The following is a 72,089-nucleotide window of genomic DNA, read 5'->3' as shown; positions in this document are numbered from 1 at the left end:
GCAAGCCACATGTTTCTCCCCACTTCAGCTGAGTGCGAACGAGGCTTTTCCGCAGTACACAACAACAACACGGACAGCCAGGCGCGCAAAAGGTTACGCAAAGAAAGCCTGTCTGCACTCCTGTTTGTGGACCTCAACAGACCTCCTCTGGACAAATTCGACCCGATTCCATTTGTCAGAAGCTGGATCAAAGCAGGACATCTCCTCTCTTCTTCCTGGAAACCAGGACGGAAAGCGCAAGATGTCGAGAAAAGGAATATTTGGTCTATTTTAACTTGAGGTAAGAAGCCAGCCTGCTTAATATGGCCTGAACCCACCTGAGAGCTAATTTTTTTTTAAATTATTGTTATTATTATTTTGCGTTATGGCCTGTTATGAGTGTGTTTTGTGAATGTGTAAACTGCGTGAACCCACCTGTTGAGAGCCATCATGTTTTTTTTTTAATTTTGCATGATCACCTGTTATGAGTGGAATTTTTGAATGTGTTCACACAGCTGTGTTAAAACATAATTTCCTGGATGGTTACATAACGTTAAATAATCAGTCATCATTGTGCAGGCTTAGTATCTGTTTAAGTGCACTGATTGCACGTCTCCGATAGTGGCATTTGTTGTTATTACTGTTATTTGAATACACAATTCATCCATCCATCCATTATCTATACCGCTTTATCCTTTGCAGGGTGACGGGGGTCTGCTGGAGCCTATCCCAGCTCATTTCAGGTGAGAGGCAGGGGTTACACCCTGGACAGGTCGGCAGTCCATCGCAGTGAACGATTCATTTTCATTGTATTTTTTTTATTTATCTAAAAAAATACATTAGCCTATTTTATTTGTTTATTCGTTTCTGCAATGCACTGGTCGTGCGCTAGTGTCTTATACCTGGCATTTATTCATTAAGTGCATCAGTGTGGTGCCAATTAATGTCTTTTATTTATTTTAATTATCGGATTTAATTTGTAACTAACATTCTGCATCGTAATACAGAATTTTGCCTCCTGTTAGTAAAACAACGTGCATCTAAAATGGTTAAAAGTGTGTGTCAGGGTTTGACATTTCCCCCAGTTCTTGAGTTTCTTGTTCTTCTTCTTCTAGGAGTTTAATGGCGGATGGCAATTTAAAGGTGCATTTACCGCCACCTACCGGACTGGAGTGTGGAACATTTGATTGACAGTTACAGACTAAATAGGGTCGACAATAGACCATTTTTGAGTTTCAGTTCTGTCCTTCCTGTTTCCCATCTGCCCTGATTGTCCGCACCTGTGTCTCGTTATCCCCTGTGTATATCTGGTCTTGTCTTTCCCTGCTCCTTGCTGCTCCGTACTGTTTGCTCCCTCCATGTTCGCCTCGTCAGTTTTGTTGGTCATGTTCCTGGTCCTACTTTGATCCTGCTCAGCAGTGCTTTTGGGGTTTTTTTTTTTTTTTTTTTTTTTTCAATAAACCCAGTTTTTGGAACTCCTGCCTCCTGCTGTCCTGCGTTTCAATTCAATTCAATTTCAATTCAATTTCATTTTATTATCCCGCGGAGGGGAAATTTGCTTCACAGGGGGGGAATAAAACCAAGAAACATAAAACATAAAAGGCACAAAAACACAGAGCACAAAAACACAGCTAGGACACAGCACACAAAGTACACACAAATACCCTGGGGGGGACTTGGTTTGGGTCCTCAACAAACCGTATCTTTACAGTGTGCGTGTATTTGTCATAGGCTATAGTAGGCTGAATGTATTGGTTTATTGTATAGGGTCACACTGTTTAAAAAAAAAAAACTGAGTTAGGGACCCCCCTGAATATGGATGGGTATTTCGCACACTGAGTAGAACCACACATCAATCATACACTCACAATACACTAGTGACTAGACTATGTCACACAAACACTAATGCATCCTTTTTTTAATTTATTTTCTTTTTTATTCTTTTTTCCCAATGGTAATGCATTAATCAAACATTTAGCAACTTCAATCCATAAACATAACAAAAACACATTCCATGGAAAGTTCTAAATGACACACAACAATCATCACTATCTTCTGTTTTTTTGTACTTCACTGTGTGATTTTAGCCCTCTCTGAAAGAATCAATCTAAAGTCCCAACAAAGTATGTTAAATTCTGACTGTCAAGAGGGCTGGTGAAGGGCAGATTCAACCTCACTCTCACACCTGCACAAGAAAACTTCAAAATGGATATAAAACAATGTCTCGGCAGTAAAAAAAGTTATTTAAAAATCATACTTCAAGTGGGAAATACATGTAGTACTTGCAGTGACATGGGAAGTAACAAATTTGCTGCTGCTACCTAAATAAGTGATGATCAGAGGCTGATCAGGAACAGGTGGAGTCAATCAAGAGAGGAACGGAAGCCAAACCACATACAAAGAAAAATACTTTGAAAATAAATAATAGAAAATACAAAACAGAAATACCATTTAAAAGTATAAGTGAACTCAACAATACAGAAAAACTAATCAAGTCTCAAATAAACTAAATCAAAACCCCAGGCCAGGACCATAACAAAGAGGAGTCTCCCTGAAATGTTGTTTAGTTGCCATAAACCACATCAGTTGGTATTGCATGTTAATGCGTCTTTGCATCAAAATGTAATAGTCACTGAAGCGAGGGAAGTCATTCTTGAAGATATTAAGACCATGTGAGAGAATCAGCTTTTGATTCGTAAAGATGTGTCAGAGTGAAAGAAAGTCATTGATGAAACCCCAAAGCTTTGCACTGATGGTTAAATATGACTTAACAAGAAAACATGCTGCTAAACAAGTTGAGAGTCAGACCCTGGGATGGTCTTCCTCACCCGACATAACTTGAAAGTCTCCCACAGAGTTTGTGTGAAACCCTAAGATACTTATTCATAGCCAGAGAGAAAAAGGCAATTTTGTAGTCTGTACTTGAGGAAAAAAAGGGAGACAAAAAAGAATTAGACGGAAAGGAAGAGGATGGACTTTTATGTGTATTCTGTTACTTCAGAAAAATATTGATAAAACAAACATGTTTTACTCCGTACAGGGTCATCCAAAATGACTCCTTTTGAGCTCTTTTAGCTTAACAAGGAAAAAAAGGCCCTGTGATTTTCTCCTTTCAGTTGCACCCAGAGTACATTTTATTTTCTGATGAAGACAGAAAATTGCAACACTTTGAGCAAAAAAAAGAAAAATTACATCCGCTGGTTAATTGAATCATTACGGTTGAGTAATTTGAGATTAATTCTACGTAAGGAAAAGATCAAAAGCGAGCCAGTAAGACGGATGTCGAGGGGAATAAGAGCACTGAGGCTTGTGGGATAATCTCATTAGGAGCTGCAAGTTCATTCAGTCTGAGGACGCTCTGCCGTACAGTAGCTATGCATGAGATTTTGGGTTAAAAGATCAGAGAAAAAAAATGCCCATAAACACTGCTCATGTTATCCTTTGCTTTTTGAATTAAGCCTTTTTATTTGTGATTTTGAGCACTGATAAACCACTATGAGAGCTATTTCAGACGCTGTTTCTGGAACTGATTGGATTATAAGAAATAAGAGAAAGGCATGCGTCACTGCTTGATACTGATTGCAAAGAGTATATTTTAATACAAGGGAATACACAAGCATATGCACCCACATATCCTTGCAAGGGATATTAATTACATCATTTCTGAGTGTGATTTGATGAATAAATTGTTTCGATTCCTCTAAATTCGTGACGTGAGATTTGTAGAGCACTGTAAACATCTACAAAATAAAATCAACACTTTTGCTTGGGTACAAATAAATCCTCAAACAGAAAAAAACACATTTCATTTGCAGATCTGACTTAAATTCTCAAAACTTTGTTTATAGTCTCCACATCCTCTACTTACTTTTGCACATAATGCAGTGATGTTTTGGGGCTGTCGCTGGGCAACACAGAATTTCAACTCCCTCCAAAGATTTTCTATGGGGTTGAGATCTGGAGACTGGCTAGGCCACACGAAGTCACTCCTTCGTTGCCCTGGCTGGCGGTGTGTTTGGGATCATTGTCATGCTGAAAGACCCAGCCACGTTTCATCTTCAATGCCCTGCAGATGGAAGGAGGTTTTCACTCAAAATTCCCCGGATCATCCTACCGGGGAATCGGAGCGGTCTCCTGCAGCCCTGGAGCACTGCAGAGCTCCCGGCTCTCTCGCTTTCTTTCCCAGCCCAGCCGGACAGGATAGACCCATCCTGCCGATCAGCGCATCTGGACCACTTCTCCCCATTTTTCGGGCCTAGCGTAAGATCCCATACCAGAGTGCTGTACTCTCTGACTTTCCTGTTCTCTAACCCTTTTCAGTTCCGAGCCCTCTCCTACACCAGGAACCGTGGCGTTCAAGGGCTTAGGTTTGGTCTCAACATTGGTAGGGAAGATATAACGGTATAAACTGCATGTACACTTTTTGCTGGGGACGGGACATTAATAAGACCAAACAGATTGGGTGAACGGGGGATTCATTTGTCACGAATATGAACCTAATTAATTGATAGGCTAAATGATCAATGCAAAATAAATCTGTATTGACTTATACTAACTTTCATGTATATTGGTTCACCTGATACACGGTTCGATTCAAACCTTTGTTTTCAAAAACTACTAAAGAAACATTTTGAAAACTTCCAGAATATTCCAGGATTTTATTAGCAATTTAAATTGCAATATTTGAACATAACTTAAATTATATTAACATACACAATAAATACAAACTTATTAATAATCTCTTAACTATCCAGAATGCAAAAAATAAACATTTGTCTTAAGACTACTCAACATTGTCTGTCTAAATAAATAAATTAAATATAACTGAAAAAACAAAAATAAATAAAAATGGAACCTTCCTTCAGGTTAAACACTACTGCTTTTGTCCACAAGCACAGCCAAACTCAACAAAAAATGAAAGCTTTAAGACCACATAAATAAAATACAAATGAAAATTGGGGAGAAGGGGGTTTGATTTCTTATCTATTTTTTCTCTCCCCGTAGTACTGTAACTGCGCGCTGGACTCAGATGAGTGACGTACACTGAAGGCTGATTTATGGTTCCGCGTTACACCAACGCAGAGCCTACGGCGTAGGGTGCGCATAGCCGTGTACCCTACGCAGTCACTGGGGTGCCGGTACCCTACGCCGTAGGCTCTGCAGCGATTTAAGGCAGAACCATAAATCAGACTTAACGCGCGCGCACTTGTCAGTTTTTTTTCCGTCTTTTCAACTGAGCATGCAAACACATAAACTTCTCTCTAAGCAGCTTCCTACTCGAGTTTTGCAGGTTAGCAAGTTCACACAGTTTAATGTTATGCTAACTCAACATAAGTCCGTGCAGGTCGGACTTTCAGTGGCAAAATGAGTGGCGTGTTCCTGTTCCCCACCTCCACAACACTGCACTGACGTCTTTTTACATTGCTTACAGTGGCTGCTGCTGCTGCTGGCTGTAAAAACTCCTAATATCCCTTATATTCGAAGGGGGCGGTATGATTTCTGTCGGGGCTGTGTGAGTGTGCGGGTGTGTTTGTATGTGTGTGTGTGTGGGGGGGTCATCAGCCAATCAAACGTGCGTTTGAGGAAAAAAAAATATACCGGCACATTCAGCACTTAATAATAGTAGGGTCAATTCTATCCTTACAACATTTGGGAAGACAATCTAAATGACCTATATATCTGAACTCATTATATAATGCAAATAATGTTGCTTAAAAGTTGGTGGGGACAATTTGAGGCCCCTGAAAGTTGGTAGTGTTATGTCCCTACCGTCCCTATGCAAACCTACGCCCTTGGTGGCGTTCCAGGGACGATTGCCAGCGTGAACCAGAATCCGCCGCAGAAGCTCCAGCCTTGGACCCGTGAAGCCAACGCAGCCCGGCGACACAGACGGACGAGCCGCAATTCCGACGGATGGAACCGACCCCGTGCGCAGCGAGGCAGCGCTTAGAGGCTCCGTGGGCCGACAACAGGGAGCCGGCATGAGGCACCGCTGCAGCTACTGTCCCTTTTCTTTCCAGAATTGGAAGCAGAGAGAAACAAGGCCGCCTCGGACTGAAACCCCCGGCGGAACTCGATCAGCACCCGAAAGAGCCCGCAGCTTCCCGATCCGGAGGAGAAGGGGCGATAGTGGTTTATGTGTTTTGGGCGATCAGTTTAATTTAGAGCGGTTTAGAGCTAAATTTGTGTGCAACGTTGTTTACTGTATGCATATTACTATTTGTTTATTTTGGGGCACAGTTTCACCAGTTATTCACGGTTTAAATGCTGTGTTTGCCATCCTGTCTGATTGCACACGGCGTGGCGAGGGCGCCGCCATCTTTAAATACCGCAGCCATCTTTGCCGGCCACGAGCAGCCGGTTGTTTTGGAACACAGATGATCGGAAGTTTTGTATCACGTGTTTATTGTTTTGATTTCTTTTCCTTCATGCAGTTAACGTTTTATTCCTGTTGTTTTCTTTATGGTAGTGTTTTATGTTTTAATGTAGTTTGCCGTCAGGATTTATTTAATGGTGTCGCTTTTCCACCTGCATGTAAATAAATTCTGATTGATTTGAGAAGTTTGTGTTGTTTTGCACATATTTTGTCACAATGGCTGATTTGACAGAGCTAGTGCTGAACTCTTTAAGAGCCTTCAACGGTTATTCTGTACAGATAATAGTAAAATTTACTACTCTGCAGAATAATCCCTATTTGTGAGACTGATTTTGCTGTTAAAAGTTATCATTTTCCTGGTTAGAGCCCAGGTGGTGCCCCGATAATTCAGTCATTTTGAATAATTCAATTTGATAAATAATCTATTTTATTAATTATTAATAATTGTTGAAGGATAATTATTAATAACTCTTGATAACTGAACAGCACAACCGCTGTGGCACAACACTGGAGAGGCGTGATTGGAAGGAACGGCCTCCCTGATCTGAACCCGAGCGGTGATCTGTTATTGGACTTCTGTGCCAGTCTCAGTTTGTCCATAGCAAACACCATGTTCAAGCATAAGGGTGTCCTGGCCGAAGCCCTCTGTCAGGGAAGTCTTCAACTCTCATCTCCATTGTCGGAGCGGCAGCTTGAAGTTGTGGACGCAAGGTCTCTGGTGCCTGTCTTGCTAACTGTAGGTTATTATTCTGATGGAAATAAACGTTTTCTCTCCACTGGTTTGATATTGGCTAGTGACAAAGTAACAGGAGAGGGCTGTGGAATCCGGTCAGTTGATGCTGTTCGAAACAGAAATGAAAAAAAAAGAAGCAGACATGGATAGTGCATGTTGAGATGAAGACTACTTAAATTTTGGGGTACTTGGATATGATGCCTTATAGACTTGAGGTACTGTAAAGCCAAGCTTTAAAGGAGACCTATTATGGCATTTAATGTATATTTTAAACAGGCCTTGAATGTCTTAAAAACAATCTAAAGCTTGTTTTTTCTACATAAATCAGAAATTCAGCCTGTGGGCCATGTCACTAGTTTTACCGCTTCTAAAGCATTTTTCTGTGCTCCATTCTAAGGGAAGGGGGGGGTATGATAATGAGGCTCTGCGCTGATTGGCTGCTTGAATGACGTGTAGCAGGGGAGGAGACAAACCGTCGCTCCGGGGAGAAGAGCAGCTGCTGCGTAGCAAAGCGTGTCCACGGTTCTGCGTTAAATCCACGCGTACCTACGCCGTAGGCTCTGCGTTGGTGTAACGCGGAACCATAAATCAGCCTTTAGTCACCTCGTCTTCACACTAATTCACACAGGAAGATTGAATTTAATTCTAAACAGGTACACCACCGTTATTTACTCCAATTCCTCATCATTTCACTTCTTATGTTACAAGACAAATGAATCATGTTAACTGTAAAGAAATCACAACACTGAATTTTCACAAATGGCAACTTTATTGTTAAAATATATAAATAATTATTTATGCACAATTGCTGGCTCAGGAAGGACCGCGCGTCTTCTGAATGTGAAAAACTCCAGGTGCTTGAAAGATCTGAAACCACAGAAGAAAAATGTATTACGGTACTAATAGAGCCCCGAGCCCGGGGGAGCCGCCCCCCCGGAGCCGGTTCCCCCAGAGCCGGCGGGTTCGGATCTCCGGGTTCGGAGCTCCGAGCCCGGTGCTCCTCTCCGGGCCGGTCCGTGAGCAGCCCCCGCAGCTCCATATGCGGCACCGGGGCTCTGGAGCTAAGCTAAATACTTAGCCCATGCAAAGATCATACAAATATAAAAGACATAAAAAAACGGAACTTACCGCTGACTCGTGTGCAGTTGCCGGGTCCGTGCTGTGGGATCTGATCCTTTTATAAGGGTAAATGTCGATGCAAAATCTCATTTCTACTCTCCCTCGCTGTGGAAACAGCCACCGCTGCTGAAAAATTGGCTGGAGCTCCAGCCGGCGTAGCTGGCTGTGGGCGTGGTTTCAGCAGCGGAGGCTGAACCTATGGAAATCTGCGCCTAAGGTGACGTCACCCTAGGCGCAGATTCAGAATGGCTCAAAAAAAGGTCACGTGACACTGGAAGACTCAGTCAGGGGGGGGAGCAGACCCTACAGAATTCCATGGTATTTTATCTTCCCTCTGCTGGCAGGGTGAGGGGAGACCACTTTATATATGTTAAAACAAGAAAAAACGTGTTTTTCATAATAGGTCCCCTTTAAAGAACTGACAAGAGAAGTTCCTTAGAAGTAGGCTCCACACATCTGGTCTCCTTTCAGCTGAGATGGCATGGTTTGAGTCTTGTGGAGTGTTTTTTCTTTTTTTTGTAATCCTTTCATTTTTATTGCCCATGAAGTATGCTACTATGTTATGTATGTCTCAAAACTCTTTGTACCTCTTTATATAGATAGTATTAGTGTGATTAATGTGCTCGTAAAAAGATGAGATGAAATAAAAATAAAGTTGAAATCAAAGACAGAGTAAGAGATGTCTGGATTTACATCTGGGGGTTATTTTAGAAAGCGGGGCACTAAACCCACTTCCTGAAGTTTGCAGATGACCAGGATGGTTATGAGTCTGCGTACAGCCAGGAGGTGGAACAGCTGGTGCAGTCAGAACCATCTGGGGCTTAACCCTAAGAAGACTGTAGAGTTGACAATAGACTTTAGGAGAAGTCCACCCCTCACCATTCAGAATGAATAGTTTTAAAAGACAGCCAAAGAAGTTTAATCTGGAGCTGCTTCCTACTTCGTATACAGCCATCATTCAGTCTGTCATCTGCACCTCCATCACTGTCTGATTTGGGTCTTCCACCAAACGGATCAGACTGCAACTGCCACGAAGCGGTTGGAGTAGGACCCAGATGCAGGAGAGCAGGAGTTCCCAAAAATACTGAGCTTTATTTAATCAAACACAAGGCGCTGCTTTGCAGGATGGCAAAAAAACTCGGAACAAGAATCAAAAAACTACAAACATGGAAAACATGAAGGGAGGAAACAGAATGGACCAGCAGGGAGCAAGGGAAAGACGAGACCAGATATACACAAGGGTTAACGAGACACAGGTGCAAACGATCAGGGCAGATGGGAAACAGGAAGGTTAAACCAAAACCAGACCTATTATGAAAAACACGTTTTTTCTTGTTTTAACATATATAAAGTGGTCTCCCCTCACCCTGCCAACACAGAAAAGATGAAATGCCACGAAATTCTGCAGGGTCTGTACACCCCGCCCGGCTGAATCTTCCAGTGTCATGTGATTTGTACGAGCCGTTCAGAATCTGCTCCCGTCGTGAGTCACGACGGGAGCAGATTTCCATAGGTCGGCCTCCGCTGCTGAAACCACGCCCACAACCAACTCCGCCGGCTGTAGCGTCAGCCATTGTTCAGAAGCGGTGGCTGTTTCCGAAGCGAGGGACAGTAAAAATGAGGTTTTGCATCGACACTTACCCTCATAAAAGGATCAGTGCCCACAGTACGGACCCGGCAACTGCACACGAGTCAGTGGTGACGTTATTTTTTTAGGTTATTATTATTTGTCTACAAGTATGATCTTTGCATGGGCTAAGTATTAAGCTTAGCTCCGGAGCACCGGGGCCCCTCACCGGACCGGTGAGGAGCCCCGGGCCCCGGCGGCTCCAGCGTTGCCTAACGGAGTGTTAGGTAACACCGGAGCTCTATTAGTAATACATTTTTCTTCTGTTTATGGTTTTAGATCTTCCAAGCACCTGAAGCTGTTCAACGACACCTTCAGAAGACGCACGGTCCTTCCTTGAGCCAGCAATAGTGCATACATTTAATTTATATACAACTTGTGTTCTTTTATTTTTTTAACAATAAAGTTGCCATTTGTGAAAATTCAGTGTTGTGATTTCTTTACAGTTAACATGATTCATTTGTCTTGTAACATAAGAAATGAAATGAGGAATCGGAGTAAATAACTGTGCTGTAACTGTTTAGAATTCAATTAAATCTTCCTGTGTGAAGACGAGGTGACCCGGATCCCTCTTCGGGTAACTAAAGACTGATTTATGGTTCTGCGTTACACCAACGCAGAGCCTACGGCGTAGGGTACGCGTCGATTTAACGCAGAACCGTAACTCAGACTTAAGATCCGTTTACACCGTGTAACTGAATGCGAGCGTCCGACTATCACGTTGAGCTGCGTGACATCGGACGCTCTCTGTCCACACTGAAACCGTTAAACTCGCGGACAGTTAGGACAGTCCAATACAAAAAAAATAAACTAATGGAATTTATTGTGTCTCCGAAGCTTCTTGCATGGGACATGCTTTGTGGACGCAGCTGGCTCTTCTGGCAGGAGTGAGGCTTTGTTCCCTCCCCTGTTACACGTCATTCAAGCAGCCAATCAGCACAGAGCCTCATTATCATAGCCTCATTATGAGACATGGCCCACAGGCTGAATTTCTGTTTTATGTAGAAAAAACAAGCTTTAGATTGTTGTTAAGACATTCAAGGCCTGTTTAAGATATACATTAAATGCCATAATAGGTCCCCTTTAAACACAAAGACACAGGCTTCAAAATAAAACAGGAAGTGTCCAACCCTGACAGCAACGGACAGTTAGGGCTGCAAAGAGGATCATTGGATCTAACTTTCCCTCCATCCAGGACCTGTACCAGTCCAGGGTCAGGAAAAGGGCAGCTAAAATCTCTACAGACCCCTCACGTCCTGGTCACAAACTGTTCAACCTCCTTCCAGACGATACAGGGCACTGTGTGCGCCAAAACTAGACGACGCAAAGACAGCTTCTTCCCCCAAGCAGTCACTCAGTTGAACACTCAGTAACAGCCCCCACCCTCACACTGAACAAGTCAATCAACACCATTGTGCTAATCTACCTCACAAGTAGTTCAACTTACAGTTACAATGGTGTTATTAACACATTATCACTGCACTGGACTGCCTTGCACTATTTTTATTTTTAATCTTAAACCTCAGTCTATACTGATCTCCACCCTTTTTCAACTGTATATTACGTCTTGTTTGTGCCTGTTGAGAAGTCCATGATCATGGCAACCTTAACAGAGACAACAAGGAAGCGATCATCCTCAGGTGTTTTCATTTTTATTCTTATATGTTAAGTGAATGTTGTACTTGCGAGCAAAGATTAACCGGAGTCAAATTCCTTGTTTGTGTACACCAATAAAGCTTATTCTGATTCTGAAGTGAACATTGTTTCTGAGTTGAATCAAACAAGAGTTACTAAAACAGTTCTTCACAAAAGTAGAACATAAAAAAATTGCTTAATCATGCAAGTTGTATTTATTTTTCATTTGTCAAGGCAATATAAAGATAAAAGACAGCAGGGATGTGACCTGTTGCTAAAGTAAAGCCAAAAGAAATTAAAATTATAACAAAGATATACAATGTTTCACATATTTTGATGTCAAATAACTCAATAGATAAGAAAGAACACATCATCTGTAAATGTGAGATGAATGACATTATTCTTTAAATAAATATATTATAATCAAAGTTAACGTAACTGGCTCTCCAAATAAAACATCTGGCAAATACAATGCAAACTACTTACTGACAGCATTAGTTAAATTATACATGTTCATTAATGTGTGTGAATATTTTACAGAGACTGAATTGTATGATTGTGTGACTGCTCACACGTTTGTTTGTCTGTGTGTATATGTGTATTTTTGTGTTTGAGAGCAATCTCATCCAACAGTGCAGAAGTTATCCAGACTGTTCTCTCGGGTTTTGGGGATCTCATTTTGATCCAGTAGTCTATACTGGAAGGAAACGCGATTGATATAGTTCCCACTGGACACCAGCCTCACCACGGAGTTATCGCAGCCAATCTTCATCTGGGCTACAGGGCCAAAAAGAAGAGACAAAGAACATATATTTTACACTCGAGTGCTCCAAACATTGTTGTTCTACAACTAGCTCTGTATTTTTTCTCCAAGTGTATGAGCAGCACTATCGTACTACGTATATTTGAAACCTTTGTGTGTGCAAAAATTGATAAAATCAGATCATGTTAAATCAATACAAAATATGTAATATATTGCAATAAACATCTTTAGAACAGTTTAAGAGGATTCATAATTATGGAATTGGTTATAATGATAACTAGATTGTACAATATATATTGAAGACAACATTGCAGCGTGATAGCAGACAGCCTGCTTGCAGGTGTTGATGGAAACACCTGCCAAATGTTTCATGGTCATGTGCAAAAGTAATTACCTCGTCTTTTAATCCTGTGGTTTGTTTTTCTTGTGATAATAGTGGGTCATAGTATTGGGCAGCAACAACCTCAGATGAACATCAACATAGGTTTTTTTCATTGTCCCATTGTTTATTTAACAAAAAATGAAGCCAAAAAGAAAAAAAAACACATGGGTCAAACCAAGTACCCCCTTTCTGCTTCCATAGGATTTAATAGGGAAAATTCTCCTTCATAACATTTGTTTTGTGTCTCATTATAGGGAATGCCTCCACTTCATCACAAACTCAAATACAATTATACCATCAAAGAATGGCTGGCATTGGGTAGAGCATGTCGTCCAATGATCGAACGATTGGCGGTTCAAACCCCATACATATGTAGTTTACCATCACAGTATGAATAAGAAGTTAATGAATAATGGAACCATTGTGAGCGCTTTGAATGTCCTAGAGAAAAAAACATGTTATACATCTAATCCATTATTATTATTATATTAAATGTTATCATTAAATGTCTATGTCGGGAAGGCCCTGCCAAGTTGCCCACCATCTAACTTCTCACAGTTCCTCGATGGGCCACTAGAGGATGGCTGCAAAAGCGCGTCAATCTCCATCGACCCCCATGTTAAAATGTCCAACTTTGGAGCAGAAAAACTTTTTTACAGCCTGGTTAAAAAAAAACCTTACGGTCAAGGTTTTCCCCCTGTGGCAATAAAACGTCCTTCTGGGATACTTACCCTGTGTGCAGCAGCCTGGGTTTACCCAGGCTGCTGCCACCAACCCAGGTTTCCCTTATCTCCACAGACGACTCTATTTACTGCACTGCCTTCCCATGTAAACTTGTCTGCTGCTGGCTGACCAGCCAAGCCAGGCCTGTCAGGTAGGGACCCGGTACTAGTATAGGTGAGGCTGCAGCGCTGCAGGAAGGGATGGAAATAATGGAGTGCTTGTCTGCCACACCTGGTCCGAGCTGGGCAGACCCTCAGCCCATTGCTTCCGTGTTTCCACTGGTTGGAGCAGATGATCCACCTGTCCTCTGTTTTTCTTCCTGCATGATCAGACAGCCCCACTGGGGATACATGCAGTGGCCAAAGAGCCTGTTGTATGCTTTCCCTCCAGAACCTCTCATCCCGCCAAGGAAGGCATTGGTTTGCCACATTTCTCAAATGATATGCAGCCCTCCATGGCCGTTAACTCTATGGAGAGACCTACCATCTCAGGCTCAGGGGAAAATATTCCGAACGCATCCAAAGAGGCTTGCCTCCACCACAGTGGAGTTGTTTGACTGTAGAAATCCTGTGCCCTTTTTTTTTTTGCACTATTTTTTTTTCACCTCATACCCACTTGTAAGGTACAGCAGTGGAGTGTTGATGATGATGGTGATGACTAATCATGGTGCCTCGCAGTCAAAGAGTTGACCATTAACTCTTTTTCTGCCAAAATATTCTAAAGGCAAATGTGATGGGCAAAACTGGTCACAACACAGGAAAATTATCTGGAATATATCAGGAAATGTACATCAAGTTGGCTGAAAACTAAAATAACCATGGTTTTGGAATGGCCTAGTCAAATTCCTGACGTCAACCAAACTGAAATGAAAGCAAAGGAGAGCTGTGCATAAGTGAATGCCTCAAATAAATAAAGACAAAATGGAGCTGTGACTTCAAAGATGCAACCGTTGTTACATATGTATGTAGAAAAAACTAGATATAGTAACACGGACATTGTTTGACAAACTGTAAATAGATCAAGGTGACCCATCCTTCTGGTTTGGGCAGTGGTAGCCGTGCAAATGGCAGCCCACTGCTCCTAGCTTGACTAGAGATGGGTTAAATGCAGAGAATAAATTTCCTCATTGTGGGATTACTACGGGAAAATGTATTTATTTATTATTTATTTATTTTCACACAAATCAGTCATTATTGATGTAGTTGGCTATGTGCAAAGCTGATAATAATACAATATTTGTGTAGTGCACTTTCTTGTCAATACGTATGACAATAAAAACAATAGAGGTGGTAGCATAGAAAGAGACAATAACAAAATAAAGATATATTAACCCAATGATTCTGTAACCATTACTCTAAACTGGAATTTATTTATATCCTAAATTATTGCAATTTACATGAATGCATATGCAGACACAAAACATCAGTTCAAATTTCCATTGATTTTCTTGACAATAAAATTACAATAAAATAAAATATTTGTGAAAGGGAAGTTGAAATGCGGGACCTTGAATGGCAAGTGAGTGACTGGCAGAGCACCTTTGGTAAAGATAGATGTGGACCATATGACAGAATTATGATGTGCCTGACATTGATACCTTTTCAAACCTTTCATACCGACTGCGAGATGCACCAGGCTTGGCACTACACCCAGTTTCTGTCCTACCCATGTAAGGTCAAACTGGTGTTGAGAATAAAGACGCAGCTCCCAGTTGAAGTTTAGGATGTAGAAACACTTTCTACAAGGGCTGCACAATATTCGGAAAGCATGCCATATGCAGTGAGGTTCCATCTGATTTGCCAAATTTATCAAACAGGCTGTGCATATACAACATTTAGAAAATACAATTACTATTTGTTGTGGTAATTTTTAACTTAGTTATATTGATATTGCAGGTGTTGATATTGCAGTAATGATACATTTTCAATTTATGCTACAGCCCGACTATACCTGTATGATTGAACTTAAACATTCCCTTTCGATTAATATAATTATGCCTTACTGTAGCGACCCTGAGACATCTCTTAAGTTATTGTTCTGAAGGTGTAGACTGCTCTCATTACCTATGTGTTTTTCTTTTTTCTCTGGATTTGCACATAGTTTTCATTCTGTTAAGTGTCGTGATAATGATTTTTGTTGTAAATTTGTGCTGTACAAACAAGCTTACTTTAACTGAAAATGAATTAAAAAGTTAAAATGATGTAATCATTTTGATGTGATTCGTTACGTCCAACCTCCAGTTGGAACATTTCAGAGGAAAACCTCTAATTTGCATTGTAAATATTTGGAGATTTCAAAATGTGGGATGCTATCATGTTCAAGGACTAATTTGCAACATAATTCAAAGAAAGCATTCTCTACTGTGAACTCACCATGAAAAGAACACGCACAAGTGTTTCTAGTGTTGTATAATAATATAATGCACAAATTCAATTATAATATTTTAGTCAATATACATCCAAAGTGTCCTGGAGTTTTCAATTATTTTGTTCAGTGTAGATATTTTCCTCACCTTATGTCTGAACTAAAAACTCCTTTGAGCTAGTAAAGTGTTCTGTAGCAGAATTGAGATTTAAAACAGAGTAACTGGATCGGTGCAGACTCACCAAGACCACTGAGGGAGAAACAGAGGTCAGCTACTGGGAACATCTTAGAGGTGTCCACGCCATTCCCTCCAAGCAGTTCCACATAATCACCAGACCCTGAACAGCCCGACCACATCTGTCTCTGTAAAAACACATCAACAAAACATATTTGTGCTAAAGCGCACCCAGGGACAATGGATAATTTACCAAGTCAGAAATTTCAATATACGGTCCCGTGTGCATTTTTCTTTTTTTTTTGACAAATGGTGCAATATGTTGATGAGTCAAAGTTTTATGTATTTTTTTATGTGTCACATGATGAAACACATATGAAGCAAAACAAATTCTTTCAGTGAGGAGATATTAATAATGCTGAATACAATCTATAAGACAAGTATCTGGTTTAGTGTATAGTGTACAAAAAAATCCAACGATACAAACTGAGAAAGGAAAATAAAAACAAAGGGAGATAATTAAGATAGTCAAATAATGAATCAAATGTTTAATTAGGAATAAAACGCATATTTTAAACGTAAACAACTTTTCACAATACCTTGAAATTCCACCTAGATCACGCTCGGTCAGCGTGGAGTACTGATAAGAGCTGCGATTAGATACACTGCTTACAAATATGTTTCTTCTAAATTACTATTCAGATTACTGCTATACAACCTAAACCACACCTGAGGTTTCTATAAAAAATTCAAATACTTTTTGATTTGGCCTTCATACACCTCCAGATTCAGACCAGGAGTTTTAGATAGGACCTTTGAAAAGTGGAGAGATAAGGGAATAACAGCTATATCTGCACAAACAACACTTTAAATCATTTGGACAACTTAAAGAAGAGTTTGGATTGGGAGATGGCGATTTATACAGATATTTACAACTGAGACACTTTTATGACACAGAAATTAAGAAGGAAATCTCATTGGAAGGGAATGATGTGATTGAGGTGTTGACAGGTGCTTATAAGCAAATTCCTGAATTGTCTCCAAACTGTATAGAGGTTTACTGAAGCGACAGGGAAAAAATACAATGTACATAAAAGCGAAATGGGCAAAATAATGAAACATAGAGTTGTCAGAGGGGGATTGGCATCCATGAATAAGACCCAACACACCTCAACCAGCTCCAAAAGATGGAGGGAATTTGGTTGGAAAAATTTGATTTTTTTTTTTTATTACTGCAAAAATTTAAATAAACAACCGGGTGAGCAACAATATTGCTGGAGACAGTGTGGGCAATTGAGTGCCAACCACTCTCACATTTTATGGTCATGTAAGAAAATACAAGTATTTTGGGATCCTAAGAGCCATGGAGAAAGTTTGGGGATATGGGATTCCTAAAGATCCCAGAGTTCGTTAGGACTGATACCAGCGGATGTAATAAATAAAGCGGACATACATTTTTAAAATTCTATCTCTTGCGGCTAAGAAAGCCATTAGAAATTGGCTGAAGATGGATTCACCTGGACTGAGCCAATGGTTGGACATTGTAGAAGAATTACGATCAATGGAACAAATTACCTACAGCCTACGACTTAAAACAGAGATGTACTTAGCAAGATGGAGAAAATTGCATTATTATATAAGACAGTAGTCCCCCCCCCCCCTGTTTTCTTGTATTGTTATACACCTGTTTTTGTTGTAGTTTTTCTATCACTGGCTGAAAATTGGAAAAAAAATAAAAATAAAAAAAATAAAAAAAATTAAAATACTTTTTTACTATTCCCCATAGAATGAGTACCACAGTGCGTCTGTGGCTTGCCAGTGAAACTTTTCATTTTTTGGCACTTGGCTTTGGAACAGCGACAATTTTCCTCAAAGGTTTTGTAGAAATTGTTTGCATTAATATGGCCCATCATTGCAGTTAATCATACTGTCAACAGTTTAGCTGCCAAATGTCCGCCCAACTGCCAAAGTTCTCATCAGTCATGTTGTTTTGCTTAGTCTTATCAAGATGATTAATATCACTTCTGGCCTCATCTAACTCTATTATATTTTTTTTTATAGCTTTTTGGGTTGTTTTTTTTTCCACTGTGGCTTTAAATTGCTAAGCATACTATAAACAGTGACAGTATAAACCATATTTTCATAAATATTACTCAATTTACAGTTCACTCACTAGTTCTATTACATGTTGCTGCATTGTGAACATGATTTGTTTCACTACCGCATAGTTATTTGTAGTTACTTCTTTTAATTGGCTTATTTTCCCCTCCTTTTAGTTTTTTTGTTGTTGGTTTGTTCAGCATCTAAGAATGTATTTACATACAAAAAAGCAGATTTACAACTTCTTTGTTGCAGATAGCTGTCGCTTTACGAGAGAACCGAAAGAATGAAAATGTGAGCCTAGAGAGACTTTCATCACAATCACAGTCTATTTAGACTTTTATGCACTGATTGGGACCGATGTCGACTCAAATTACTCAAACCAGCAGAGGGGGTCAGCAGCCGATTTGCCAAAATGCTGATTTTGGATGACTTTTTACAACCTTGGAATGTTTTCAGTTGCAATATTGTTAAAAAATACGCAGCCAACATTTTTTAGCTGATTATGCTTTAATAGTCATTCATGATTAATGTAACATGGAGAAGGTCAGAAAAGGGACATAAAAGCAAACTAATTAAAGGAAAAGCTGGGCCTTTCATTAGATAACCAACCCCATGTTCATGAAACAACGTGTTCAGAGAAGCTGGTTATCTTTGCTTGGCATGTTTTGAAACAAAGGGAAACAGCAGGGTTATTATAAAGTATAGATTTGGATTAAACAAACAGGACATAACATAGAGGGACGGAGATCGTCTCTATAGCTCTGGTTATTATCATTATAATTATCATAGCACACCAAGTGTCTTCTGACTGTGGCAACATATTTGGGCCTACCTGTAGGGCAATGGGACTTTTTAGTCCCTGTGGTTATCAATCAAAAATAGGATGTTTTTTTTTATTTCCCTTTGTGGGAGTTCAATTTCTACACAGGGATAACAAATTGTTTTCATTTCCAGCAGGGAATCTCTAAGAATAGTTATTTCAAGAGATACTTTACCATTGCTGAATAGGAAATTTTGCCTTTGAGGATCATATTTGTTATGATTTTGAATATCTTCCTTTTAGACCCTCCAAGCAATGTTGGTATTTCCAAGAATTTTTTATTTTTTTTTAAAGTGAAAAGTGCTCTTTTTTGTAATGTTTCTTTGTCCAGTATTCCCACAAGATCAGCTGTGGCTGCGAGCTTGCTCACATTAAGAAATCTTTGGCCTACATGACAGAATGTTTTCATACTCCAGCAGATGTTGCCAGTAGTTTTAGTCCATCTTACAAGTTAGTAGCAGACGGCTGAAGGAGCACTCAAAAAATAAATGTTTGATCTGCTGCATCAGGCTCACTTTGTAAGACATATATTATATTATATTATATTATGTCACCCTGTATTCCTCCCATCACATTCACTGTTATTCTACTGTAATACACTGTACTCTAACCTAATCACTAAAGTAAAAAGAGCTAGATTGATGAGAAAAATGTCAGTGTAATTTGAATGTAAAATAACTGTAAAATGTTGACTGTTTCCATTGACAACAGCTGTTCACCATAACGCTAGAATGACCATGACCAAATATGACACTGTATACAGATATATAATTCTGCATTACCCATTAGATTATTTCACAATTTAATTAAATTCATCACAGTTCTTCAAAAATAGGTTTCCATCTCAGAAAAAGGGAACTGTTTGTTTGTCTATTTGTGTCTTACCAATGGCCTGATTTCATTGCTTTTGGCGTCCCCTAGGCTGAGATCTGTCAGTTGGATCTCCACGGGGTAGATGATGGAGAAGCTGCAGTTCCTGCGCTGATGTGGCATCACCATGGTGAAGCTGCCCTCTGGACTCTGAGACATGATGTTACAGGCTTTGCACAGAAACAGACACAGGGGAGAGGTTTCAAATTTCAAACAGTTTCGCCGTCACGTGAGAAACTCATTGGTGATACCTCATGTCACAAGTTTATCAAAAATAAAGGTTCACATTAGGGAAGGGTCATAATTATCCAAATCCAAATCACATTCCAGATTTGATAAGTGATAGAAGTATGGTGCACAGCATAGGCCTCAAGAGGGAGTTTGAACACATAATCCATATGCACATGTTGTTCAATTCAACATTTTTGTGGTGAGCGAGCTGGGCCAAAAGTTGCTAAAGAGAGAAAGTTATGGAGTATTTGACGTCAAGACAAATTAAAGTGGTCATGCATGCTTTTCCTGTATTTATGATCAGAAACAAAAGCACCATTTATAAAGAAATCAATGTCAGTCAAAATACCTTTCTTTCTTTCCTTCTGATAATGTCTCCCAGTATTTTTCCGGCAAGCTTATTGTTAATATGTGTATAAATATTTAGCCATGAAGGCTCTACACATATAGAAAAATGTTTGCACTTGGTTTTATGTTTATAACCTGTATTTTTTTTTTTTTATATTTGCCATTTAGAATTATATTACAATGTTTTGCCACCTGCCAAGTGACACATAGGAAGCTTTGATCAAAAATGCAAAAAAACCAGCAACAATGTTTTACTACAGATGGCTTCAGCAGACGGTCAACATAGGAAGGAAACCTCACACAGTGACCTGGGGATTTATGTTGTTTACCTATAGATAATCCATTCAAATCGCCTTTTCATCTGACAGTGCTTTCTTTTAGCTCGTCTTTGTCTTATAGCCGGACAGTGATTGTTATGTTGCTTGACACAGTGTTAACACCGTGTTTGTCAAGCAGCTGGAAAACAGGTGCATCCCTCTCATTCAATCTCTTCACGTCGCTCTTGGCCTTGATTAATGCTCCACCAAGCACAAATGTTCAGGGGCAGCACACGTGCGTTTACACAAGCAAGTCTCACCTTTAGTTTAAAATACATATAAAGAAACAAAACAAATCCGACTAAGATGTAAGGCCTCAGATCTTACTTACTATGACTGTTATTAATGTTTTTAGTTATTTAAATTCTCATCTAAAGGTTAATGACATGCAGCAGGACTCACGCATAGGGTTGTGCAGCTTTTTGACGGCGAGGGTAAAGCCGCTATCAGGGCTGTGAATGCGAAAGAAGACCATGGCAACGTTCTGAGAGGATCGAATGGAGACTGCTGGCGCCATAGAGCTGCAGTAATCCGTGTAGCGCTCGTGTGGAAGGAGAGGATGATCATGAGTGCTGGGGAACTTCTCCCCTTTCAGGACCCAGCCGTCAAAAATCTGGAGGTGGAAAATAAAAAAATGGCAAATGTGGCAGGTTTTTATTACTGGATTAATCTACTCAACGACAAAATGAATGAATTTTTGAGCCTGGAACTGGTTTTTCTAGATGAAACAAAGTTAAAATAAATACAACATCCCTTCCCCTTCTTTATTTTAGGCCTTTGTCAGTAATACATTTTTTAAATACCTCCATAATCCACCATCTAGTCCAGTATATGAACATACTAAAAACCTCAAACACCCGGCCATATAAGAAAACAAAGAGGTGTGATATTGCAGGTGCTGTGATGCTTAAAATCATGTGTTCAGAACACCTGCAGCTGCTTTTTGTTTCCACATCCCCCCTCATCCCAGCATGTAAACCCTGTTGGGAATTCCTCTGTCTTTCCCTCTACCATTCATTTTCCCTACTTTGGCCTATTTAAAAATGAAAACTGCAATGTTACTGGCAGGCTTGGATTCAGAACTAAAGCTTTAGCTTCCCACACTTGCCCTGAGCAATGTGACCAAAACAGAAAGGATCTGGTGTGGTGGTGTTTGGCCCTTAAACACTGCCTTAACCCTGTTTGGCATGACTTTAGTCAATTATAAGAAGATAAAACAGAAAAGAGGTCTTAAAGGTCTTATGTGTGTGTTATTTTTGAGAGTGGGACAACCTTTATGAAGTCTCCAGCACTGCAGTCGACGCTGACGTCAGAGAGCTCCACACTGATGACCTCATTGGGCTCAGCTATGATGAAAGCAGCACAGGCCAGTTGTGGACGCGATGCAGTGAAGGTGAAATGACCTTCGGTGGCCAGCATGTCCAGGCATCCTGCAAACATCATATACACGTATGCACTTCACAAGACATGAACCACTATTCACCCAATCCAAATTTAAACCTAAACTTTATTTTCACATTAAACCAAGCCGTCATATTCAGACTGAGTCTTCCAATAATCATAACATGGCAACATAATTGGATCTATACTAAAACAATGTTGGAAATTCAAGCACACACACAAACAGTGGTTGATATTAACATAAAATGGATTAAGATAGAAAAAAAGAAAGAGAATACAGGAAAAAAAATGTTTTATCATCAGGTCAGGAACAATAGAGAACTCCTCTTTGCATTAATTGGACAATTAAGATGTTAATTATGCAACAGCGTTTCAAAACTCAATGTTTATGGTGTACTAAAGGCTACTTTAAGGTGTGAAAGATGATTCCACATTAATCTTAATCACACATTTAATAAAACCACAGTTCAGAACAGCTCTTACGTAGAGGTCGGCGGAAAATGAAATCCTCTGATTCTCTTTTCTGGGACAAAGTGAGAAAAGAATAGAATCCGTCTGAGGCGTCGTTATCCTGAATAAAACACGGCAGAAAACAAAACTTTAGGCGTCACTTTAAGCCGGGCAGCACGAATCAATAATTTTGCGCCGCTTCTCTTTAACTTGAACAGTAATAAAGCTTGAATTATGGTTCTGCGTTAAAATCGACGGCGTGGCCTACGGCGTAGGGTTACGCGGCGACGCGCATCGTACGGTGCGCGTCGCCGCGTACCCTACGCCGTAGGCTCTGCGTCGGTGTAACGCGGAAGCATAAATCAGCCTTAAGGATACACTTGACCGTACAGTACCTGGACGCAGCGCGCGAGCCCCGTGCACGAGGAGAGGAAGAGCAGGAAGAGCTGAGCGCGCGGAGCCGCAGACATGCTGACGTGCGTCACCCGGGGAGCGCTTTCCGAGGCAGAGAGGGAATAACGCCGCTGCTGCGAGGAGCCGGCTTTTATAGCGGCTCTAACAGACACGCAGGCCAACATGAGAGTCACAGAGAAAAAAAAAAAAAAAAAAAAAAAAACCCACACACGTGTACTGGCTTGCAATTATTTTCGAGTAATGAAGAAATATCAGCAAAAACGTGCTCGGCGGGGCAGAAAGTAGGAATGGCGCGTGATTTCGTTATAAGAAACTGGGCTTATTAAAAGTCGCAATGTAAACAAATGGCTACACTAAACTATAGTGCACATTAAGGACAGTGTTCTTTATAATATTATAACGCAATAGAGCCATGTGTGAAAGAATAAGTATATTCTGTTCTATGAGACAAAACTCAGACATAAAAAGATTAGGTCCTATTAGGTCTTAAGTAAGGTAAACACCTAAAGGAATGTTGTCCCTGTCCTCCTAACAATGTTGCCTCAGTTCATTGAGGTGTACATATATTTATGTACTACTCTCTTAAGATTAAGCAGTTTGTAAGGGTAATCAATTCATTTCTTTTTTGGACAATTTCAGATGTATCATTGGAAGATGACCTATTTCTGCCAAACTTTTGTCGTTGCACATATGGCCTCACATCGGATTTAAGACTTGCGTTTACAGAGGAATATAAAGTCATCTTAATTAATCTATGTATTGTGGATATAAAACAAGTCTAGATTTCATTGGTTATCCACTCACGGGGAGATTGGCACGCCACTTCCTTATTGTTGAGAAATGGACACCCTTCCCAGACTGATGTACATCAGTGATTGTTTCTCCAAGATTATTGCTGATGTCTTTTCTTGTTGGTATTGTGTTAGCGTGTATCTGACTCCTCAAGACCAGAAAAGTATCAAAACATGGACTTTTGTAAAGGTGCTCACACTTGCGAGATATCAAGTGCATTTGGTTCGAGGCGGTGTCCTACTTCCCATGGAAACATGGGAAGTAGTTAGGCTCTATTTTTATATTCTGATAAATATATACATGTTGTGTGATGTGCTGTTGTCCCTCTGAGGTATTTTTCTTACCGGTATTCTAAAACCTGGGAATTAACATATGAATAAAGTCTGAAAGGAGACTCAACAACAGCAGCTTCAGGCATGGCCAGGCAACACGACAAAACAAGATGCAGTGCTTTTGAGTGGGACATCAGAGGGGGATTGTCAGATGTCAGAGACTGTGACAGGTTTTGGACTGAAAGGTTGGTTTCTAAAGCCAAAGTGTAACTGCTGACCTACACCAAGTACATATATGCTGAAAGGATGTTTTCTCTTTGCTCTGGTACTCAACTAAGGTTTAATTCCACGTATGTATAACAGAGATACTCTTTTTTCAACCACTTGATTATACACATAAAATCTTTTGTAGGGAAAAGGAAAGGTCACCAAGTGTCTCCATTGATACATGGGCTTTCTGGATTTTATTTATTGATGTTGGGTGAGTGACTCATTGCCTTCACACAGACTTGCTCATGAAGATGTTATGGTGATGAGATAAGGCAATATTTGATTATCAGCTTTCAAATTAACATCGCTGACAGCTCTCGTAAGCAAAACAGTGAATGACATCCATGACAACTGTGTCCTTATTGTTTAAGAGCCTGATCAATCTCCTTGTCACTAATAGAGAAATCTTGTCTCGAGGAGGTGTTCAGTTTTTTTCATGCTGTCTTCCACAAGACCCTGAAATCAATCAAACAATCAACAATAACTGAAATCCATCAGTTTTTAGACCTAAACTCTCAGTGAGTGTGAGTTAGTGGTATAGCAGGATACCACCAGTAACATTTGTTTGACAGCCTAAAGAGACTTACAACAAGACAATTTTCTTTGTTAATCCACCAGTGTTGCTTCATATTTATCCTTATTGATTTATAAACATGTGCCATTTTATCAAAAAATACTACATTTAAAACTGTAGGTCATGTATTGCACATCACGAGGTGCGAGAAGGGATAAACGGACTCCAAAAGAAAGAAGCTTTGATGTGATTTGGTTGGTAGATACACAGCAAATTCATTTAGATGAGACTAATTTCAAGTGTCTGCTCTGTCTTTGTGAAAGGTCAAACTCAGCTGTAGTTGAGATGATCATTATCCTGTCAGTATTCATACATACATCCGATGAAACATCTCTTGCATCCTCTCATTCATTTGAAATGAAAATGATTCTGCATGCGCAATTATTTTCAGCTAATAATAGTTGACATTTTCTTCAGTGATGAAGGTCTGTGATGCCACTCACTGTAAAAACAATAACCATAATGAAAAAAATTCATTTGAACAGCCCCTCAACCCAGTGTATTACAGTGAAGATGACCTATTCAAGGTGTATTACTTTGATATTAAAAGCCAAAGGTCATTAATGATAATTAGTTGTTCTACAGAGTCTTTGATGTCTGAATCTATTATCCAGCGTCTAATAGCTGAAGTTTTTTATTATTATTATTATTATTATTAAAACATGGGGTAAATTGTGTCCTCCATTAGGAATTTGCAAATCCCTTGGTGCTTACATATTTGGCAGTTTCAACAAATGTTTCGCACAATAACATTCTATAATAGTTTAAGGAAAAAAAAACAAATTAAGGAACAGACTTTAATGGACATGTAACCCTGCAATCTCATTATGCTGCTCTAAATGATGAATGGAAAATGTCTTCTTTGTTGGTTCACGTTTCAGCTTCCAATATAACATATTACAAAAATTAACATTGAATAAAGATATATATATTTACAGTATACAGTTTTATATGATCTAAAAGAAGCAATAAAGATTCATATTTTCTGGAAAAGTTTCTGCAAATGGAGAAACAACAAAATGTTCCAATGGCTTCCACTATTTTTTTTCTTTGCTTTTGTTCAAATAGTCAGAAACGACCTTACTGTGGACTAAAGTACATCTTCTGCTATGGTCTGCACCACAGGTGAGCTGGCGGTAAAAATAGAAAGGTAAAGTGAAGTGAATTCGGAGAACAAAACACCCACAAGGATGAAAATCTGGCAAACAACAAAACACAGGTGCAGCAATCAATACGATAATCTCAAACGTAATCACAACGTGATGCAAAATCAAGTTTTTCAAAATGAAACAAGAAGTAACGCAAACCAAGGGTTTTATTTGTTTGTTTTGTTTCGGTTCTTTTTTCTCTCTTTTTTGCGTTGGGCTTAAGTTTAAGTTAAATTCCTGACACAATTTCTCGATTTCTCTGTGCTTGGGAGGAACACTATTAGTGGCTAGTGTAATGTACGGTATTACCCAGGGATGTTTTGGCATGTGAGGGGGTTCAGGCTTGATGTGCAATCTTCTTTTGGGGGGTAACTGACTCTGCCTGCTTTCCCAAGGTGTAGTGGAAAAAAAAACAATTGAATAAGGAAAGCATGGATCATACAAAAAAAGGAACTGATGCCAATACAGGGACAGAAAACTATCTTTACAAATGCCATTGAAATGAGAGAGCCAAGCCTACCTGAATAAAACCAGACCTAAACAAGAGTAGTGATTATAAGCTATAAACAATGAATAAATGTGTATATGTATGTCAGCTGTACACACCGTAGGACACAAAAACTTGGGAAGAAGTCTGCAAAGTTGGCACAGAAAAGCTCCATCTAATTCTTGAAACAAGTAACAATAGTGTCTTTTCTGTTTGTTATTTAAAATCTGGCTACAGGGTACTATTACAGAGGACTCATCTCTCTCATCATCTGTTGTTTCTACAACAATGGGCCTCTGTCAGGACAAAAAATGTACAATATATTGAAATATCCTTCATTATGTAGCAGTTGAAATGTTTATCTTGTGTGTCTAATCCTGTGCTACTCATCACCATGGGAGAGTTGTTCTTCTGTTATTCTTTACTTGTAATACTAATACACAACCATCATGGTCCTCAGATATTTACTGCAAACACAATTTACTGATGTTTTCTGCAGATATAAATGTTCAGGATTGTGCTTTCACACAGTGAAATCATGTGTATTTATGTGACTTCAGTGCTTCCTTTGCCCATGAGTTTGAAAGTGGTGTTAATAAAGAAAACATCAATGTTCTCACTTTTTAAACTCAATATCAGAGTATGTGGTACATTTCTTTCTCAACATGATAAAGACTATACCACCATCTGGTGGCAAATGTTGGAACACAAACTCTGGATTTATGAGATTTATTACAAAATAACATCATTTAGAGTTAGATGGTGGCACAATTGCAAGCGGGGGAAAAAAAAAAACACAAACCAAAAGATTTGTTAGGTGCAACTGATTCAGCTTTAAAAATAGAAATAACCTTCTAACAGTCAGAGTTCTCAGCTGGTTTTGAGTTGAAAATCCTCCCTCCATGTGGTTAAATTCAATCACTGTTACTATTGACTGCAGACATTAGTGTCTGAACCCGGCCTTATAGCCCAGCATGCAGCCTCCCTCACCACACCTGCTCCTTCACAGAGAGGACACATATCACTAAGTATTTTGTTTTGCTTATTATTGTGTGGTGACTTCCTGGCACACACATTCACAGGCGGCTCTTGCACAGTTCTGCCTGTCAACACAGCGGTCCAGCCTGACTCCCCTAAATGTCTGACTTACCCATTCATCTCCTGCGGGGGCTGTAATGAGCTGACCCTCCCCGTTTGGACCGACCCTGACAGAGAGAGATTACCTTAAAGTCTGCATGGATTTTCTTCCTTGCCCCACCTCCCCATTCCTCTCCCCTGAAAGTGGTGAATTCAAAGTGCGTTAATGAAGAGCGATGGATAACACACTCTTTTTTTAATTACCTTCCAACTGAGTTCTTCAGGGGAGGTCTCACGACTCCCCTCGGATGCTGGCCAGTTTAGTTCGTTTTTACCAGTTAAAGCTTTTCATCTGACACGTTAGTAATAATGAATAATATTCAAGCAAATACGAAACAGAGCAGAATAAAAATAAACCTTCATAGAAATGTTACACATGTTCAATCTGTGAATGAACAAACACTGATAATGTTTATTATTAAGAATACCTCAAATTTCCTCAAAGCATCTATTATTAATTCAACTTTATTCATCACGATGCTATCAAATGCTATTTCAGTGCACTTTAAGGAGAAACTACACAAGTTCAATGCATGTCCAGTTAAATGCAGTCCAATTTAATTATTCATTTAAATCCAATTTGTTATAATACATTAATGGTCCAATTCATTCTCATTCATTACAACTATAATAATATAAAGTCAGTTCATAAAAAGCAGCCTTAGTTAAGAAAGCCAACAGACTGCATCAAATCATCGTCTTGATTCCTCCCCCCGTCCTGAGGGTGCACAGAGCAGTGAGTGACAGTGGCGAGCACACTTCCCTGACACAGTGAGGCATGGTACATGCTGGGAAATGTTTTAAAGAGGTTTTTTTTTGTTTCCTTGGTAAAACATCAAAGCCATAACAAACTGAATAGGGAGGCTTGATGGATTATGCAAATGTTGAGTCCAATTCTACATAGTAGCATTTCAGAGTCATTTTTCTGGAGCAGACTGGGATTTCCTCTCGCAAGAAAACTCATCTGCGTATACTGAAGCAGTCAGAGAGCAAAATTTAATTTAAAACATACACTACCAGTCAAAAGTTTGTTTGTCAATTTCATTTGGGTATACTTTAGCATTCAAATTAATGGGAAAGTGTGCCCAACGTTTGACTGGTACTGTAAACTCCTGCAGGTGCACTTAAAATGAGACATCACTTCATACCTCTGGGTTTAGTGAGGTTATTGTGGGAGTTATTGACTGAGAATGACTTCCTATCACTTTATAACAAAATTTGATTCCACAGGCCATGCTCCTGCTTGCACCAGTCTCAGGACACTCTTGTATGTCAAAAGGTCACATTTCAGCTCATATCTCTGAAATGAATTTTTGAGTTGCAGTGACTACCTCACATAACAAGTATGAGAGCAGCAGAGCATCATCTGCTCTTTTACCTTTTTATCTAAGGCCTTATCACTGTGTGTCACTGGCTTTCTCAGCATGTGTGAACTACCAGCAAAACTTCTTTCCTGGTAACATAGGCCTCAAGTTTTGTGCAGGAGGAGTCAGAAGTAAGAGTCATGCAGAAACAAAAATGTAGAACATATTTGTTTTAAGCCAGTTGCTTCATCTTTCAAGTTGAAGGCAAAAAAATAATCAGAGACCCTAATCAGGAGGGTGGTAGTCTAGTGGTTACAGAGGTTCAAGCCCCGGAATGGCAACCAAGATGAACCACCTTGGGCCCCTGAGCAAGGCCTTAAACCTAATTGCTCCACATGTGTGTCTCAGATGTAAGTCGCTTTGGATAAAAGCGTCTGCTAAATTACAGTAGTAAAAAGTAGTAGTAGTACTAATCAGTTAGTGGCAGTTCAATTAATAAATGCATGGGTTAAAAAACTTCAAGCGTTGCATAATCTCATTCTGTACCGTTGGATCTCGGACATCCATTCTGAATCTAAAAAGTACATGTTGCTTCATTAACATATACTCTTTTAGAAGTTTCCTCGCATTGTGAAACATGTCTGCTTAGTTCAGTGAAGGTGTGTGGGCCTCTGACACTCGGTAAATGTGTTCCTTCATCATTCAGCCTCCACTGTGGTCGGTCTAAGCATTATACCCAGCCTAATAAACATTGATTAGTGCACATAGTCAATGCACTCAATGACAATGATTCAGTAGACTGCATAAATGTATTGACTGCAATCAGCTACAAACATAAGCCTTCTTTTTCATGCATTTTCTACATTTTATGAGCTACTGTACGCTTTTGATTGAACAATAATTGTTCAACCCCCTATATAGCCGTTGTCATATTTGATTAAGTGATGCCGAGGCAAGATATAAATCTATTGACCATCTGTCTCGGTTTTTATCTAAAAAAAAAAAAGTTAAATAAATAATTTGCTGAATAAATAATTTTTCTTGTTCATGGCAATGTACACCACCCAACATCCACCACAAGGTGGCAATGTTTAGCTGCTTAAAGCAATGGCTGATGTTCACTGCTTTTCATAAACTGTTACACATTAAATCTTAAATTTGTTTTTATTTTTTTATATTTATCCTGGGAATAGTAAACAAAACAAGAACTATAAACTAAACCTGACGTTTATGCGCTTGAAAATCAAATACAATTAGGAGGTTCAAATCACAAATAAAGTACAGCTCATAGTGTTACAGCAGAATTATATTATACTACAACATGCAGTCTGTTTAGCCACCTGCATACAAATTCACTTTGTAAAAACAAATCTAGCCATTCAATATATGTGAGAAAAGTTTCGGGGAATACCATAATGGATTTTTACTGCTCATATACTTTCAAGTAGGCTTACAATCTGAAATAAAACTACGTATATCATCTTTCACTAAACTGTTGAATCCAAGGCAAACGCACAGTTGGAAAACCCCAACGCAGGACATGTAAGTTTGCTGGTCCTGGTTTCTCTGGCCATGCATGACCAGGTCATGTAATGAATGTTGATAAAGTAGAAAAGCTGGTTTAATCAGGACGGATCACTGTGCAGGGGTGGAGAATGTCAGGGAGAGCAGGCACAGCTGCTTTGTGAAAAATCCAATATTGACTGTCGGGATAAATGTCCTGCATATTCTCTCATCTGTCCCAGGGGCCGTGGTATTATGCCTCTCACGTTAGCACTCCTAATTGGATTAAAAATGGCTTGTTATTGGGAGAAAAATGACTGAGAAAACTATCATGATTATTGCCTCTCAACAATGTTGGCTCCCAGAGCTGAAGAGGGGAAGTAATTGCCTTTGCTTTGGAAAATGTCAGAATCCGATGACGCTGGCATGCATGCACACATACTGGGTGATATGATCTGGATCGAAACAAACAGATGATTAGTTGTGTTTTAAATCCAAACCACTGCAGTCACAGAAATGTCTCATCAAAGTTGAGCACTGTGGGATTTATTTTCAATGTTTTTTGTTTCTTACCCTTCATTTTTATAGTTAATAATCCATTTAGAAATAAAACCTTGTTTAAAATGTTTTCAAAAGCCTGAAGGTGAATGAAACTGTTGAATTAACGCTTCTTATTTATCAGCCTTTGAATGAAATAGAGGGTATCAAACCATTTGAACCAACCTGAAGTTAAACCTTCACCAGATCATTGACTTTATCTTTATGTTTAAGCATGTAAAAAAATATATAAATAAATACAGTACATAAATACTGTGCATCAAAAAGTTTGTATGACTTTGAAAATGGCCTGGAAGGTAATAACGATGTATCAGGGTGTAATTCAACTTATAGTTTGGGTTTTTTTTTTTGCATTCTTATCAAATTTCTGTACATCAACTGAACTGTGAGTGTTTTTCCAAAGGTAAATGTGCAAGTGTGTGTGTATATCATTTCTGACTTCATGCATGAACACAAATGAAACTGACAAATTCATCAGACTTCCACTGGGCTTTGGTTTGTGTACCACCAGGAGCACCCATTAACAGAAAATAAATGTTTGACGTCATAAAGCTGACAGTGTCTCATTCATACTGACACACTGGTTAAATTACACATAAAAGCTCCGATAACATCATCATTAAATATTGATTTCTAAGGCTGGTGGAAGCAAAAACATGTCCACACATATTCTGCCAATGAGGGGGATTTGGATTGAGGACATTGAGAAGAGTGGCTATAAAGGCACGTCCTGTGAGAAAAAGATGAACAGAAGAGAAGGGAAGGAAGGGGAGGAAAGTGTAAGAAAGGGGGAGGGAGGGCGACAAGTATACGGAGAGGTAAAGGGCTGGGGGAGCAGAAAGAGATTTAAGGCTGAGGCTCAGAGCAGATGTTAGTGTTGATGATGATGGATGTCGGTTGTTGAGATGCAGAGTTGTTATCATGAGAGGCACTCGCAGCCTCCTCACAGCACACTTTCCCCCCAGATGTCACATTGTGTGTGTGTTCACGATGGTTACACAGCAACAGAGAGGAGGAGATGCTGAAATGAGCAAGCCACGTGCTCAAATTAGACACTGAATCTACTTTATCTGTGCTTGATTTTAAGAAATTTTATATTCAGTGCTTTTTAATGAGAGGAATTTTCTCCTCAGCCTCAGCTTACTTCAGCCATCGCGGCAGCGAACAGAAGCAATGACCTACAACAAAGGAGAATTTAGAGACTGATTGGCACAGATGAGGCTAATGAACGACTATCTTTTACACTGCTAGGTGTGGAAATGGTGAAAAGCAACTTTCTCTAATGGTCTAAATTGGATTGATTTGAAGATGGTTCACCTTTATCTCACACACAATTGAGGTCACATTCTCCTCTGTTTAACCATGTATCACTGGGATACCCTGCACAACCTCACAATAACCTGAATCCTCCAAACACACACACACACATTTGCTACACGCATGCATAAAAAGACATATAAGCAGCAGGTGGCTTGTGTGTGAGTGAGTGAATGGGGACACGCTGAGTGGTGGTAACCTGCCTTACACTCTAACTAACCAGATAAAAGGTGCAGGACAGAAACATGTCGGTAATTGATTGCTAATTAGTTCTTTTGTTGTCCTCCATTGTGTTCTGACAGAGCTTTTCTATTCACACACAGACTCTGTGCCCGAGCAAGGAGATAAGACAGTCCATAATGAGACTGGCTGATGGGGCTCCAGCAGATGACAGAAGCTGCTGATGTCCGTACAGAATATTTGAGAGTGAAAATGTTGAATCTATTATCCCCTTCATGGTATGGGTAGTATATATGTTTTGGTTAAAGTGTTTAAAAGAAAGAAAGACAATCATAGAAGTGCTGTTGATGCTCCCCCCTCATGCAGACACTGTACAGTATGCACAGCAGCAGACTATGTGCCATTTTCACTAAGTTGCTATACCCACATCTCCCTTCCTCTCTCATCAGTGCATGAGAAATTACCTAATGAGGAATGGGTCGCACATTTCCACAAACTCATTAACCCGCGAGCGAGTGAGACTAATTGCAGCGTTTGGGTAATGTGATTTCACATCTGTTACTGCAGCCCAGGACACAGTAGTCAGCACAGGGCCGGATCTGCTGGGCTGAGCCGCACGTTGAGGTAGATTTCCTTCGGCTGCACACAGCAACTGCAGCTCCAGCCTGGATGGGTGGAGCTGCAGTCAGCTGGCTGTGGCTCCTCTGTTTGATCAAATGTCTTGCAGTATCTTCTAATGGCATGCCTTGCATTATGGGTAGGTCTCCATGCCTTTATCCTGAAAAAAAAAGATTTACTCCCACTAAGATGTAAATATGTAAGACAAAAATGAACTCAAGTTATATTAGAAACCGTTAAAGCTAAAAAAAAACAACATATAAAATAAAATAAAACAATAGTATTAATCAGTTTCCATTGATTGACCAGAAGATGTACAATGAATCTGAAATACAATGTTAAATAAGGGCAGATCAAATGTTATTCCGAAAGCAATTGATTTACATTCGTCTCTTGAGTGTAAACAGTTGATAACAACCTGTAACTAAATAAAAACGTACATTTTCAATTATCTTTACGTTTTCCATCTGTAGTGAGTTATTAAGCTTTATTTCATTTTATAAAGTAAAACTATGTGGCCCGGTCAATGTATCCACCAAATAACATTGAATTGTATTTTATTATGTGTTGGAAAACTTCAGGAGGTCTCATTCAAACTCATGTTTGCCACAGTGTAACAGAAACATTACTGGATCTCTCTCTCACACACAAACACAGAGGAATAAATGAATTTTTCAGGGTCTTGACTTGGGTTGGTATTTGCAGTAATTCAGGGAATTACTGAAAACAAATTTATGTTAATAGAAAAGGTGGAAACCAACTGTTTAATATGGGAAAAGTAATATACTTTCGTTAATTTTGATTAATCCTTTGTTTAACCTCTCTGCATTGTTACAGAAACTCCAATTATAAGTTTACAGGCAGTGGGACTGCTTATGGTAATGCCATATCTCATCAATTACCATCCCATGACCATAAATTGGCCTCAGCGCTGGAAACGAGATGAGGTTAACACGCTGATTAATTTGAGCTGCTGTGATTTCAGGCTCAAGTTGACACTTATACTCTTTGACACAGACAGTGAGGTCTGCTCACTTTCATAATGAAAAAAAAAAGAATTATTTACCTCATTCAGAGCTGCTTTTGAGTCTGCACACATTCCATCTTTCATCAGGATCATTTGAAATTGAAGATGCAAATTAGGTGAGAGGTTTTCTTATTACAGAACTGATTGAGGAATTTTAAATAAATGTCAAATGATCAAAAAGGTGCAAAAGCTAAACAACCTAATGTTGTTTATCTGTATTTAAATTTATCATGACATGTGTGTATTGCAGTAAACACTATGTATAATTACAGAGGATAAATAATGACTGTAGTTTACTTTTAGGATAAAGACTTGACTTTAATAACATCTTGTGGGATTGCATTAGATTTTGGCTCCTAAAGTGTATGATAATACATTTAATGTCGCCAGGATAGGGCACTCCTATGACTGCAACAGTAAATTCATTATGCAGCAAAAAGCACCACATGTAAGTGTGTGGTGGAAAAAGATTTCACATATGACTCATCTTATTCAAAAGAAGAGTCTTGAGTAACTTGGGTTTAACAGATCATTCGTATATTACAAAAAGAAGGCCTGTGCATATTGGGCCAGTCTGTTGTATACTTGCATATGATTTACATTTACCCTAGCATAACTTAATATGTCAGATAGCTGCAGCGGAAAGTAAGTTGATTCTGTGGGTTTTGTTCATCACTGATCTAGAGTAACCTTGAATAGGAGGCTTAGCTGATAGGGGGCAACAAATTAACCTACATGGTCGGAAAATGTACCAAATAGATGTGCATTTAGGTACAAGGCACATAATTTTGATTTCCTTAATTGCAATGTTGTGCTTTAGCTGTCTCCTAACAAAAAATAAAATAAAATAAAAATAATTAAACCACCATTTGTTTAAAAATGACGTTTTGACAACCAATGCACCAAATACTGATTGTGTCAATCCAATCCTTACCTACTTATCCATACCTACTTTATCCTCAGGGTGTAGGGGAGCCCCTCTGCTGGAGCCCATCCCAGCTTTCTTCAGGACAAAGATGGGTGTACACCCTGGACAGGCCACCTGTTTATCAGGATAGTATCAATCCTCTGGATCCAAATGAGACTAAAATTAACAATTTCTGTTTCTGACCTGCACAATAATTGAGTCCAATGTTATTCTAAAAGTGTTATGTTTGCAAGGTACTGACAAGTATGTCATAGCAGAGTAGGAACATTTAGCCTAAACACACAAGTTAAAGCTTACTGACCGGAACAAGAGTTTTGTTAAGGTACAGTCTGTCCAGTCTGCTCAGTGAGATGACCGTCATGCTTAAAAAGCGATGACCGTCACATCAGAGCACTGACATCTTTACTGCTGCTGTCTGCCACCATGAGACCAGACACCCTTCATAAAGCCTTTAACCCTGTCATCTCAGAAACACTGTTGAAAAACATCTCTGTAGCTAAGTCACGATGACCACTAATTATTCATGACTGTTAAACAAAATGCAGCCAAGCTGGCAGGACACGATCCCATTATTTTCTTTTGTAAGAAAATAAGCCCGGAGATAAATATTTCCCAAATGTTTAACGAACGCACAACCTGAAACACAATGCCTGGTTATACATACCGATGAGAATAAACTATTTCTCAGGGCCTATTGGAATTCGTAGCTCATGAAATGATAAATCCAAAATGTTTAAATCAAATAGAGTCATACATCGTTGTCATTTTTGACATTCTTGAAAAGTACTTTTATTTGCTTGTTTATTTTAAATTGGTACAAACCCGTGAATGTGGAGCTTTTCGATGTAAGATCAAACATTTAAGAAATGTGTCAAGTAATAGCACATACAATAAGTTAAAACATGTCACAAAAAGGACCAGCGTGTACAGCAAGAATGTTTTATCTACACAAAACATCCTAAAACAGAGAGGCCTACTGAGAGATCATGTATTTTTTTTTATTTCTATTTTCATTTATTTAATATTTTAATTTGGATTCCTGCTCTGGTCTCATGCAGACGAGAGCGAGATCCTCTAATAAAAGCGCCGGCTCAAATCTGGATGGGCACCTGTTTTTTCTTCTGATTATTAAATCCACATGAACAGCGCATGCCTGAGACCCAGTTCAAGAGGCTCACTGTCAGTGTGGTATAGGCGTGTGGTTCACAGTTACCAAATATTATATCCAGTACTATAAATAACCGCTCGACATAACACAACGTCACCTGAACACAATAACTGGTGCGTCAAGACGCACTCGATGAAAACGTAAATACGACGATTGTTTGGCTCTCAGTAATTCGGGCCTATGTTCTAGAGACCATTACAATATATCATCAATAGTTGATTAAAAAATCCTTTAGAATTAACAAGATAAACAGCTTAAAACTCGTTGTTCCCCTTCTAAATGTCCATCAGCGTTGACCTGTTATTTTTCATCATGTATAAAGTCTCATTCAAGCTCCATTTACTCGCTTTCAGGATTCATTCTGTCCTTTTGATCTAAAGCAGTGGGCTTAAAAACAGAGAGTGACAAGAGCGGCGACTGGAGAGAGGGGTTTTTTGGACCGAGTAGGGAGTGGTGATGGTGTGAAAAGTCACTAAGTGAAACTCATGGACACTGTGTGCTCCAGCGCCTTGCGCCGCAACGACGCGATGCTTGTCCCTCTCCACATGTCACTGTCCGGGGAGCTGCACAGCTGCGGGGAGCCAGATACGTTCGTGGGGCCGGAGAGAGAGGCCGACATTCCCGGGAAAGGCGACTGGTAGAGGTGGGACTGCAGACCAGGGCCGTTGGAGGACAGGCCGTTCGACAGGCCCATGGAGTTCGGCGGCGGCCCGGGGCCCAGGCTGCACTGTGACAGGGACTGCGCCATGGCCTGCTGGCGGCCCAGGGCGGGCGGCAGCTGCAGCTGCGACACCCCCGGCATCCCCGTGGCCCAGCGGGAGTCGTTGGCGTGGAACGAGCACAGGCTGTTCTCCATGGCGGCGGCGGCGGAGAACTGCGGCAGGCCCGGCGTGGGCAGCAGCGTGCCCGGGGCGCGGAACACGTTGGTGGTCTTCTTCCTCTTCTTCCACTTGGCGCGCCTGTTCTGGAACCAAACCTAGAAAGCAGAGACGGAGAATAAAATAAGAGGCACGGAGGACATTAGGAATGTGTTTGCATCCATGATTGAGCACAAAGGTATTCGTGGTATTCGAGAAATCTCAAGGCAAGGCAAGGCAAGGCAAATGTATTTATAATGCACATTTCACACGACGAGCATGGACTCAATGTGCTCAAACCATAAACCCCTAATCGGACATCAAGCTAACGTTATAAATAAAGAAAAAGGTTTTTTGTTTCTTTCATAAAAGGCTCACGAATATATTTTGGCCATACATTCCCCAACAGTAAATATCTCATGTGACCCAAATTCTGAGAGCCAAATATCTCATTCAAATCTTTATTGTGCTGTGGAAAAAAATATAGAGTAAACTATATTAAAAACTTTGAGGAGTAGTAGTGCTCCTCAAAATAGCTATAGCCACATTATACAAATCCATAATCACTTCCGAGTATGATTAGAATTAAAGCGAATCAGTGAAAATGCAGCTGGGTGAATTTTAACCAAAGATAAAGCAAAGCGCAGAAGAAAATAGATACCCCAATTAGTAGCCTATCACACAGTGTTTTTCCGCAGCATTTGGTCGAACAATTAATCTTTCTAAAATCTTATTTACAAGCAATGTTTACTGAAATTTGCCTCTAATGTTGCGTGGAGTTTTATATAAATGGTCTGCTTCGCTGTATGTACACAGCCACATGAAAATAAAATATGCCAGAGCTCCACCGGCTCTGGAGAGAAGCGCAAACCTCCATTTACACGCGGCGAAAAGCGCGCACGGGCGACACCGTCGGGCTTTATAAAGATTTCATCATCTTCGGGCGTGATTAATGCGCGCGCAAGCCCGTGAGTCGATGCCACCGTATTAAAAGTGAAATCTCGCTCTCATTCCGCTCAGCCAGCCGTGAAACGTCACCCAAACCCATTACACTCGAGGGGGAAAGAAAATGCAATTTCTCATTCCATTAAAAAAGTACAATATATTCTTGAGTCCTATTAAGACGTCGCTGATGGAGCATTTTAGAGGAGAGGCTGTGGAGGTATTTGCGGGGCCAGCACGCCCACCGAAGGCTGCACTTGCATGCTTTTCACTGGTGTTTACCAGCAGCGGGAAGGAGCACGGAGCGCTTTGGGTTATGCTCAGTGTGGAATAAAGAATTGATTATTAAGGTGACTAATGATTGTACTGGTTTTATTGCTTTCAGTGGGATAATTTGCATGAATTTCACATCACTGGTTAATAACCCAGTCACTGTTATAAATAAGACTGAAATTGGTAGATAATGTGTTTGTTTTTTTGCAGGGAGGGACGTTCAAGACTGCTTGTTTTGTTTTGTTTTGTTTTGTTGTTTGTTTAAAGTGTTTTATGTTATTTAATTGATCCTTTATTTATTATGGTCTAAAATGGATGTACATCCTCCCCGGAAACAGACTGTAAAATATTCTACTAATGTTCGATCCTCATAATTCTGTTCAAATCTTTATTTTGGGAGGAAAATTAACATTATTTTGGCCAGGGAATTGCATTTCAATGTTAAAACAACCTATTGTAATGTTATGCACACTAAAATGTATTCTCAGTTTCCCTTTTCTTAAGGACATCTACTTGGATTACACGGATTACATCAAAACATTTCAAATAATTTTGACTCGATTATTATCCGCGGATGAGAAATATTTCAGCACCATGGGCAGCGCCCTTTTCAAATTAGAGATTGATAGTTCTTGCATTTTGGTCATTGGAGTAAAATAATTCAAAGAAATCACGTGTGGGTCATTTTATAGGCTATTTTTAAATCTCTGATATTATTCAAATATTAGAATATAATATTTGCTGTTTTGTTTTTACATTTTCACACTTATTTTGAATGATTCGTCGTGTTCTGTTAAAAGGGATATGTGACATAAATTATAATCTATAGCTATAGCCTACTTTTAGTCATGGCTTATTTTAATTTGACCTGTACCAACTCCACCAATCCAACCGTTTTAGCACGTAAAGGATTTTCAGACAAATATATACGGGAAATGTCATCGGTAAAGAGCAATAACAAATAACCATACATATGGTTATAAATACGTGCATTATAAATGTGGTCAAATAGTACTTGAAAAAATAAATACACGTATTCATATCTGCCCTCCAGATTCATTAGATGAATTTTGAACTTTCACACAACATAATCTGAAGCCGAAGCCACACCCTACACTATGCACCGTGCTAAAATCCTCCTCACTTCACAAGTAGCCTATGTACCTGAATTACCTGAACTCTGGACTCAGTGAGGCCGATCCTCAGGGCCAGTTCCTCCCTCATGAAGATATCAGGGTAGTGAGTCTTGGCGAAGCTGCGCTCCAGCTCGTTAAGCTGCGCCGGCGTGAAGCGCGTCCTGTGCCGCTTCTGTTTCTGGCTCGCCGTCTGCCCGGAGTTCTGCTGCGGCTGCTGCTGCTGCTGCTTGTCCTGCTCCTTCCCGTTCACCGACATGCCGGTGGAGTTGCTTCCCACAGTCGCGATGTCCTCCCCCGGCAGGAGCGTGGTTCCCTCTACAGAGTCCGAGCCAGGGGCCATGTCTCCCGGATGCCCCTGGTCCGACACTCCGCCTCCCAGCCGGCATTTCAGAGCTTCTCTGTGTCCGAGCAGCTCTGCAGCATCCTTCATCCCTGGGAGAACGACGTGGATGAGAATGAGTAAAACCAAGGCAAATCTTTGAAAGCAGCTTTTCATCTTAAGAACAAAAGAGGAATGTGCATCTAAAGTACATTATAATTCAATCAAATTCACATTTTCTATTCAAACATTCATTTTTTTTGTTATTAGTTCAGACTACAGATATACATTTCTGTAAAAACATGTCATTGACTAACGATAAACCACTTAACTGTTAACACAATTAACAATAAAGTCTATCTATTGCCGTACAACGTGAAACAAGAAGTTGAAATCTTACACTGGAGTTTAGGGCCGGAGTTTAGTGATGATAACTCACCGAGCCGAGCATCCAGGAGGTCGGCATGAGAGAGCATCGCGTACCGCTCCAGGGTGAAATGCGCTCCAAAAAAATCCTACAACTTCGGGGGCAATTTAAAAAGTATATATAGCCTAAATGAACGAAAATTCGGTTTGTGGTTAAAAAAGGAGGTCCCTTGCATTATAATGTCCTTTAGAGCGACGGGGAGGCGCTTATTAGTTGAAAGAACCGGCGAGCTTCCTCAAATAAGAGCCAATCAGAGCCGGAGCTGGGAAATGTCACCGACGTGCCCCCCCCCCCACCCCTCTGGTTTTTACGCACGCGTGCACGCAGTGGGACGAGTGAAAACACCGCGCACGAAACACTACAATTCAATCCTCTTTCATCCCGTCCTCTGATTTATTAGCTTTTCATGCTCAAATTATTTCATGTTAAACATCTTAATGTGTTTGTTTAATCTTATATAGCGTGTGCTATGACAGGAGTCCTCTCTTTGTGTGGTTATATAATATACCTGCACAGGCTGGTTTTATTTTGTTTATTTCCTTATAGTGTATTTGAACCAGAAAATGTAATTCCATTAAATAATTAGCAATTTCAAAATCCCTATGTTCAAACCAGACTTGGTCATTTAGACTTCAGACTCTACAGCAAAGATTATAGCTACTCACAATAGGAAAAAGTTAATCAGCCTGTCGTTTTACTGTTATTAAGAGGAATGGCATCTCGACTGTCTGTACAAATCATTGCTGACTCTTGTCAAAAAAGAAAATAGAATATATAAGAGATAAGAAGGAGAAGCCCTTTAACGCCAGAGCTACTCTCAACCCCACAGAGCCCCACTTCCCTCCCGTCCTTGGATCACAAACAAAACAAATATAGCCTCCATTCCCCCATGGCAGGTGATTTGTGGAGACAAATCGAGGAAATAAATAAATAAACGAGTACAGATGGATTTAAGCTGTGTTAGTGATCGGCCGCTTTAACTCCCATCGACTTTTCATCAACACGGGTGCAATTAAAGGTATTTAGACCTGTTGGGCTCAAACAAAATCAGACGTGGTGGATCCTAAACGATTGTACCCCTTTAGCAGAGGCCCATAAGAAGGTCTATTATATAATTAACAGGACAGCCATTGATCTGCGCTCCATTCTATTTCTGTAGACAGTGGTGGTTAGAGGAGGCTTTTGGCAGATGTCAGGGTAAGTCTGGTGAATAGACCACCGCCTGGGATTAAATGGGGTTCTTTGCAGCAGCACAAAGGAGGCGTCCGAGCGAGGAGTCGTCTCTCACTTTGCACCACATGGAGGCAGCTCATCTTCTATGCTTTTCAACAGCAATCTGCCTGGACGCAGGGAAGCAGCCCTATCCATGGCACGACCTGAAAACTTAAGGAAATGGTCTGGTGCATGGTCCACTGATGAGGAAAGCTGTGACCAGTTCCCGAAGTTCAGGAGGCGCAATATTCATGTGATTCAGACGTGGAGACCAGGACAGGAGAGAGGGACCCTCTGTGTGGGGAATTGTAAAGCAAAGCCAGCAGTTGTGAAAGGGGTGGCTTGTATAATTTGGGGGATGTTTGATTTCTAGTAAATGTCAGGAAAAATATGTTGCTGTCTATAGGATATGTAAAAAAAAAAAGATCTACTAAAGAAGATATAATTTCAGTATTTGCCCTAACATCTCTTTATTTAAGATGTGTACGAAATAATTGCTAATGGGACATAAGGTTAATTCTAATAACTTTATGAGAATATTTATTTAGTACCATGTACCTCATTATGTGTTATTTTAGTATTACTGACCAATAAAATGTCTTGTCAATTTAAAAAATATATAACTATTAACAATACTATCTGCATTACTTTAAAGGGGCTTTCTTGTTTTTATTCTTATCTATATTCTTTTATTTGGTTTAATTATATAATAATAATAATAATAATAATAATAATAATAATAATAATAATAATAATAATAATAATAATAATAATAATAATAATAATAATAATAATAATAATAATAATAATGAAATATAAGCTTAAGCAAGTGGAAAAGAAAATGATCCTACTATTTAAAATAACAATAAAAAAAACTCATTAATCCCAGTATGTCAAAGATTCTTTGGTGCGCTGTGGTGATGGTAAACATCCCCTCAGCTGTCCGGTCCTTAGATTGTAACTTATTGCTATAATAAGAGGAACCCACTCGAAATGAGTCTATGTCTCACTCAGCCTCCCTAACTGGACCACATCAATCTTCCCCAGTAAAAACACGCTCACATGCGATCCTCTCGGGTTAATGCGGCGCATCTGAGTGCGGAACGGCTGTTTACACGCGAGGAGACACTTTTAATGGAAGCGCACCAAAAACAAATGCTATTTTGTAGAGCAATTTCAGAGATCAAGAATTCCGTGTCCATCCCCTCCGCGGTTTTTTTTTAGCAATCAAACTCCGTTAAATCCATTGCTCATATTGGGCATTCGCAGAGCAAGATAGAATGATACAGGCTACAAAAACCCAGATGCTGGGATACGATTTTTTACACTACAAGCAAATCGTAACATATGCGCCAGGAGGCGAGCTGGTTGTTTCTTACGCTCAGGCCTATTGCATCGCCTCGCAGGGATCTGCATTCACTCAGTCATTGAAATATAAAAGAAAATCGATTTTCCATCTGCAGAAAAGGCCTTGTAACAAATCATACTCTGTTTTTTTTTTTGTTTTTTTTTTGTGCAGGTGATTTGACAGTCAAAGGAATAAGAAACAACCCAATAAGTGTGTTGCATCCAAGCCTCTCTCAGCCCTGGATGCAACACCCCCATTAGAGGGACCCTCTCCGGCCACCCAGCCTGACTGCACCACCTCCTGCATCTCATGCCCCAATTAGGCCCGTTGCCCTCCGCCTGCTGTCCGCTTGAGCTTGATGCGGTGCACAGAGTCGTAATCACGACATCAAATAAAATAATCAGCCAAGAAGAGCGATTTTCTTAATGAGAAAGAGGAGGCGTGCGTCACGGAGAAGGTGGCGTGTCGCCGTGAGTGCAAGTGTGAGTGTGTTCGGTTGTGTGGTGGGAGTATTAAAATAACAATCAGAACCACAGTTGATGCCATCAACAGACTGGTATTCAAGGGATAGAAAAAAATAACGTTAATAAAATAAAAATAAAATAATAATAAATAAATTGAGAGCAAGAGCCAGTGTGTACATCAGGTTGATGTTTAAGTTTTATAGACTACAAACTCCGTGGATGTTCAAATAAACCCTTGAGGTGGACTGTGTCAAAAAGTTGTTGATTATATGCAAAATAACGCTCCAACGTCATATCACCTTCCCATTTTATAAATGGACTTCGGTGGCTCAGTGATGAAGGTGTTACCACCTTACGACACTCCAAACTTGATCATTCTTGTCTGCAGGATATTGTTTTGACCCATGTGTGTTTTATTGTTATTTGGACTGTTCCAAAGAACTACCATATTTTTTATTGGTGATTTTGTAGTGATTATTAGTTGACTATGTTCTTCACACAAAGATAATCATCAACTTGATTGTCAAAATTGTCAGAGCTGCAGATGTTAAAGAATGATCAGTCATTTAAATGTATCTAAGGTGACCATCATGTAGTCACTGAATGTCTCATCATCCAGTGGTGGCTACAATCGCAATTATACGATACACAATAATCCAGACCTGAAGCCAAATTACCCATAAAGTTAATTACCATTTATGATTCCCTGGGACCCAAAGGGCCAAGAGCATATGGTGGTATAATATATCACCTCAAAACCTCCAGTTGTATTATCTTGAAACTATTATGTAAGTTATTTACATATCTGCACCCACAAAAACATAACTCAGGCTAACCTTTAAACTGGAAAAATTGAAATCTGAACATTTTCCCTCTCTCTCTCTCTCTCTGAGGATGTTTTCTTTTAAAAATGCAGGTTTTATGGGCAGCATCAAAAGTAATCTTCTTAAAAATGTGTTCTGGCATCTATTAGCTGAATATAGTAAAAATTTGCAACAGGGTTCTGATAAAAGTTTGATTTCACATTATCATGACCAATATGTCCTTTCGTTATAACTGTTAGAGCAAAATATCATGAGTTAATTTTGCTGCTACTACTGCAGGTTAGACTTTCTAAGAATTTACTTTCTAAGAATCAATGCCATACTGTATGTATTTTTCAATTGATATTTTTTCTGAATCCTGTCTTTGAAAGATATGATACAGAAAAGGTGGTAGACGGCAACTATACCGTATATATATATATATTAAATGCCAATATTTTTTATTTCATTTTTTACATTCTATTTCCTGCTTTTATTTGTTATTTTGTTTGGTGTTCTTTTGTTTTTTCTTCTCAGGCAATACTTATCAAGACTGGTTTATTTTGCCTTTGGATTGTTTTATATATAGTGTAAGCAGTCATTCAGGCTTCTCCTGCCTCTACAAATCTAATCTGATCTTTTGCCTGCCACCTTGACTTTCCCTGCAGTTCTGCTCCAGCTATTAGAATATGTTCTTCCTTAAGTCTGGTCATTAGTGGGTCTATTACTGTGGCCCCATCATTAGGAAACTGTAATGCATCATTGAAGGTAATGAGAGCCTTACATTACAGGTGCCAACGAGCCTTAGACAGTGAAAGAAACCTGTTCTTGTTCTTCACAATGCAACCTGGAAACACCAATTGTCAAACTGTCAGAGCAAAGTGACGGTGTAAAAAAAAAGGACCTGATGACCTTGTTATGAGCATTTTAATTACAAGAAATACATTGTGAGAATGAAGCTGATTAAGAGCTCCACATTAATAATGGTGTAATAGTTTTATTTGGGGAGAATAATTTCTTTCCCATGGAGCAAACAGACATACATGTATAGTCATACACTACCTCCTACACACACTTGTGTCCCTGAAAACCCAGAAAAAGGGGAGGACTTGGGTCAGTAGTGCTTCTGAGTAGCTTGAAATTAGAAACATGTGCTGGTAATTATGAAACTGCAGCAAAGCCACATCATGCAATTTAATGCCTCAGCAAATTAAAGAATAAATGGGATCAGTCTCTTTGACCTTGCTGGGTCTGACTTGCCGAACTTGATCTACCTGATACTTCAAGTGTGCGTCTCCCTCACTCTGAGACATGCAGGCACACGGAGGAAAGGCCTGCAGGTGCACAAACACAAACACGGGACGAAAACTGGGCAGAAGCTGAACCATTTAAAAGAACAAATTAAACAAAACAAGAAAGGGCTACGCACACATGCTCTGTTGTGTTTCTCCTCATCTCCCCCAGCGCCCTGCAGCATCTCTGCGTTGCTGACCTGGCTAGTTCAACTCGTCTCTCACTTCACAAATCTCTCACTTTCTCATCCATCCATTCTCTTTATCGTCTTCTTCTCATCCCTCCCTCTCCTCCCTCCATTTCCATCCCCTCCGCCACATTTCTGCTTCGTCTCTGCTAAACACGAGCACTACCCCTACCAAGATTAATTGATCATCAATTTAGCTCTAATTTGGACCAAGTCAGCTGGTAAATGGGCCGGTTTTTCCTGATTGTTAGTGAAATGTGCGCAAGTACATTGATAAATTTTGATTATTTATCAATTACAACCAAATGAACTAAATCTATTGAATAAATTCTACCCTGATTGCCATAATAGAGTTTGAAAATATGGCTATTGATAATGATTCCGGCTAATAGTCTTTTCCGGCCGTGGCTGCTGGCTTGTCGGAATGACAACACAAAACTCATTTTTCACAGAATCAGCTGAGTGAGTGCGAGGCCGATCTTTCATTAATCAGTCACATTACGAAGCTGATACGCCGTAATACGAGACGCTTTCCTCAGAAAGACTCAAACACTTTGTCATATTTTATGTCAATTACCAGTCATTTTGTTGTGTTCCATCAAGACATCTTGTAATAGTTAACATATGCTAAGGGAAGGATCCCCTGCCCCCCTCCCAGCTCTGTTGGGGGATGCCGCCTCTCTGTTTGGGGCTAGACAGCAGCTGATGATGAAATGGGCCCTGCTCTTAATTTTCTTATTTTCTGGAGTCGAGACGCTTATGGGAAGGGTGGAGCACGGGCTTTTTAAATGGACCTGCCACCATGTTTTCCCAAAGTTAATGGAAAAGCAGCTTGCTGGAAAATAGGAGAGGGAAAAATGGAATTAGCTTCAGAGGTTTTCACGCACAATAACAAGTGATAACTAGGAGCTGCAGGCCTATTTCCACACTGACATACAAATTAGTATTGTCATTTCCTCACAGCCTGACGTTATTAATAACAAAAAATTATGTATTAGATTTGTATTTATACTTGTAACAAAAGCGTCACAGTCAAACTTTGTGGTTCAAAATTGTATTAAAACTAGACTAAAGAGGAAGAAAAAAACTTAAGTGTAAAGCGTGTACAAACGGCAGCATTGGCCCTCATGCTGTTCAGTGAACAGAACTGATTTGATCTTAAAAGTGTCTTACATTTGCCCTCTCCAGCTGGGAGACAGGAAGGAGCTGAAATAACAGCGATATCAGCCTTCCTTTTTAATCAATGATATGAGCCCCTCTGCACCAATCATGGCTGCTGGAAGCAACTTAATGATCAGCATTTAGACTGGGCAGGTAAACCGCCGGGCTACGCAGCCAACACAGGGGCCAACTGCAGGTGAATTAACCCGGTCCACATCTAATATGCTGGTGTCAGCTCTGGTTAGTACATGGCTAACTGTAGCCTGTATTGGCAGTGGCATAGCATCCAACATTGTCTCCCTCATATGCCAGCAGGTAGCTATCTATAATCGATGGCCACTTTTAATTGGACAAGCTGTCTGTTACTGGACAGTGTTGGTCGTGCATTGGTGGTGGGTGGGTGTTCGGGGGGGAGGGTTAACACTGCATTTACCTCCTGCTTAGTGTAGATAAATAGGTTATGGACACTTGAGATTTTTCTATAAAAATCTAATCAATATTTTTACAGATGATTCACAATCATTTGGAACACTTCACACACCGACCTCCAACCATAAATTATGTAAATGGTATAAAATTGTATTTTGAAAGATTATAGTTTCCGTTATCAAATAAAATAAACAGGAGCATGTTAAGGCACTTAATCTTCTCAATGATCCAAACTTGTCAGTAAACAACTTAATTTGTCCCGACTTGAAACAAACTCCTCCTACCAAATTTAATCACTGATGAGCTACTGTCACAGCCAGTGACATTTTATTAACTCCAAAGGCAACAAACAGAATTCCACACCAAATGACAAAGCATTTCCTTCTTGTAGCCTAAACCATTATGCAAATATAATTTAAGCCTAATTGGATTTTGAGTGTTTGTTATAAACATACAGTATACAAAACACTGGTTTCCTTCACAAATATAAAACTGATGTTTAAAATTAGTTTAGACAGAAAAATCTTAGTCAATAAATGAAATCAGCAGCTGTTAGTCTAATATCTACCATAAGCAGATTAACCACGAATTACCTTGGTTGGTTGCAAAGCTTTTCATTGGGTATCTCATTCTTTTTATCACGAGTATCGACCAAAATTACTTATTTCCCCTTTGATTTCAACTTCTCAGGGCTGAGTGAGGCTACTCATAGCAGTAGTCACCCGTATCTGCGGCTGCATGGAGTTCATTTTGACCTAAATGCTATGACTAGTGTGGCTTCTGCAGAATTTAATGAATTTTGTCTTAAATGTCCTTTCTCATTTTTCTCCAACATTTGCTAATAATAACGCCCAATCCCAAGCCCATTTCCTGTGTTATATTTCTTCTTCTGAATGTACTATTTTCAAAGCAGCGGATTGCCAGCACCGTGAGGGAGCTGGAAGCCGGAGACGCTGCCACTGGTGGACATACTGCTTTTTGGCGCAGCCTCTAATTGATATTGAGCGAGCCGCTGGTGACGAGTGTGCAGGGCCACTGCTGGCTAATCTACGCTTTAATCAGGGAGTGTAATGAGAGTGGCGGCACGCTCTGAGAAAAAAAGAGACTTACAGGGACGTCTGTCAAAGTCCAGAGAAAAAAACACTGAAAATTGTCGTGATGAAAGAAAAATAGTTGGTCTTTTTTTTTTTTTAGATCTAGGGGAAGAAGCGGGTGACTCTGCTTTCCTTCAGCACCACTTGGACTGCAGAATCGGGTGTTGTCCATGGTGCTGAACATACACAGGCAAACAATGAACGACATATTACCGTGACCTCAGGTCACGATATTTACATGATCAAATTTATATAGTCTCGCTGTTGGTCTTGTTACATTTTATAATCCTAGTCAACTAAGGCCAATCAGTGAACGAGACTGCTATTGTAATAACGTGCCGAGGGGAGATGGGAGAGAAGAGGCAGAGAGAAGGAAGGCCTCAGACTGAATAGAAAGGAGAACATTAGTAGAGGTGTGTGCAGGAACACTGTCAGGCAATTAACAGGACATTAGAGATGGCATACACGCATACACAAACTCACAATCGTGCACATAAGTCTGCACTACGCATTATTTTGCTTCTCGTTCTCTAATGCACATGCAGAGCTTAAGCTGCTGCGTGCAAATACTTGCATGACCGATTCAAGAAACTTAAAACCATTCGTTGTTTTTGACAATGTATTAGAGGCACGCGTTATTTTATTACTCCAATGTCGAGTGCAACAATACTGTTGCGTCACGTGCAAATAAATATGTGAGAGTGAAAAATACACGCGGTATTGCGACTGTCAAAATCTAACCGGCAATAAAATATATACTAAGTTTAAGCCTTTAATATAGCCTGCATTTGGAATGAGTTTGTCCTTTTTTTTTGTTAGTTGTTTTTTTTTTTGTCTACCAATAACGGGATCTATGTTCTGTGTTTTTTTGAGGTAAACATAAGTAAAATAAATAATACAAAAACAGCGCCGGGCAGCCGTGCACCATTTTGCATCAGCGCCTCAGCAAAGCCGTCTGCCAGTCGGCCTGCAGCTGAGATTAGCCTCATCTATCCGGTGTCAGTGACGGTCGTGTTCAGAAAATCACAGTATAAACGGGTCTGACTGCAGCTTGCGTGCAACACTGAGTGACTGAGAGAAGAGGGAAGAGAAAGAGAGGGAGGGAGAGGTCAACTGATTACTCATACAAACGGACTGAAATAGACTGCGGGTGCTGTGGGAATTTTAAGGGAGGGGAGCGATGGAGGGACGAAGTTGGTTTCCTTGTGACAGAGACACCTCACCCCCAGTCTTCCACCGCAGTATCCGCTTCCTGTCTCCCCGGTGCTATCACTTTATCCTTTCATCAATCAAACCTGCACCCATTTATACGGTATAGCATGAACAATTCGCTCTTGCATCTAACCACATTCCTGTATTTGTAGAGGAGCTTTGCTCTTAATTTTAATCACATGTGAGTGAGGGGGGATTTCCCTTCAACAAAGTGAGATATCTCGGTGACAACTTCTGTAACATAATGATTGATGAAATAATGGCATGTTTTTGGAAGTCATCGTGAGCTGAAACAGATGATTAGGCTGCATTTGTACAAAATTTCAGTTGGAAATTTAGGAAATTTGACTGATTAACCTTGCTGTTGTGTATTTCTTAACTGTAATCACCTACAAAATATACAGGCAAATGAGAAAATTGAAAAAAGTGCGCATGAAACAAGGCGTTAAACCGTAATTAGTGTAATAAATAGTTTACAATAATTTTTCATGATTAAATATTCTGAGGTTATTTATATTTCAACTCATAATCCAGAATCTGATTGGTATTGTATAGTAAAAACGCATAATTTAACCCATTTCATTTAAAGTATCTGAAATAAGGAAAACAAACACTGCATTTCCTCTGAGAGATGGAGATATCAGGAGCAATCATATATATGAGGCTCTCTGACGAATAGGCGCAGTTCCGCTCCGGCGGCGCTCTGGGTGTTTACATAGACCAGCTCCATTTCAGCTGCAAGTGTTTATGGACCGTGCACAAGCGTGTGTATTTACATGAGAGGCGTCCACGTGTCCGCGGATGGCCGGTTGACCTTGGAGGGGGTGACCTGGCGGAGGAGGTGATTCATCCCCGAAGAGACAGAAGAACCCCGGAGCTTTGCGGACGCACAAACTTCAGTAACTACGTGTGCAATCGCAACCGTGTTGAAGGTGACCGACTAATTTTCCCTCATACATCTGGAAATGCCAGTGTCCTGTACGCACTCTCCTCTCCCGAGTCCCCATTCTATATTACTGCGTGTTATGGATAACACTAAATAGACCCGGAGTTATTTCCTATACAAATAAAGTGCCTTTGAAAGAGATTAGAGAAATATGTATGAATTTCAGTTTAATTTATTTGATCATTCCGCTTTACAAAGCAGCGCAGTGTTCAAATGTGATAACAAGTTTTCAGTTCCTTTCATTATGTAAGAGAGATTAGACCTCAATAGGATTTCACTGGGCTACAGTGTTTCCACGGATCAAATGTAATATGTGGGGAGAATTTGTTGTATCTGTCACAAATTTTCTCAATTAGCTGCGTAATTATTTGAGGGTTTCTGCAATTACGGCTTAAACCGGTAAATTTGAAGCTGTGGATGTCCCTAATTGGTCTAGATTTGATATTTTGCATATTTGCATAATGAGGGAATTGGAAGGAAATTGTGTTCATCCATTTGTGAAAAATTCTATGAATTTTATGAATCTGAAAGCCATCCTCTTGTGGTCTGTGACTTTGTTGGCAGCTCCCTGAGGAAGCAGGGCGGGGATGCGCAGGGCACGGTCACGTCTCCACATGGCTCCAGACTCACCAGAGTGAGTCCAGAGTGATCACCAGAGAGTTAATACATTATATTGTTTGTAACACTGAATGAAAATACGTTTAAAACAATGACGATATTTGAAATATTGATATTGAGTTTGTGCATCCCCATAGAAGTACATTGCAACTGCAGAGGGAGATATAAGAATATCTTTGTGATCATGAAGGTTGAGAGAATTTTGCTTCCTGCATTTGTTCGGTGATTTATTAAGCATAGCAGCAGAGTCACGGTTATCTTTTCCATTTTCCATCAGATAACAAACAATATGGCTGTATGGGTTTTATTAAGAAGCCTTTGATTTTGTCATTAGGTTTATATTAGATAATTCGTCCAGATTGGTCTGTGATACTTAATTATGCATTATCACAGTGTGCTGATTGATATTGAGAAAGCTAAGTGTTCTATGTAATTGGCAATAAAGAAGGTAATTTTAGAAATTTGTCCAATCAGTAATGATTATGAGGCTGTGAACAGGTAATGGTGTTAACCCTAGTTGCCTCTTACACAGTCCACCTCCAGCATATCAAATATTGATTATAATAAGCACTACAAAAAAGGAAATACCCTTTTCACACACATTATTAAATATAGTTGTATACTCTTATGTTAATGAAAATATAAAATTTAGTTAAGGAGGGCAGCCTGAGCTAGTAAGACACTTTAGCTTCCAGACAGACTTCAATTATACATGAAGGATCCACCAGTCTGGTGGCAGTGTGGTGGAGTGTGTGTCCTCCTCACATAAGGGCTTCAGTCCACTGAGAGCAGTATATCAGAGAGCAGTAAAGAGGGATGCTAAGACCACTGATGAATGTCTGAGGGATAGATGTGTTAAGTGACCTTGGTACATTACGCTCTCCTTCAAAGCTCCAGCAATGATTGTGTCTTATCTTGCCATTCCATGTGTGCCTGTGTGTATTTACAACATAAACTTGATCTATGATGGCTTTTCCAGACTTTAAGCTCTCCAGATTTAGTTGTAACAGTACTCATGAGTACAACTGCAGGTCTTGTGGTCTTTGTGTGCAAATAATCGTGAATGTGTTCATATGGCCCCTGTTTATTAATGTATTTACTATTGGTTCACTTTGGATTTTTTTTTGCCTAAATAATTGTTAAATTGTTCTAAAAACCTCAACAAAAAAAGTTATACACATTTGTGGTAGGGATGGCCTCGTGTTTTATTTTACAACCAAGTAAAAACAAGCTAAGAAAAAACACTTTAACTACGATTACATAAAGTAGAGGCAAAAAGAGTCTTTCTTTTCAGGGATGAAAACATTTGAGAATATTTGCAGTCTTTGTGTTGTAATTTATTGTAATTTATTTTCTGACTAATTTTAATACAATTATTCCTACAGAAATATTAGACTCAAACGTTGTTTTTTTTTCAGCTAACTTTTACACATGGAAATAGTATGTAATGAGTGAAAAAAAAAAAAAACTAACCTTGGATCAACATTGGTCAACAAAAATCTCAAATAGCTTTTTTATTAAAAGTGTAGAAAGCAAGTCAAAAACAAACAGCATCACATTGATTTATGACTGGCATATCACACAAAATATCCTTCTTTAATATTCACTGGCAGCTCATAAAATCAGCTGCATAATAATTTCACCATTTCATGGGATATTAGACCATAATGACCACAGTCCACCCCTCTACACCCCATAGCCCTACAGACTATACACACATACAGATATATACCTCAACCCCTGGGCAGACCAGAGTCGGGGCTAATTTATAGGTGAAAATGAAAGGCAAGCTTAATGTAATGGCTTCTTAGAGCCATGATATTATTCGCCCCATCACTCCGAGGGTTCAGGAAGAGGAAGAGTTCTGAAACAAGAGAGAATGTGGATAAAAGGAGGGAGATGGTCAGGTGAGAAAAAGAGAGGGAGATAGCGACTAAACACATCGACTCAGGGACTGGAAGGCTCACAACACACATTCAGTTTGTTTTTTGTTTTTTGTAATACTTTTTTTTTTCAGGGAAAAAACAACAGCAGCCATGAATGTGTTCACAACGAATCCACAACTACAAGCCTGAACAAATAGAATCACACACACACAAACAGCCACAACAGCAGCAGCAGCAGCTGAAACTGGCGTATTCTACTCTTTGAGTTAATGGGAATAAAATACCTCAGTGGATGAGTGCAGATGTGTTTGATACAAATAGTCATTTTCCTATTTGCTGCCTCATTGGGCATGATGAATGATGGAAGTCAGGGAGGCGGTGTGATAAATGGCAGCACCTTGGCTCTACTGCATGGCCTATTGATTCTCCTTCTTTATTACCCCTCCAACCCAGCTGGCTGCTCTGCCCCACACACTTGCACACGCATGTACATGGATGTGCACGCATACACACACGCTGGTGCATGCAATGCTCTCAGAGAAAACAAATAAACACATGCATGCAGCCATGTGCTCAGTGACTACACACACCCTTCACAAAGCATGCAATACATGCACATTTGCAGAGCGACAGAGCAAAGGAAGCCAACGAGAGGGGAGAAGAGTTTGGGAGAAGTGTGCAGACGACAGAGAATGTTTTCATATTCACAGTTCATCAAAGCTGTGAGACGCAAGGATTAAAATTCCCATCCAAATGATGAAACACAAACCTGGAAAATCCAAAGCGGAATGCAAAAACACACTGATGCGTCAGTTAAAGTATTCTGTCTTCTTAAAGGGTTTGGTTCATTCTCAAATTCCAAGCTGTCAAAGGCCGCGCAGTTTGATGAGGGATTGGCCGGTGTGAACAACACCATCAGTCACACAGACAAAGCGGGTAGGATGAAGTGATATGACCATCTACTGAGCTCTTCATCACGAGGTAGTGAGGTGACATCCCTTTTTGCTAAATAACACCCAAGAACATTGGGCCATGTCACTATTACCGTCTCTGCTAAATGCATATACACTATAAACACTCACGTAGAGCTGATGGGGTGGCGGCAACGGCGGACAACATTGTAGATGTTAGAGGACTACTTCCTGTTGACCAGTAGGAAGAGACACCCGTGTTGAGAGATAAAGCTTTTCAAAGAGGAGCCAAAGAGGCGTCTGAATGTAAAAAGTACAGCACTAGTCTTATTCTGCCTCTACCTTTCAGAACGAGTGCGAAGAAACAGAGCAATCAAACCCTGCCGACTCTCAGGCTTCAATTTACCTGCTGCATCTTTTTGACCTTGAGGCAGAGAGATAATAATTCAGAGCAGGTGATAAATGGTTTGTGTGCATGCATTCACATGTCTGTGTGTGCGCCTGCACTTTTCTTGGTAAAATGATAACCTAACAAATGGAGAGGCAGTGAGCTGGACAAACAGTGGAAGAGCACACATTAACAGTAAACACACCCCTGCAACTTAAATGTGGTGCGTAATATTTTTGACTTCATACAGAAATTAGACTGAAGAACAATGCTCTTTTCTTTATCACTAAGAGAGAATGTGCCATTTTCTTTATTTGATTCTCTTTTCTGTTGAAGCAACAAGATGTGATGCTTTTGCTGAGTAACGGTACTATTTGTGTTGATAAGATAAAAATGTCAATATGCACTTTTCAATAAAAGTCCATGAAGATATCGAATAAAAATTGAAAATAAAACAAAAACACAATCTCTGAATAAAAGTTAGACCAACATTTACTGTAAAAAAAATCCAGTGCCTAATAATAACAATAATTAGAGTGGCTAATTACAATTTATAATCCCTCTTTTAAGGCTTATTTAGTTGAGTATTGAGCGGTGCATTCATCAAAAGCTGCGGCAGGAACATAGAGCAGGTGGTATAGGAATAGATAATGCATGGTGAAATGAAGATAATTATATCAAAGTCAAGTATAGCATCATAGGAGACGTTGTACTTGTATAGATAAAATGCACAGTGCTAAACACTTGAAATGTATAAGTGCCTGCATCATGAAAGTTGGAAGCAATTGTTTGCAAATGCTAGAAAATAAGCATTTCCTGAATGCGTGTGTGCAATTTTAAAATTGTTTACATGTTTGTACACATGCTAGTGAGGAAGTCTGTTCACAAACACTTCTGCTTATGTGTATTTCCACGAGCCATGGCTGTGTGTGAGCTCATGTGCTGGCAAGATGGCTTCCACCTCACGCTCTCTGCTTTAAAAGTCCATTTGGACTCCTGCCTACAATCACCTTCTCATTGTCGCTGTGGCAACAGTGCCAGGCCTAATTAGTATGCATTATCAATTAACAAACTTAATAGCCGGCAGATTGATTAGATCCTCAGTTATAGGGGCAGAACTCAGGCGAAACATGGAATGAAAAATAATCGTACACACAAGCTTGCACGCTCACTCTTGCTTTCTCTCACACACAGGTACACACACACAATCACACACACACACACACACACACACACACACACACACACACACACACATATACACACGCACGCACGCTCACACACACACACACACACACACACACACACACACACACACACACACACACACACACACACACACACACACACACACACACAGCAGCAGCAGCAGCAGCTCACTAACCTTCTCCTCCTCCTCCTCACTTGTGTAATTACTGTATGCATATGGCGTCGAGTGGATTGGGAATGAAGTAGTGTGAGATTTGAATAAACCTTCAGCTTTATAATGAGTCAGGCCGCCATGGCTAGTTTAGCTCTGATTGTATTCCATTTTAATGAATGACAAACCTTCTCCACCGCACATGCCTGCTCACACACAAACACAAATACGGAAAGTATTTGTGCATCACTGGAATAAAGACATGTGCACTGAGTGAAGGAATGCTCGGGATGCATCTTTCACGCTCACATTCATTCACCGTGCACACAGATTTTTGAGCAGGGTGCGTGCATGAGCATGCACACAGACACAGACACACAAAGTTAGACCATCCCACGCACACACTGAGAGCGTAATCAGGCGTTAGCTTTACCCTCCTATCAGTGTAATGGAGGTTAATGAATGATTAGGTCTAATAATTTTAGAGAGGAGCTCTAGCTTATCCACATCATGCATCAAATGCTGGGAAGAGTGAGAGCCACATCAGAATCATTGTGTCAGCAGTGAGAAACAAAGCTACTTCCAGAGCTGTCACGGCAACATGAATGTGAACTATAAAATGTCTACAAATAGAAATACATTAACCCTGAACTGTCTCAAGAGTTTCTAAATGTTAACGTCAGCTTTAAAATCCTGCTGAAATGTTAAAATGTTTTCAGCTGAAAGAGAATATCCTGAAAATTAAATCATATAGTAAATATGATGTTTTTTCCATGCTCAAAGAGATTGTATGTTATCAAACAAAGAATAATATACAATGTATATGTTTATATAGATAATTTCCCCTAAAGTCTAAAATAATGAACACTACAAATATTCGAAAATGTATTTTTTTAGAAACACAATTTATGTTACAACAAGAAAAGTGAATGGAAATATAAGATTAGCATAATTAACCAAGCTTAATTAGAAATTAAACAAAATTTCAAATTAAACTTCAGGACTTCAGGCTTCATGTCATTGGGAATATGATAATGACCCACTGAGGGCATATCTGTGTAGAGTCAGATTAAAACAGTATATTTGTAAACTGCTGGTCTCTCGGTTTAGCTAGGGAACACTGATGGCATGAAAAAGAAATAAGAAGTTAGTCAATATAACATGGATTTTCCTCTCAAGTCTAGGCTACTAAAGGAAGCACATAGAGGCAGTGTGGAAACAATGACCTACCACATAAGTGAAAGGCCAATTCATGGACATTAAAATGCAAACGTGTGCATATTTCATAGTGTTAAATTTTATGAAGCATTTAAAGCACCATCCCTCCAGTAGTAAATCCTAATGATCTTATTTCCGATTCATAATATTCACACTCACCACCTCTAAGCAGTGACATTAAAAATGTTTGCATCTCCACCAACTTAAAGGGTGAAATTAAAGTGAGTCTGGCAGTGGAGAAACATACGCATTTACAGATAATCACACACACGTAAAGACACACAACACACACACACACACACACACACACACACACACACACACATGGAGTGACTTTAGTGCAGATGTGCTCTTGGTCTCTTCTGCTGCATTGTGGCCCAGTTTACAGCCATCTCTCTCTCTGATGTATAACTCGTTGTCCAAGCCTTAATGTTGATTTATTATCCATCCATAAATTAGAAAAATATGTTTGAGAATTCCGTGGTGCAGCCAGGCTCTGCGGACTGTCTGGGGATTGGCTGATGTGTCAGAGGCGCATATTGGCTCGCCGGGCAGCCTTTTGTTTCCCTGCACCAGCAGGCATTTAATGAGTGCTGATGGCTTAAGGTAAATGTGTTAGGACAGACAGCAACAACAGCCACAAAAACAGCCTGCTACATCGGAGAGACGTGGGCCTTCTCAACGACAGAAAACTGCTCCTATTCTCTGCAGACGCCAGTGAAAGCTACACAGCGGCATGATTGTCATTAATCATTTGACTCTCTTGGTGAAGCATAAAACATTGTTTCACAAGCAGTTGATTACTATAAAATTCATAAACAGTGTGTTAACTTCACCCTAAAGACAGCTTTCTGCAGGTTTGCAGAGCTTCTGCCTTCCATTCAGCTGTTCAATAAATTGCCTCTCCAGAGCCAACTCATTATTAGCTCCAGTTTCAGCAGTAAGCAAGCCTATTTTTCTCTTACCCTGCTATTATCGAATAAGACTGATTATTACTGGTGATGATTCTCAAGCTGGTCTTGGCTGACTCGTGCAGCCACATACATACTAATTTCTAATAAAGCTGTAGACATCTTTGGGGTAAGATGCTGCAGCTCCGACCAGCCTGCGCCCACAGTGCTATCAGAAATGTTTTTTTGTGGCGTTCCTATTAATCATAGAAGTAATTGCGGGTCAAGGTTGAACATTGTGACATAAAAAGCCGCCATGACGTACGCTGGAGCTTCATTCCCCGTTTATCCAGAACAGACCGGAGCTCCATGAGACACACTGAACAGTGCATAATCACCACACTGAGACAGAAACATCATTGTCATCTTGTCTTGAGCTGACACTGTCACTTCATTGTCATGGCTGTTAGGTTTGTTGTGCTGATGTCCTGCTCCACTGTTTATGTTACAGATGTTGCAGTAATCAGAGCAGCAGCGTGTGAAGGGCTCAGCCTGCAACCCCGACCGTCATCGTGCCAGTAAAGGTCACTGTGGAAGTGCTGGGTGACGGTGACGGCTGGGATAGAAGGAGACGTGGTTCCACAGAGATAACCAATTTTTCCTCACGTCGATATAGTCACTATAGGCAGCTTTTTTAACTCTTTGTAGCCCCCAATGGTTTTTTTCTGCCAAAAAGACGGGGAAAAAAAAAACAAACAACTAACAACAGATAATTAAAAGGAGCTGTTTCCCTTTTTAAACTGTTAGTAGGTGACTAAATGGTAAGCACGTTGTCATGGTAACTTGGTTTAACATCAGCTCTTGAGCTACTGGTTCTTCAGCTGGAAAATAATGAGGACAGTAAAGCACTCATGTGTGCTTTGTGTTTGTTCATAACCCATGACCATATTTTAATAATCTCGTTAGATTTGAAAAGCATTACAGAGCTTTTCACAACATTAGCTGGCCAGTTTACTTTCTGAGTGTCTTCACACTTTAACTGGGATTCTGAGAGCCTTTTCTCATCTACAAAACAGTGAATCTTTCTCTCAGAAAGCCATATAAGCCAAAAAAATTATACAATTTAAAATTATACATCGAGCTTATATCACACCATACAAGTTAAAAAAAATGGACCCAAATGTCTCTGAACTGTGCTGGCATGGCTGTGGTGAGCTTGGTACATTTATACATCTGCTATGGTTCTGCCCAGTAGTCCAACAATTCTGGTCTGAAGTTACTGACATTTTGGAAGCTATTTTGAATATTCGTGTTCCTCAATGTCCTGTTGTATGTTTATTGGGGAGTGCAGTGGAGAACGTGCATGGGAAGATTATACAACGTATCATTGCTCTCGCCTTCCTGTCTGTAAAGAGGTCAATACTCATGAACTGGAAGATTCGCAAACCAAACTGCTTTGACAAATACAACTGGCTGAATGACTTTCTAGACTTATTATCAATGGAAAAGGCAACCGCAATCCTCAAAGATAACGAAAATGACCAATTTGCCCCATGGGCTGTCATTAGACAACACTTGACAATAATGTGATAATGATATGACCTGATGTGTTAGTCACATGCTTCTTATTTTATTTGACTTACTCTTCTTTTAGAGCTGGACCTGATCTGACGCTAGAGGCACCATCATTTTTAAAGTTCATCTGTACCAACCCTTCCCCCCACCCTCTTTTTTTTCTTTTTTTTTAAATTGTTATTGTAATGTCTCTTTTTTTTATTTATTGTCTTTGTCTTCACTTTGAAAAATAAAAAATTATAAATATTAAAAAAAAAAAGAAAGCCATATAAGATGAGGTCCAATTGCTGTTTTTATGCCAGCTTGGGGTGAGGAAAACAACTGGGGTAGTTTTGAGGGTGGGAAATGATGCCTGCGAGGCACACTTATTGTCCATCAGCAGGGTTAGATATGTCTCAGTCGAAGCATTTATCCTGGGCCATAATGGGGTGCTGAGTTGCTGGTGGCGACCATTGTTTAATGATCTCCTTGGGCTCTGGGAGTAAACTACTGCAGTAATCAGAAGGGTAAACTCAGCTATATTTCAATTTGGGGAGCCGCTCTTCCGTTCAGAGAGGCCGCTCTGAGACAATAAATAATAGGACTATTTAGCCTATCCTACGGGCTGCGTCTCTGACACCTACCCAAACACACACACATGCGTGCACATACATAGACTCACATAAGTCAGTCTCGAGCAAATCGTGTCCTTTCCATAAATCAGCTCCACTAAAAGCTGGTGATTAGCGACATCATTTAGCCTCTAAAACCCAAACAGCGACAACTGCTTCCTTCCCTGTTTTAGGGAGTAGATGGAGAGATGCACAGATGGTAAATTGCGTGGAGAGGGAATGAACTGTAGCTGGATGACTGGACTTGGGGGTAAAGAATAAATTTAATGTAGATTTCAGCTCTTATTGTGCCCAGTGAGATAACAGTCCTCTTTATAAGTTTAGTACCACACTTTGTCTGTGTCATTAGATTTGCTGATTTAAAAAGTAATAAAAATAATCAAATCTGGTTAATCTGTTTCTCTCTAATTTTATAATAAAGTTTGTTTTTTTTTCATTTCAGTTTTTTCATTAAGTTCTTTCCATAAAATAAATAAACAGATACACTTACATATGTTATATCTCAGGCTGCAACCATTCTATCTTCACTTTATTCTCAATCAAAAGCAGTACTTTTAACTTATTAACATATTTCAATCTTGTCCTCTGTTCGTTGAACCAGACAATTATAATCTTCAATTGAAAGGCTCAGATGCATATACAGTTTTCCCATCCGTTACAGCCACTAGCATGCAAAAGTAGACCACTGACATGAATATATCCCACATCTTTGTTTTCCTTTGCAATATTGGTCAAGTGGTGCATGTAATGTTTTAATATTCATGTATTTAATCATGATATATAGACAACTGTCTTGCAATGTTTTTATTGTGTTATTAAGAGCAAAGAAAAAAAATTATGTATGTATATATATATATATATATATATATATATATATATATATATATATATATATATATATATATATATATATATATATATATATATATATATATATATATATATATATATATATATATATATTTCTACCCAATTTCTACCCAAGCACAGGAGGTTTTATTCAAATCATGATTCAAATCATGATTGGCCAGCGCTGCAGTGCAAAGCATTCATTTGGACTATATTATTTTTCTTTTTGAATACAATATATTCAGCTTCTGAAACAATTTATAGTTTAAATGCATTAGATGCCTTGGGCTGCTAAAGAGCTTTACTAATCCATTATTTCTATTTCCTTTGGGATCTTTTAAAGTTTGCAAAATACACTAAAACAATGATAGAACTTGCAATAAGACTTAGAACTAATAAAATAGGAGAGTGGAGAGGGGATCAGAGGAATAAAACACTGAGAAAAACATTAGGTTACACAAAGGCATTTATGACTAATGCTAGATTTGTGGCAAATATGTTTAGTTTACATCAAATAAATACTAATCATTCCACATGGGTTCCCATACAGGTGGTTGTTAGGAATAATTTTCCTATATTTTTCTTTAAACCAAGTCCTTCTTTTGTCTGTCACATTAGATTTCTTAACCCAAAATTTTCCTCATCTAACATGAAGCAAAAAACTGTTCTACTGATCTCAGCAAAGCGAGATCAGGCGTGTGTCTGACGGTGGCTTCCTAAATAGCTTCAATTAATGGCCTGTCACTTATCATTATAACTGCTGAAAGGCGGGAAGCCGGGGAGCACGATGCAAACAAAGGCACGTTTCACAACGTCAATTGTAAAAGCACCCGTGGACTCTCCGTTCTAACAGCCGGCCTGTGAGGCCGGGGTCCCCGCTGGCCCTGAGCCCTGCTGCTCTCCTGGGGGATTAGAGGGATCTGCAGAAATTAGCCATTTGGATGACAAGCAGAGGCCAAAGGACGGGCGTGTGTTAATGTCCCCTTTTAAGGGAACAAAAGCAACGGGGATTTTAAATAACACGTCTCCATTGCCGCCTGTGGCCACTGGAGTCTCAGTGTGTGTGGTAGGTTACTCAGCTGAGTTAATTGATTGAAGTAGTGCTCCAGCAGAGGTGATGTCTGTTGGCCTACATCGTGCTGCATCACAAGCTAAGAAATCTAAAGGGAGGTCAAAGAGAAATTTGAAAAGCAAATAAAAGGAGGATTAAAAAAACAAACAATATATCTATTTCCTCATTTATTTCCCAACATCTATTTATTTTGTGAAAACGTCTCAACACAATATCAAAAACAGTGATTTCGATTATAAAAGGTTCAAACTGTCAATGTTTAGCTCGAAGTCACAACATTTTAAATGCAGTCCAAACTATATTTGGTCGACAGCTAGCAAGCTTGTTTACTCTTCATTACATTTCCAGACAGAGGCAAGGAGATCCTCAAAGAGAACATCCACAACAGCATCCTCTTGACTGGGGCTCTGCAGTGCAGCTTTTGTCCATTACGCTTGGCCTCCTCATTGACAGCCAATAAATCATTCATTTAGAGGCAAAGCAGGGAGAGAATCAAACAGCCATTTCAGAGCCCGAGGCCTTTCACTGTAGTGGCTGCTGCAGGCCAAAGATCTAATGTAGAGTAGCTAGGCTGCAGGCGAGTGGAAGGGCTCTTAAGAGACAGGAGCGCATTGTTTGGAGAGAAGGGAAACGCTGCTCTCATTAGACCTGAGCCGAAAACCAACCTGAAAGGCCTGCTTCAATTTACCTGTCCTGTGCTTGGAATAAATCACCCCAGTGTGTGTTTGTGTGTGGTATGCACACGTACAGAAAAAAAAAAAACAAAAAAAAAAAACCCCACTAACAAACACACTCATAAGCATAAATGTACAAAAGGCTTTATGCGGACATTTTAAGGTGCCCCTCTTCAGATGGAGTTGATTTAGTGGCGCTCTTGTTAAAGGCAAACCTTTTACCTCTCTGCCTCCAATGGCCCTTTTAATAAGCTGCTTTTTCATTCAAATCAGAATCACAATTAAGCTGTTCCAGACTCGTCTTCTTCTTTCTTGTTTTTTTTTTTCCTGTTGAACTGAGTAGGTCTTAGCACAAAGTGACTCACATCTGTAATAAGCACTTTATGCACAGGCAGGACACCTGTCAGTGGCCACGACGAGAGCTCACATAAGAAGATAGAGATAACGTTTTTAATATTTCTGTTGAAGATTAGAATATAAATTCAGGGAGAATGTATTAACCATTGGCACGCACACACACATGCACAAATGAAGGGGAAATTGACATATTGCACAGCTTCTGATGCAAAGGCAACAAAAAAAAGAACTGGCAGATGGACTAAAATTAAGGAAAAGAGAGGAATTAAAGGACCTATGCTAAAGAGCAGCAAGTTCCTGCAGAAATGTTGTGCCAGAGGGGTCGTACTATTTAAATACTGATGAGGGTCCGTGTGTCTTTTCATCTCTGCTAATGACATGCTCGTCAAAGCCAGACAAAAGAACCTGCAGCCAGATCCACCATGCCTGTCACAACACTCACGCACCCAACGCATCAGAGTCCATCTGTGTTTCCGTGTGTGTCGGGAGGCTTCTCGCATTGCCGTCCCTACAGGCTGAGAGGTTAGAGGTACCACTGAGACGTGATGAATCTCCTCTCCCTTATCAGAGAGTGCTGGCACGGCAACCTCACCGACATGCACACACTTCACATTAACAAAGACGTGGCATTAAAATATTTCCCATGCATCTGTTTCGTCACTTTCCCTCCTTTCTACCTCATTCCTGCACCCATTCGTTTTCTTGGCCTGCTGTGTCTCCTTCAGCCTTGAAAATTAAGTTGTCACACTAGAATAGATGGATTACACACATGCACAGTCCCACACACAAATCACGAATGAGGTGAAATGGAATCGGACTCTTATTGAATGACTGCTGAAACACTGTGGTGGCCACAAGCACTGCACTTGGTTTCAACCCGTATTGATCTCTCCCTTTTATTTGTTTTGAAGAGAATCGCATGTACGTGTTCGGATTAACGACAGTCGTTGTCTCGCAGACTGCTGACAGGAAACAGCAGGTGATAGAGCAACATTAAGAAAAGAATGGCCTGCGATAAAACAGGAAATGAGCACCGCAAAAATGGGGGCCTCACAAAACACATAAGTCTGTTTGATACATGAACACAGATTTGAGTCACACAATTAAGTGTCCATGCAACAGACACTGAAAGGGACAGGAGAGAAATATATTTATTTGGGCTTCCGCGTGTGACTACATTTTCAATTGTTATTGAAGCGAGAAAGAAAACTTTTATCCTAAATTGGCTCTAAAAAGACATCATAAAACTGTCTGCCCATCTTTCATCGCCTCTCCTCATCTTCCTCTTTCGTCTCCTCTTTTTGACTTTAGCTCTAAAGCAGAGGAGAGTGTAAGCGAGTGTTCTGTTTGATTCAGTGCAATCTAACCTTGCTTTATGAAAGCATTAAATTGATGGTTCCAGGCCAGCCCAGAGAAAATGCACATAAAACTGAAACTAACTGAGAGATAATAGTCCTCATAAACTTGTCTAAGAGCTCCATAACTCACAACGTCCTCAACTTGTTCTGTCTTACACAGCACAAGCTGTCACATACAAAATACTGATGGCCCAGAGGCACAAACTCCCAATGCAAATGCAAACAAAAGGAAAAGCACTCTAACAAACATGAAAAAACGCAAGACTAAAGACTGCTAAAGCACTCAAAATGTATCCAGTGAGCTTAAAATAAGTAGATCAAAAATATTAGTGACTGAATTGAATTTTTCAGTGGGTGCAATTGAGATAATTGTCTACATGAACAGCAACAAAGAAAAAATTGGGCCTTTAATTTGGTGGAATTCGTACAGTTTATGCTGGGGTGTTTTTTTTTCCTAAACTACCACAATTGTTACACTTTTGTATGAATACACTAACAGTATTTGTCAGCTTTGTTTTTTTTTGTATTCAAGAAGATGATTTAAAATGTGTGTGAATGTGTGCATGGCTCTGATCGTAGTAGCAAGTTGTGTAGCTGGATGAGTGATGAGCCATGTAAGACACACAAGGCCAGCCTTAACTGTTGGCATGGGCGAGTTTGTGCAGTAAGACAGAGAAAAAGGATAAATTCATGTCCACTCCAGCACTCAGTGCTTTTAAGGACTGCGCAGCACCCTGAAACCACTTTTCTCTTGAGTCTTGAGCCTTCTGCTCACCTGCTCGCTCCCTCAGTCCTCTTCCTCATTTTATGTTCGGAGGACATCACGAGTGCATTTACAGCCCAAGAGGAATCAGGATTCTGAAGGAAAATAAATAAATAAATGTGCGGGATAATGAGTGCTTCTGCATATGCGGAGAGTAGGTACGGCTACACGGTGAGGCCGTGAAAACCATGAGTCCACTTTGCGTGTTCGCAGGTTGCATGGGGCGGTAATGGATGGCCAGTGGGTGCCCGCTGACGTGTTATTCTTTTATAAAACATTGCCTCTGCGTAGCAGAGCGCAGGGGAGACTGTGTCATGCTTGTGATGAATGACCAGAGGGTAACATCTTCACTCCTGACCCCTAACACAGGCATGCATGCTCACATGCACACACACATACACACACTCACACACACACAAATATACAAACAGAGTTACACAAAATCAAGCATGCGCTCATGCACATTGAAGTTAGTAAACAGATTATTTTTTTCCACTCTGAAACCACCATGAACATCAGACGCAGTACGTTCACTAAGCAGATGGCGATCCAGATGCTGGTGGCCTCTCAGCGTGCCTTCCCTTTGAGAATGTGGTGGATTCAGAAAAACACTTGATCCAGATCTTCTTTTCAATGCTTTCATTGGATTTTTTTATTTGATCAGTGGTTAAAAAAATACTTTTATTTGCTCACTCTCATTTATCACAGAGCTCAACTAACAGGCCCCGCAGCCATCAAAGGTATCTTTACCTACGTCCTCCAACAAAAGCATGAAAGGCCATCATCAAAGCGGCTCCTGTTAACACTAACAAACCCTCAGCTCCTGGACAAAGCTGAGAACTGGAGAGGGTGGGTAACAAGCACTGACCTTCTCATTTTAGATGTACACCACCAACACTTGAATGCAGCACATGGGCAAACATAACAAGCAAAAGCAGAGGACGGAGCCCAATAACGCTGTACCCGAGGTGCACCGGCAGAGAGACAAAAAAAAAGAGAGACAGAGGAAGAGATAGGAAGAGAAGGAGACATGATAGGGAGGAAAACGAGACAGAGGGGATGAGGGGGGGAGACGATGAGACAAGGAGACAGAGACAGAGTGGGTGAAGGTGGCGTATGAAGTAGAGGTTTGGTGGGGTGGGTGGAAGGGGAACAGGCAGCCAGTCTATTATCAGGGGTCTATAGAGAAGCATTTAGGGACTAATAGGACGCCACCCCCCTGACACCCCAAACCATTCAACCCCTGTCAGCACAGCCAATTCAGCCAAACCCCAGGGGGAGGTGGCAGAGGGAGGACAAGGGGGTGGAGGCTGGAGCAGGGAAGTGGTGGGGGGCTGAAGATGGAGTACCCCAGAACCACCCCTCCATGATGCTTCAGATGCCGTATCTTAGCAACGGCACTCAGGGTGTGACCTGTAGTCATATGGCTCCATTCAGTTCCACACTTTTTGAACATGCACGCACACACGCATAGACACACAGGCACACAGGGGCCCCGCGGTGCTTATCAGCAGCCAAAACCCGGCTCTCATGTACAACAATTAGCACACATCTTGTCTCCCACCCGTCTCCCCAACCTGGCCATGCTGGCAAACCCCGCAGGGAGCAAACTTAATTACCATCAACAGACAGAGGAGAGTTTATCTTTACACACTTAAGATAATCCACTTTACACTCATTGACAAATACACAGAGGGCACAAGATCCCAAACTAAAACTTTCAATTTCAGGAGGCTGTCAATCATATGCTGATTAATGCAGCATGCTGAAGGTATTCATTTTTAGATGGAATTAGTGTTTAATTAATTGCATGCAGATTAATTATAATGATATTTGATGGTTACCAACTAATTGTTGCCTTGCTGTTTCTGAAAACTTTGTTTAACTCATGGTTCAGAAAGGAACAGTTGGCTGGAGAATACTCCATTAAGCACCATTTAAACCTGAAACATTTCAGCTAAAGGAGCCTTTTAATCACAATCAAATTGGCTTCCCTTTTTTTTGTGAAAATGTTTGCGTTATGTTTTACTCAAGATAAGTGCTATTAAAAGTAGACAGCATGTTTTGAGTAAAGGAAATGTGGTAACAAGCACACCGTGATAAGTGAAAATTCTCGTGTCTGTTGTGTATTTCTACTATAACTTTTGGAGGAAAAGACAGATGCACCGGATGACACAAATGCAGACACAGCAGTATATTTGTTAGACAATCCCAAACAGATAAATGTTTCATCAGCCAAGTTCTAGTCAACAGATTTATGTACTTGATCTATCATTTACGCAGGAATTATCACTGTTGCCTAAAGGTTCTGTTGGACAATGTTGACCGTGACCTTGAGCCACACTCACATCCAAATGCACACCTACACACACACACACCTAAAGTACACTCAGTTTTATCTGGAAATGGTGAGTGATAATAAACACGCATGCAATAATTGTCCCAAAGTCACTTTGATCTTTTTTCAACCCTGAGGAACCTTGCAGGAGGCCTATTGAGTCTGCTGAGTTTTTATGACTGCTCATTAAAACACACTCTTATCATTTGTTATAATATAGCACACTCCTCTCCAAATGACACCATTAAACATAATTCAATCTTTACTTCTTCTTCATGTGTGCTGGTTTTGCTGATTTATCCCCACTTTTATTTCATTTCCCCTCCTGAGCCACAGCAGCTGCAAACTGCTGCGCTGCCCCTCTGTGGAGAGTCGTGGAACTGCAGGGTTACCAAAAGGGGGAAACACACTGACACACACACACACACACACACACACACACACACACACACACACACACACACACACACACTGGAAGGAAAATTTGCTGACCAAAACTGTCTGTTAAACTCAAATTGATTTGACATATTACTGTGTATTAGTGTCATTTTTGCATGCATGTAGCCAAGGACAAATATTAGTTGACACTCACTCACTCACTCACTCTCTGCAGGATCCCTATGAGCGGACAAAAAAACAAATATATATCCACACATACACAGAGCAATTTAGTTAATGTCATCAGGTCTGTAGAAAGAGAGGGAAATAGGCCTGCCTCCCATCTTTGTATCGGGAACACAGGTGAGATTGATGAGTAACGTCTGTTTATCATATCGGTTATTCAAGATGAAAGATGAGGGTTTGTGGAGGGGTTCCTCCCATTCACTGTCATTGATTTACACACATAAACACACAAGAGCATTACCACAGTGAGCGTCCTTGCTTTGTCAATAGTCAAGGTTATATCATATGCAATAGAATATTTGAGTAATACGCTCAGATCAAACTAAGTGGATAGGAATTACTTCAGGCTGAGATGATAAAAACAGAGCCTCACTTCTTAAGGGACACGATCTCACCAAATAAGAAAGTAAATACAGAATGAAATCCAGTTACAAAAGAAAAAATATGAAACTGTGGCCTAAAAGTGGTAAAGGACATCGGGGGAAACTCGCAGGGAAGCAGCCAGGTTCAGAAAAACGAAGCACTCAAATCAGAGCCAATTCTGGCGAATTAAAATTTAAACCTATTTCACATTAACGTTCACAAAGGGACAAGTGCTGCGGTAAGTGAATGTGTTGCCTGTGTTTGTGTCAAAAGCCTGTTTTTCTTCCTCTGCCAATTAGGGTGACTACGGCACAAAGGCGGCTAATTTTGTCAAGCTCCTGTAAATGGAATGATGGATGCTGATGTGGAGGGGAGGGGAGGGCAATGTGAGTGAATGTACACTTCATGGTTACCCAGCAAGCCTCCCTTATTAAAGCGCCTTGCAGAAAAGGCACAGGTCTGTGATTGTGTACGTGTATGTGTGCTCGAGAGCAGGAGAGATGGACAGACAGAGAAACAGATGCACAAACATTCCCTATTCATGATGAATTAAGAACCTACAACACACAACTTTTCACACGAGAGCGTTCATTATGCAGCTCTAATGCAACGGCATAAAGCACGGGAGCAACAGCCTATCAAGAGTAGCGATTTGGCTTTTTTCACTTCTGCTGTTTCATTGCTATAGGGTAATTTGTTGCACTCAGAAGGGTAGGGTAAAGTGAATCAAGATTAATTTACATGCAGGCGAACACTTAGGCAGGGCGTGCAGAGCGGCAAACGCACCATCTCTTGCAGCTGAACGGCGAGAGGGCTCCTCGGCATACGGGGGGAAGGTGTCGGGTAATTAAGGAGCATCTAATGTGATTGCTGATGGCAGTCGAAAGTCCACAACATGCCGACTGGGGTTGCAGGTTGGAATGCATCCTTCGCATTTTAGTTAAGCTGCACTGGTGGAGGCATGGGCCCTAATGGCAACAGCATCCTTACAGCACCTCCAGATTCAGTCTTCATTAACCGAGGTTTAGAATATCTCCTGGACGCATATTATTTCAACACAGCACTTCATCTTGATTTAGGAAGAAGACTGCCGCACTCAGCAGTGCAACAACACAGCCAGTGTACGGCTGTAGTCTTTTGAACAGCACCAAAGAAAACCCTGGTATGAAACAAAAGGATTTGATTCAATTGAATCGCTTGATTTAAATAACACAGGGTAACATATTTTTGTGACACAAAGATAAAGTGAAGAGTCCCAGCAGATACGGGGGTTGAAGTGACAAGACTAACTTGGACAAACTGCAGCAAACATTCAGATACAAATGTAGCTACAAGTCCAAAGAGAGGGGAATGAAAATACTAAATAAGCTGTTTGAGTTGGACACACATCTCAGTGAAGCAATGGATGCTGAATCCTTGCCCCACTGAACAGAGTTAACATATCAGAGAAAGAGATCACTGGGATGGGATAAAAAGAGAATAGCTGGTGGACTTCCTCCACTCGGTTGCCCAGTGGTAATGGACTCTGGACCGAGCGTGTGGCAGGGGAATGTGATCAAGCACGCCGTCCTCTAACACACATAAACATACGCACATGCACACAGAATCATTCTGTCAAATCTGAATAAACACTAACACACATTGGCTGGATTTGCAGGGTGCAGCTTGGGGATTTGGGCAGAGCGTCTGGCATATTTGGCCATCTCAGATCTCCTGTCAGGGTGTGAATGTGGGATGACAGCGAGAGAGAGCCCACAGCGTCTGGAGACCTGTCTCCATCTATGCATCTCTCACATAAACAAATTCTCCCATCGCTGTATTCAGACTAGTCTCTCTGCTCTATTACACACAACACACAGCTGCCACAAGCACTCAGACACCCAATCAACAACCACGCTGAAAGAGAAAGAGAGAGGGAGAAAGGGGAAAAGGAAAAGAGAAGAGGGGGAAGAAAGAGGGGGAAAAAAAGGCAAAAACGGGGAGAAAGGGAGCGAGATGGAGGAGAGGAGCGAGTGAGACAGCAGCGGCGTCTGGGGAGATGGCGAGATGAAAATGTTGAGAGGAGGCCAGCGCTCCGGAACTGTGCTCAGCGTTCTGTCTGGCCGAGCAGGAACCTCCTAAAAGCAGGACAACGAGCAGCTTGGATGAAAGAGAAATGGACTCTGGTGAGATGAGGAATAAACAAGGGGCAGGAGAGGTGGTTAAGGGTTGCAAACACACTGAACGCATGAAATATTTAGGACCACCTGCTCTTTCTATCAAATAGGTTGAGCAGAAGAAAGGCAGCGATTGAGGCCAAATGTTAGGAGAGTTATTCTGGTGTTTTACGCTGCCGCAGCAGTTCGGCTGCCAGCACCGTCACATTACAGCTGTATGCATTCGCTGTGAAAGGTTCACTGTTAATTTGCTTGTACATTGAAAGGCTGGTGATTTTTATTTATTTAAATTGTTGGGTTTTTTTAAACTGGGTTAAAGATGAGGATGTTGTCTCACAGCTAGAAGGTTCTCAGCTCAAATTTCATCTGGACCCTTTTCGTGTGGAGTTTGCAAGTTCTCCATGTGTCTTCACGTGCTGTCCATGGCTACTCTGCTTTCCCCTCCAGTCCAAAACCATGCATGTAAGCTGGTTTAGTGAGTCTAAACTGACTAGTCATTCTTAGTAAACATATTTTACAAAATATCAACTACAGGTCTAATAAATTCTTTGCAACAGAAATAAAATACAATAAGTACCACATAGATTTCAGTAAGAATGGAACCAGGCAGCATCAGCATAGAGCAGTGGTTCCCAACCTTTTTTCCTTGGAGCCCCCCCTACTTGTGCGCTTTTGCATTAGTCTCACTTCTCCCCGGTTCTACCCGCTATGGCCCCGTTTTGCGCTTTCGCACTAGGGCTGAGACGTGTAGAGCCGCTCCAAGTCGGTACTTTTTTCTGTAACCATTTCAGCCAGGTTCTTAGCGGGCTGAGAAGGGACTATTTCTGAGGTCACCACCCTCCTCGCCACTGATTGGTCGGGGGGCGGGGACGTCACCACCCTCCGCGCCTCTGATTGGTCGGGGGGCGGGGCCGTCAGACGTTTGAATCAGGAAGCGGGAGTCAGAGCGAGGCGGTTTTATAATGCCGCTTTTGCACTAGGACTTACTTGGCCCGACTCGGCTCGGCGCGGCTTTACACGGTTCCACTGTGTGTTTTCGCACTGCCAGGGGAGAAGCGGGCAGGTTTGGGTGAAGCTGCTGTGACGTACTCGATTGCGCAACACCTTTGTTCACGTCAGCGCTGATCAGAAATCAGCTGGAGCCGGAGCGGCTGAGAGTAAAACAGCCCGTCTACATCGCTTTTTTAAAATTTTCTCGACAGCCACCAGGTTTATGAACATCTGCACCTCAGAGTTGGATCACCAAACAGACGTTTTGTGCTTTATAATAAAATCGCCGCGAGCCGCGGGTCGCCTCGCTCTGACTCCCGCTTCCTGATTCAAACGTCTGACGGCCCCGCCCCCCGACCAATCAGAGGCGCGGAGGGTGGTGACGTCCCCGCCCCCCGACCAATCAGTGGCGAGGAGAGTGGTGACCTCAGAAATAGTCCCTTCTCAGCCCGCTAAGAACCTGGCTGAAATGGTTACAGAAAAAAGTACCGACTTGGAGCGGCTCTACACGTCTCAGCCCTAGTGCGAAAGCGCAAAACGGGGCCATAGCGGGTAGAACCGGGGAGAAGTGAGACTAATGCAAAAGCGCCATAATACACCCATGGAGGCGACCCGCGGCTCGCGGCGATTTTATTATAAAGCACAAAACGTCTGTTTGGTGATCCAACTCTGAGGTGCAGCGCAATCGAGTACGTCACAGCAGCTTCACCTAAACCTGCCCGCTTCTCCCCTGGCAGTGCGAAAACACACAGTGGAACCGTGTAAAGCCGCGCCGAGCCGAGTCGGGCCAAGTAAGTCCTAGTGCAAAAGCGGCATAAGACCAGCCAGGCCCCCCGACCCGTACGTACTAGCACCAAAATAGTCTTTAATTG

The 72,089-nt window shown here is 40.5% G+C and overlaps 2 protein-coding genes across 3 annotated transcripts; both read right to left on the bottom strand.

The window, feature by feature from the left end:
• Nucleotides 1-11,661: 11,661 nt before the first annotated feature.
• LOC133451114 (corticotropin-releasing factor-binding protein-like) lies at nucleotides 11,662-22,928 on the bottom strand. The gene is made up of 7 exons (XM_061730058.1): nucleotides 22,812-22,928; nucleotides 22,450-22,537; nucleotides 21,838-21,995; nucleotides 20,968-21,178; nucleotides 19,685-19,839; nucleotides 15,944-16,064; nucleotides 11,662-12,246 (listed from the first exon to the last, which is right to left on the bottom strand). Exons 1-7 carry the CDS (start codon nucleotides 22,884-22,886, stop codon nucleotides 12,092-12,094), a joined length of 963 nt encoding a protein of 320 aa, XP_061586042.1. The 5' UTR covers nucleotides 22,887-22,928; the 3' UTR covers nucleotides 11,662-12,091.
• A 12,806-nt stretch (nucleotides 22,929-35,734) lies between these two features.
• On the bottom strand, nucleotides 35,735-40,198 carry LOC133451113 (homeobox protein orthopedia B-like). Of its 2 annotated transcripts, none has more exons than XM_061730056.1 (3): nucleotides 40,041-40,198; nucleotides 39,359-39,753; nucleotides 35,735-37,089 (listed from the first exon to the last, which is right to left on the bottom strand). In XM_061730056.1, exons 1-3 carry the CDS (start codon nucleotides 40,114-40,116, stop codon nucleotides 36,586-36,588), a joined length of 975 nt encoding a protein of 324 aa, XP_061586040.1. In that variant the 5' UTR covers nucleotides 40,117-40,198; the 3' UTR covers nucleotides 35,735-36,585. The 2 variants fall into 2 exon arrangements, with proteins under 2 accessions (XP_061586040.1, XP_061586041.1); XM_061730057.1 differs by having other exon boundaries at nucleotides 40,080-40,198.
• Nucleotides 40,199-72,089: the final 31,891 nt, after the last annotated feature.

This window comes from Cololabis saira, chromosome 9 (assembly GCF_033807715.1).
Source record: "Cololabis saira isolate AMF1-May2022 chromosome 9, fColSai1.1, whole genome shotgun sequence".
NCBI classification, from domain to species: domain Eukaryota; kingdom Metazoa; phylum Chordata; class Actinopteri; order Beloniformes; family Belonidae; genus Cololabis; species Cololabis saira.
The sequence above is the reverse complement of the archived record's forward strand: the minus strand, read 5'-3'. Positions and strand labels throughout refer to the sequence as shown.

What these genes read in the sequence shown, in the direction of transcription:
- LOC133451114 (XM_061730058.1), bottom strand. Translation starts at nt 22,886, where the DNA reads ATGTCTGCGGCTCCGCGCGCTCAGCTCTTCCTGCTCTTCCTCTCCTCG. An exon ending in GTGCTGGAGACTTCATAAAG is followed by an intron (nt 21,179 to 21,837) that starts GTTGTCCCACTC and finishes TTCCACCTCCAG; the next exon opens with ATTTTTGACGGCTGGGTCCT. An exon ending in GCAATGAAATCAGGCCATTG is followed by an intron (nt 16,065 to 19,684) that starts GTAAGACACAAA and finishes GTGTTTTTACAG; the next exon opens with AGACAGATGTGGTCGGGCTG.
- LOC133451113 (XM_061730056.1), bottom strand. Translation starts at nt 40,116, where the DNA reads ATGCTCTCTCATGCCGACCTCCTGGATGCTCGGCTCGGTGAGTTATCA. An exon ending in CTCCGGCCCTAAACTCCAGT is followed by an intron (nt 39,754 to 40,040) that starts GTAAGATTTCAA and finishes TCGTTCTCCCAG; the next exon opens with GGATGAAGGATGCTGCAGAG. An exon ending in TCACTGAGTCCAGAGTTCAG is followed by an intron (nt 37,090 to 39,358) that starts GTAATTCAGGTA and finishes TCTGCTTTCTAG; the next exon opens with GTTTGGTTCCAGAACAGGCG.